Source organism: Oryctolagus cuniculus, chromosome 20, assembly GCF_051225735.1.
Source record: "Oryctolagus cuniculus isolate XC-2025 breed Fujian yellow rabbit chromosome 20, ASM5122573v1, whole genome shotgun sequence".
Taxonomy (NCBI): domain Eukaryota; kingdom Metazoa; phylum Chordata; class Mammalia; order Lagomorpha; family Leporidae; genus Oryctolagus; species Oryctolagus cuniculus.
The window spans coordinates 760,645-828,288 of NC_142886.1; positions in this window are offsets into that span (position 1 = coordinate 760,645).

Sequence of the window (67,644 nt, forward strand, 5' to 3'; positions counted from 1 at the left end):
GCAGCCGCCCCCCACCCCGGGAACGGCCCCTCCCTAGACAAGCCTTTCCTGTGAGGAGTCCTGGACTGCGCACGCGCGAGCCGGCGAGCCCGCCAGCCAGAGGGAGATGATGCCTGGGGCTCCTCTTGCCTCAGAGAATGCTTGTGCGGCCTGGGGGCGCCCGCAGGTGTGCTCCGAGGCCTGCCGCTGCCTCTAGCTAGCACCTGGGGCCAGTTGGCAGTGCCGGCTGGCCAGCCTCCTAGAGCCAGGGCTGGCTGCAGCAGGCTCCGCGAGCGGGCGGGCGGGCGGTCCGGCGGGCGAAGGGCAGACGGAAGCCGAAGGGGGCCCGCCCGCCCGCTCCACTGCGAAGCGCGCCCGCCCTGGAGGCCAGGACCCCAGGGGGCAGAAGTGGGTCTGGCTTTGCATTGGCCGACCAGCGGGAGGGAGCCAGCCAGGGGCAGCCAGTTGCATCCTCCCGGGAACTGCCAGCGGAGGCTTTTGGGGAGCGCGCTGCCAACTCTTGGCTTGGCCGGGGGAGACCTGCCGTCTCTGTGGCTCCAGCCGGCCAGCAGGCTGCAGGGTCGGGCGCAGCGGCCGTGGGGCTCTGGAGCTTGCTGCCCTGCCCGTGGGCGGGGCCTCCACTGGCCAGCCAGGTGGCACAGGGTTCCTGGGGCTGCGCCTCGTCCCGGCCCGGCCCGGCCCAAGGGAGGTGGGGGGAACCTCGGAGGCGCCCAGGAACGCAGGAGGGCCCAGACTCCGGCCCTGCCGGCCCTCGGAGAGGGCCCACGCGTGTCCGCTCGGGCTCAGGAGGCCACGGTGGGACAGCCAGTACCCCAGCACCGAGCTCATCTCGCGTGGACCACCCAGTGCGCGTCAGGAGTAGGTGTGTCCCAGCAGGAGCCCCTAGGAACAGCCCTGCCCTACCAGCTCTTAGCACAGGGAGTCCTGGTCTGCACATGCATGAGCCAGGGAGCCAGACAGCCAGAGGAGGACGCTGCCGTGGGCTCTAACTGTCCTCAGAGAATGTTGGTATGACCCGGGGATCCAAGGGAGGTGGGGGGAACCTCGGAGGCGCCCAGGAACGCAGGAGGGCCCAGACTCCGGCCCTGCCGGCCCTCGGAGAGGGCCCACGCGTGTCCGCTCGGGCTCAGGAGGCCACGGTGGGACAGCCAGTACCCCAGCACCGAGCTCATCTCGCGTGGACCACCCAGTGCGCGTCAGGAGTAGGTGTGTCCCAGCAGGAGCCCCTAGGAACAGCCCTGCCCTACCAGCTCTTAGCACAGGGAGTCCTGGTCTGCACATGCATGAGCCAGGGAGCCAGACAGCCAGAGGAGGACGCTGCCGTGGGCTCTAACTGTCCTCAGAGAATGTTGGTATGACCCGGGGATCCAAGGGAGGTGGGGGGAACCTCGGAGGCGCCCAGGAACGCAGGAGGGCCCAGACTCCGGCCCTGCCGGCCCTCGGAGAGGGCCCACGCGTGTCTGCTCGGGCTCAGGAGGCCACGGTGGGACAGCCAGTACCCCAGCACCGAGCTCATCTCGCGTGGACCACCCAGTGGGCGTCAGGAGTAGGTGTGTCCCAGCAGCAGCCGCCCCCCACCCCGGGAACGGCCCCTCCCTAGACAAGCCTTTCCTGTGAGGAGTCCTGGACTGCGCACGCGCGAGCCGGCGAGCCCGCCAGCCAGAGGGAGATGATGCCTGGGGCTCCTCTTGCCTCAGAGAATGCTTGTGCGGCCTGGGGGCGCCCGCAGGTGTGCTCCGAGGCCTGCCGCTGCCTCTAGCTAGCACCTGGGGCCAGTTGGCAGTGCCGGCTGGCCAGCCTCCTAGAGCCAGGGCTGGCTGCAGCAGGCTCCGCGAGCGGGCGGGCGGGCGGTCCGGCGGGCGAAGGGCAGACGGAAGCCGAAGGGGGCCCGCCCGCCCGCTCCACTGCGAAGCGCGCCCGCCCTGGAGGCCAGGACCCCAGGGGGCAGAAGTGGGTCTGGCTTTGCATTGGCCGACCAGCGGGAGGGAGCCAGCCAGGGGCAGCCAGTTGCATCCTCCCGGGAACTGCCAGCGGAGGCTTTTGGGGAGCGCGCTGCCAACTCTTGGCTTGGCCGGGGGAGACCTGCCGTCTCTGTGGCTCCAGCCGGCCAGCAGGCTGCAGGGTCGGGCGCAGCGGCCGTGGGGCTCTGGAGCTTGCTGCCCTGCCCGTGGGCGGGGCCTCCACTGGCCAGCCAGGTGGCACAGGGTTCCTGGGGCTGCGCCTCGTCCCGGCCCGGCCCGGCCCAAGGGAGGTGGGGGGAACCTCGGAGGCGCCCAGGAACGCAGGAGGGCCCAGACTGCGGCCCTGCCGGCCCTCGGAGAGGGCCCACGCGTGTCTGCTCGGGCTCAGGAGGCCACGGTGGGACAGCCAGTACCCCAGCACCGAGCTCATCTCGCGTGGACCACCCAGTGCGCGTCAGGAGTAGGTGTGTCCCAGCAGGAGCCCCTAGGAACAGCCCTGCCCTACCAGCTCTTAGCACAGGGAGTCCTGGTCTGCACATGCATGAGCCAGGGAGCCAGACAGCCAGAGGAGGACGCTGCCGTGGGCTCTAACTGTCCTCAGAGAATGTTGGTATGACCCGGGGATCCAAGGGAGGTGGGGGGAACCTCGGAGGCGCCCAGGAACGCAGGAGGGCCCAGACTGCGGCCCTGCCGGCCCTCGGAGAGGGCCCACGCGTGTCTGCTCGGGCTCAGGAGGCCACGGTGGGACAGCCAGTACCCCAGCACCGAGCTCATCTCGCGTGGACCACCCAGTGCGCGTCAGGAGTAGGTGTGTCCCAGCAGGAGCCCCTAGGAACAGCCCTGCCCTACCAGCTCTTAGCACAGGGAGTCCTGGTCTGCACATGCATGAGCCAGGGAGCCAGACAGCCAGAGGAGGACGCTGCCGTGGGCTCTAACTGTCCTCAGAGAATGTTGGTATGACCCGGGGATCCAAGGGAGGTGGGGGGAACCTCGGAGGCGCCCAGGAACGCAGGAGGGCCCAGACTGCGGCCCTGCCGGCCCTCGGAGAGGGCCCACGCGTGTCTGCTCGGGCTCAGGAGGCCACGGTGGGACAGCCAGTACCCCAGCACCGAGCTCATCTCGCGTGGACCACCCAGTGGGCGTCAGGAGTAGGTGTGTCCCAGCAGCAGCTGCCCCCCACCCCGGGAACGGCCCCTCCCTAGACAAGCCTTTCCTGTGAGGAGTCCTGGACTGCGCACGCGCGAGCCGGCGAGCCCGCCAGCCAGAGGGAGATGATGCCTGGGGCTCCTCTTGCCTCAGAGAATGCTTGTGCGGCCTGGGGGCGCCCGCAGGTGTGCTCCGAGGCCTGCCGCTGCCTCTAGCTAGCACCTGGGGCCAGTTGGCAGTGCCGGCTGGCCAGCCTCCTAGAGCCAGGGCTGGCTGCAGCAGGCTCCGCGGGCGGGCGGGCGGGCGAAGGGCAGACGGAAGCCGAAGCGCGCCCGCCCTGGAGGCCAGGACCCCAGGGGGCAGAAGTGGGTCTGGCTTTGCATTGGCCGACCAGCGGGAGGGAGCCAGCCAGGGGCAGCCAGTTGCATCCTCCCGGGAACTGCCAGCGGAGGCTTTTGGGGAGCGCGCTGCCAACTCTTGGCTTGGCCGGGGGAGACCTGCCGTCTCTGTGGCTCCAGCCGGCCAGCAGGCTACAGGGTCGGGCGCAGCGGCCGTGGGGCTCTGGAGCTTGCTGCCCTGCCCGTGGGCGGGGCCTCCACGGGCCAGCCAGGTGGCACAGGGTTCCTGGGGCTGCGCCTCCTCCCGGCCCGGCCCGGCCCGGCCCAAGGGAGGTGGGGGGAACCTCGGAGGCGCCCAGGAATGCAAGAGGGCCCAGACTGCGGCCCTGCCGGCCCTCGGAGAGGGCCCACGCGTGTCTGCTCGGGCTCAGGAGGCCACGGTGGGACAGCCAGTACCCCAGCACCGAGCTCATCTCGCGTGGACCACCCAGTGCGCGTCAGGAGTAGGTGTGTCCCAGCAGGAGCCCCTAGGAACAGCCCTGCCCTACCAGCTCTTAGCACAGGGAGTCCTGGTCTGCACATGCATGAGCCAGGGAGCCAGACAGCCAGAGGAGGACGCTGCCGTGGGCTCTAACTGTCCTCAGAGAATGTTGGTATGACCCGGGGATCCAAGGGAGGTGGGGGGAACCTCGGAGGCGCCCAGGAACGCAGGAGGGCCCAGACTGCGGCCCTGCCGGCCCTCGGAGAGGGCCCACGCGTGTCTGCTCGGGCTCAGGAGGCCACGGTGGGACAGCCAGTACCCCAGCACCGAGCTCATCTCGCGTGGACCACCCAGTGCGCGTCAGGAGTAGGTGTGTCCCAGCAGGAGCCCCTAGGAACAGCCCTGCCCTACCAGCTCTTAGCACAGGGAGTCCTGGTCTGCACATGCATGAGCCAGGGAGCCAGACAGCCAGAGGAGGACGCTGCCGTGGGCTCTAACTGTCCTCAGAGAATGTTGGTATGACCCGGGGATCCAAGGGAGGTGGGGGGAACCTCGGAGGCGCCCAGGAACGCAGGAGGGCCCAGACTGCGGCCCTGCCGGCCCTCGGAGAGGGCCCACGCGTGTCTGCTCGGGCTCAGGAGGCCACGGTGGGACAGCCAGTACCCCAGCACCGAGCTCATCTCGCGTGGACCACCCAGTGGGCGTCAGGAGTAGGTGTGTCCCAGCAGCAGCCGCCCCCCACCCCGGGAACGGCCCCTCCCTAGACAAGCCTTCCCTGTGAGGAGTCCTGGACTGCGCACGCGCGAGCCGGCGAGCCCGCCAGCCAGAGGGAGATGATGCCTGGGGCTCCTCTTGCCTCAGAGAATGCTTGTGCGGCCTGGGGGCGCCCGCAGGTGTGCTCCGAGGCCTGCCGCTGCCTCTAGCTAGCACCTGGGGCCAGTTGGCAGTGCCGGCTGGCCAGCCTCCTAGAGCCAGGGCTGGCTGCAGCAGGCTCCGCGAGCGGGCGGGCGGGCGGTCCGGCGGGCGAAGGGCAGACGGAAGCCGAAGGGGGCCCGCCCGCCCGCTCCACTGCGAAGCGCGCCCGCCCTGGAGGCCAGGACCCCAGGGGGCAGAAGTGGGTCTGGCTTTGCATTGGCCGACCAGCGGGAGGGAGCCAGCCAGGGGCAGCCAGTTGCATCCTCCCGGGAACTGCCAGCGGAGGCTTTTGGGGAGCGCGCTGCCAACTCTTGGCTTGGCCGGGGGAGACCTGCCGTCTCTGTGGCTCCAGCCGGCCAGCAGGCTGCAGGGTCGGGCGCAGCGGCCGTGGGGCTCTGGAGCTTGCTGCCCTGCCCGTGGGCGGGGCCTCCACTGGCCAGCCAGGTGGCACAGGGTTCCTGGGGCTGCGCCTCGTCCCGGCCCGGCCCAAGGGAGGTGGGGGGAACCTCGGAGGCGCCCAGGAACGCAGGAGGGCCCAGACTGCGGCCCTGCCGGCCCTCGGAGAGGGCCCACGCGTGTCTGCTCGGGCTCAGGAGGCCACGGTGGGACAGCCAGTACCCCAGCACCGAGCTCATCTCGCGTGGACCACCCAGTGCGCGTCAGGAGTAGGTGTGTCCCAGCAGGAGCCCCTAGGAACAGCCCTGCCCTACCAGCTCTTAGCACAGGGAGTCCTGGTCTGCACATGCATGAGCCAGGGAGCCAGGGAGCCAGAGGAGGACGCTGCCGTGGGCTCTAACTGTCCTCAGAGAATGTTGGTATGACCCGGGGATCCAAGGGAGGTGGGGGGAACCTCGGAGGCGCCCAGGAACGCAGGAGGGCCCAGACTGCGGCCCTGCCGGCCCTCGGAGAGGGCCCACGCGTGTCCGCTCGGGCTCAGGAGGCCACGGTGGGACAGCCAGTACCCCAGCACCGAGCTCATCTCGCGTGGACCACCCAGTGCGCGTCAGGAGTAGGTGTGTCCCAGCAGGAGCCCCTAGGAACAGCCCTGCCCTACCAGCTCTTAGCACAGGGAGTCCTGGTCTGCACATGCATGAGCCAGGGAGCCAGACAGCCAGAGGAGGACGCTGCCGTGGGCTCTAACTGTCCTCAGAGAATGTTGGTATGACCCGGGGATCCAAGGGAGGTGGGGGGAACCTCGGAGGCGCCCAGGAACGCAGGAGGGCCCAGACTCCGGCCCTGCCGGCCCTCGGAGAGGGCCCACGCGTGTCTGCTCGGGCTCAGGAGGCCACGGTGGGACAGCCAGTACCCCAGCACCGAGCTCATCTCGCGTGGACCACCCAGTGGGCGTCAGGAGTAGGTGTGTCCCAGCAGCAGCCGCCCCCCACCCCGGGAACGGCCCCTCCCTAGACAAGCCTTTCCTGTGAGGAGTCCTGGACTTTTCACGCGGGAGCCGGCGAGCCCGCCAGCCAGAGGGAGATGATGCCTGGGGCTCCTCTTGCCTCAGAGAATGCTTGTGCGGCCTGGGGGCGCCCGCAGGTGTGCTCCGAGGCCTGCCGCTGCCTCTAGCTAGCACCTGGGGCCAGTTGGCAGTGCCGGCTGGCCAGCCTCCTAGAGCCAGGGCTGGCTGCAGCAGGCTCCGCGGGCGGGCGGGCGGGCGAAGGGCAGACGGAAGCCGAAGCGCGCCCGCCCTGGAGGCCAGGACCCCAGGGGGCAGAAGTGGGTCTGGCTTTGCATTGGCCGACCAGCGGGAGGGAGCCAGCCAGGGGCAGCCAGTTGCATCCTCCCGGGAACTGCCAGCGGAGGCTTTTGGGGAGCGCGCTGCCAACTCTTGGCTTGGCCGGGGGAGACCTGCCGTCTCTGTGGCTCCAGCCGGCCAGCAGGCTGCAGGGTCGGGCGCAGCGGCCGTGGGGCTCTGGAGCTTGCTGCCCTGCCCGTGGGCGGGGCCTCCACGGGCCAGCCAGGTGGCACAGGGTTCCTGGGGCTGCGCCTCGTCCCGGCCCGGCCTGGCCCGGCCCAAGGGAGGTGGGGGGAACCTCGGAGGCGCCCAGGAAACCAAGAGGGCCCAGACTGCGGCCCTGCCGGCCCTCGGAGAGGGCCCACGCGTGTCTGCTCGGGCTCAGGAGGCCACGGTGGGACAGCCAGTACCCCAGCACCGAGCTCATCTCGCGTGGACCACCCAGTGCGCGTCAGGAGTAGGTGTGTCCCAGCAGGAGCCCCTAGGAACAGCCCTGCCCTACCAGCTCTTAGCACAGGGAGTCCTGGTCTGCACATGCATGAGCCAGGGAGCCAGACAGCCAGAGGAGGACGCTGCCGTGGGCTCTAACTGTCCTCAGAGAATGTTGGTATGACCCGGGGATCCAAGGGAGGTGGGGGGAACCTCGGAGGCGCCCAGGAACGCAGGAGGGCCCAGACTGCGGCCCTGCCGGCCCTCGGAGAGGGCCCACGCGTGTCTGCTCGGGCTCAGGAGGCCACGGTGGGACAGCCAGTACCCCAGCACCGAGCTCATCTCGCGTGGACCACCCAGTGCGCGTCAGGAGTAGGTGTGTCCCAGCAGGAGCCCCTAGGAACAGCCCTGCCCTACCAGCTCTTAGCACAGGGAGTCCTGGTCTGCACATGCATGAGCCAGGGAGCCAGACAGCCAGAGGAGGACGCTGCCGTGGGCTCTAACTGTCCTCAGAGAATGTTGGTATGACCCGGGGATCCAAGGGAGGTGGGGGGAACCTCGGAGGCGCCCAGGAACGCAGGAGGGCCCAGACTCCGGCCCTGCCGGCCCTCGGAGAGGGCCCACGCGTGTCTGCTCGGGCTCAGGAGGCCACGGTGGGACAGCCAGTACCCCAGCACCGAGCTCATCTCGCGTGGACCACCCAGTGGGCGTCAGGAGTAGGTGTGTCCCAGCAGCAGCCGCCCCCCACCCCGGGAACGGCCCCTCCCTAGACAAGCCTTCCCTGTGAGGAGTCCTGGACTGCGCACGCGCGAGCCGGCGAGCCCGCCAGCCAGAGGGAGATGATGCCTGGGGCTCCTCTTGCCTCAGAGAATGCTTGTGCGGCCTGGGGGCGCCCGCAGGTGTGCTCCGAGGCCTGCCGCTGCCTCTAGCTAGCACCTGGGGCCAGTTGGCAGTGCCGGCTGGCCAGCCTCCTAGAGCCAGGGCTGGCTGCAGCAGGCTCCGCGAGCGGGCGGGCGGGCGGTCCGGCGGGCGAAGGGCAGACGGAAGCCGAAGGGGGCCCGCCCGCCCGCTCCACTGCGAAGCGCGCCCGCCCTGGAGGCCAGGACCCCAGGGGGCAGAAGTGGGTCTGGCTTTGCATTGGCCGACCAGCGGGAGGGAGCCAGCCAGGGGCAGCCAGTTGCATCCTCCCGGGAACTGCCAGCGGAGGCTTTTGGGGAGCGCGCTGCCAACTCTTGGCTTGGCCGGGGGAGACCTGCCGTCTCTGTGGCTCCAGCCGGCCAGCAGGCTGCAGGGTCGGGCGCAGCGGCCGTGGGGCTCTGGAGCTTGCTGCCCTGCCCGTGGGCGGGGCCTCCACTGGCCAGCCAGGTGGCACAGGGTTCCTGGGGCTGCGCCTCGTCCCGGCCCGGCCCAAGGGAGGTGGGGGGAACCTCGGAGGCGCCCAGGAACGCAGGAGGGCCCAGACTGCGGCCCTGCCGGCCCTCGGAGAGGGCCCACGCGTGTCTGCTCGGGCTCAGGAGGCCACGGTGGGACAGCCAGTACCCCAGCACCGAGCTCATCTCGCGTGGACCACCCAGTGCGCGTCAGGAGTAGGTGTGTCCCAGCAGGAGCCCCTAGGAACAGCCCTGCCCTACCAGCTCTTAGCACAGGGAGTCCTGGTCTGCACATGCATGAGCCAGGGAGCCAGGGAGCCAGAGGAGGACGCTGCCGTGGGCTCTAACTGTCCTCAGAGAATGTTGGTATGACCCGGGGATCCAAGGGAGGTGGGGGGAACCTCGGAGGCGCCCAGGAACGCAGGAGGGCCCAGACTGCGGCCCTGCCGGCCCTCGGAGAGGGCCCACGCGTGTCCGCTCGGGCTCAGGAGGCCACGGTGGGACAGCCAGTACCCCAGCACCGAGCTCATCTCGCGTGGACCACCCAGTGCGCGTCAGGAGTAGGTGTGTCCCAGCAGGAGCCCCTAGGAACAGCCCTGCCCTACCAGCTCTTAGCACAGGGAGTCCTGGTCTGCACATGCATGAGCCAGGGAGCCAGACAGCCAGAGGAGGACGCTGCCGTGGGCTCTAACTGTCCTCAGAGAATGTTGGTATGACCCGGGGATCCAAGGGAGGTGGGGGGAACCTCGGAGGCGCCCAGGAACGCAGGAGGGCCCAGACTCCGGCCCTGCCGGCCCTCGGAGAGGGCCCACGCGTGTCTGCTCGGGCTCAGGAGGCCACGGTGGGACAGCCAGTACCCCAGCACCGAGCTCATCTCGCGTGGACCACCCAGTGGGCGTCAGGAGTAGGTGTGTCCCAGCAGCAGCCGCCCCCCACCCCGGGAACGGCCCCTCCCTAGACAAGCCTTTCCTGTGAGGAGTCCTGGACTTTTCACGCGGGAGCCGGCGAGCCCGCCAGCCAGAGGGAGATGATGCCTGGGGCTCCTCTTGCCTCAGAGAATGCTTGTGCGGCCTGGGGGCGCCCGCAGGTGTGCTCCGAGGCCTGCCGCTGCCTCTAGCTAGCACCTGGGGCCAGTTGGCAGTGCCGGCTGGCCAGCCTCCTAGAGCCAGGGCTGGCTGCAGCAGGCTCCGCGGGCGGGCGGGCGGGCGAAGGGCAGACGGAAGCCGAAGCGCGCCCGCCCTGGAGGCCAGGACCCCAGGGGGCAGAAGTGGGTCTGGCTTTGCATTGGCCGACCAGCGGGAGGGAGCCAGCCAGGGGCAGCCAGTTGCATCCTCCCGGGAACTGCCAGCGGAGGCTTTTGGGGAGCGCGCTGCCAACTCTTGGCTTGGCCGGGGGAGACCTGCCGTCTCTGTGGCTCCAGCCGGCCAGCAGGCTGCAGGGTCGGGCGCAGCGGCCGTGGGGCTCTGGAGCTTGCTGCCCTGCCCGTGGGCGGGGCCTCCACGGGCCAGCCAGGTGGCACAGGGTTCCTGGGGCTGCGCCTCGTCCCGGCCCGGCCTGGCCCGGCCCAAGGGAGGTGGGGGGAACCTCGGAGGCGCCCAGGAAAGCAAGAGGGCCCAGACTGCGGCCCTGCCGGCCCTCGGAGAGGGCCCACGCGTGTCTGCTCGGGCTCAGGAGGCCACGGTGGGACAGCCAGTACCCCAGCACCGAGCTCATCTCGCGTGGACCACCCAGTGCGCGTCAGGAGTAGGTGTGTCCCAGCAGGAGCCCCTAGGAACAGCCCTGCCCTACCAGCTCTTAGCACAGGGAGTCCTGGTCTGCACATGCATGAGCCAGGGAGCCAGGGAGCCAGAGGAGGACGCTGCCGTGGGCTCTAACTGTCCTCAGAGAATGTTGGTATGACCCGGGGATCCAAGGGAGGTGGGGGGAACCTCGGAGGCGCCCAGGAACGCAGGAGGGCCCAGACTCCGGCCCTGCCGGCCCTCGGAGAGGGCCCACGCGTGTCCGCTCGGGCTCAGGAGGCCACGGTGGGACAGCCAGTACCCCAGCACCGAGCTCATCTCGCGTGGACCACCCAGTGCGCGTCAGGAGTAGGTGTGTCCCAGCAGGAGCCCCTAGGAACAGCCCTGCCCTACCAGCTCTTAGCACAGGGAGTCCTGGTCTGCACATGCATGAGCCAGGGAGCCAGACAGCCAGAGGAGGACGCTGCCGTGGGCTCTAACTGTCCTCAGAGAATGTTGGTATGACCCGGGGATCCAAGGGAGGTGGGGGGAACCTCGGAGGCGCCCAGGAACGCAGGAGGGCCCAGACTCCGGCCCTGCCGGCCCTCGGAGAGGGCCCACGCGTGTCTGCTCGGGCTCAGGAGGCCACGGTGGGACAGCCAGTACCCCAGCACCGAGCTCATCTCGCGTGGACCACCCAGTGGGCGTCAGGAGTAGGTGTGTCCCAGCAGCAGCCGCCCCCCACCCCGGGAACGGCCCCTCCCTAGACAAGCCTTTCCTGTGAGGAGTCCTGGACTTTTCACGCGGGAGCCGGCGAGCCCGCCAGCCAGAGGGAGATGATGCCTGGGGCTCCTCTTGCCTCAGAGAATGCTTGTGCGGCCTGGGGGCGCCCGCAGGTGTGCTCCGAGGCCTGCCGCGGCCTCTAGCTAGCACCTGGGGCCAGTTGGCAGTGCCGGCTGGCCAGCCTCCTAGAGCCAGGGCTGGCTGCAGCAGGCTCCGCGGGCGGGCGGTCGGGCGGTCCTGCGGGCGAAGGGCAGACGGAAGCCGAAGGGGACCCGCCCGCCCGCTCCACTGCGAAGCGCGCCCGCCCTGGAGGCCAGGACCCCAGGGGGCAGAAGTGGGTCTGGCTTTGCATTGGCCGACCAGCGGGAGGGAGCCAGCCAGGGGCAGCCAGTTGCATCCTCCCGGGAACTGCCAGCGGAGGCTTTTGGGGAGCGCGCTGCCAACTCTTGGCTTGGCCGGGGGAGACCTGCCGTCTCTGTGGCTCCAGCCGGCCAGCAGGCTGCAGGGTCGGGCGCAGCGGCCGTGGGGCTCTGGAGCTTGCTGCCCTGCCCGTGGGCGGGGCCTCCACGGGCCAGCCAGGTGGCACAGGGTTCCTGGGGCTGCGCCTCGTCCCGGCCCGGCCCAAGGGAGGTGGGGGGAACCTCGGAGGCGCCCAGGAACGCAGGAGGGCCCAGACTGCGGCCCTGCCGGCCCTCGGAGAGGGCCCACGCGTGTCTGCTCGGGCTCAGGAGGCCACGGTGGGACAGCCAGTACCCCAGCACCGAGCTCATCTCGCGTGGACCACCCAGTGCGCGTCAGGAGTAGGTGTGTCCCAGCAGGAGCCCCTAGGAACAGCCCTGCCCTACCAGCTCTTAGCACAGGGAGTCCTGGTCTGCACATGCATGAGCCAGGGAGCCAGGGAGCCAGAGGAGGACGCTGCCGTGGGCTCTAACTGTCCTCAGAGAATGTTGGTATGACCCGGGGATCCAAGGGAGGTGGGGGGAACCTCGGAGGCGCCCAGGAACGCAGGAGGGCCCAGACTCCGGCCCTGCCGGCCCTCGGAGAGGGCCCACGCGTGTCCGCTCGGGCTCAGGAGGCCACGGTGGGACAGCCAGTACCCCAGCACCGAGCTCATCTCGCGTGGACCACCCAGTGCGCGTCAGGAGTAGGTGTGTCCCAGCAGGAGCCCCTAGGAACAGCCCTGCCCTACCAGCTCTTAGCACAGGGAGTCCTGGTCTGCACATGCATGAGCCAGGGAGCCAGACAGCCAGAGGAGGACGCTGCCGTGGGCTCTAACTGTCCTCAGAGAATGTTGGTATGACCCGGGGATCCAAGGGAGGTGGGGGGAACCTCGGAGGCGCCCAGGAACGCAGGAGGGCCCAGACTGCGGCCCTGCCGGCCCTCGGAGAGGGCCCACGCGTGTCTGCTCGGGCTCAGGAGGCCACGGTGGGACAGCCAGTACCCCAGCACCGAGCTCATCTCGCGTGGACCACCCAGTGGGCGTCAGGAGTAGGTGTGTCCCAGCAGCAGCCGCCCCCCACCCCGGGAACGGCCCCTCCCTAGACAAGCCTTTCCTGTGAGGAGTCCTGGACTTTTCACGCGGGAGCCGGCGAGCCCGCCAGCCAGAGGGAGATGATGCCTGGGGCTCCTCTTGCCTCAGAGAATGCTTGTGCGGCCTGGGGGCGCCCGCAGGTGTGCTCCGAGGCCTGCCGCGGCCTCTAGCTAGCACCTGGGGCCAGTTGGCAGTGCCGGCTGGCCAGCCTCCTAGAGCCAGGGCTGGCTGCAGCAGGCTCCGCGGGCGGGCGGTCGGTCGGGCGGTCCGGCGGGCGAAGGGCAGACGGAAGCCGAAGGGGACCCGCCCGCCCGCTCCACTGCGAAGCGCGCCCGCCCTGGAGGCCAGGACCCCAGGGGGCAGAAGTGGGTCTGGCTTTGCATTGGCCGACCAGCGGGAGGGAGCCAGCCAGGGGCAGCCAGTTGCATCCTCCCGGGAACTGCCAGCGGAGGCTTTTGGGGAGCGCGCTGCCAACTCTTGGCTTGGCCGGGGGAGACCTGCCGTCTCTGTGGCTCCAGCCGGCCAGCAGGCTGCAGGGTCGGGCGCAGCGGCCGTGGGGCTCTGGAGCTTGCTGCCCTGCCCGTGGGCGGGGCCTCCACGGGCCAGCCAGGTGGCACAGGGTTCCTGGGGCTGCGCCTCGTCCCGGCCCGGCCCGGCCCAAGGGAGGTGGGGGGAACCTCGGAGGCGCCCAGGAAAGCAAGAGGGCCCAGACTGCGGCCCTGCCGGCCCTCGGAGAGGGCCCACGCGTGTCTGCTCGGGCTCAGGAGGCCACGGTGGGACAGCCAGTACCCCAGCACCGAGCTCATCTCGCGTGGACCACCCAGTGCGCGTCAGGAGTAGGTGTGTCCCAGCAGGAGCCCCTAGGAACAGCCCTGCCCTACCAGCTCTTAGCACAGGGAGTCCTGGTCTGCACATGCATGAGCCAGGGAGCCAGGGAGCCAGAGGAGGACGCTGCCGTGGGCTCTAACTGTCCTCAGAGAATGTTGGTATGACCCGGGGATCCAAGGGAGGTGGGGGGAACCTCGGAGGCGCCCAGGAACGCAGGAGGGCCCAGACTCCGGCCCTGCCGGCCCTCGGAGAGGGCCCACGCGTGTCTGCTCGGGCTCAGGAGGCCACGGTGGGACAGCCAGTACCCCAGCACCGAGCTCATCTCGCGTGGACCACCCAGTGCGCGTCAGGAGTAGGTGTGTCCCAGCAGGAGCCCCTAGGAACAGCCCTGCCCTACCAGCTCTTAGCACAGGGAGTCCTGGTCTGCACATGCATGAGCCAGGGAGCCAGACAGCCAGAGGAGGACGCTGCCGTGGGCTCGAACTGTCCTCAGAGAATGTTGGTATGACCCGGGGATCCAAGGGAGGTGGGGGGAACCTCGGAGGCGCCCAGGAACGCAGGAGGGCCCAGACTCCGGCCCTGCCGGCCCTCGGAGAGGGCCCACGCGTGTCTGCTCGGGCTCAGGAGGCCACGGTGGGACAGCCAGTACCCCAGCACCGAGCTCATCTCGCGTGGACCACCCAGTGGGCGTCAGGAGTAGGTGTGTCCCAGCAGCAGCCGCCCCCCACCCCGGGAACGGCCCCTCCCTAGACAAGCCTTCCCTGTGAGGAGTCCTGGACTGCGCACGCGCGAGCCGGCGAGCCCGCCAGCCAGAGGGAGATGATGCCTGGGGCTCCTCTTGCCTCAGAGAATGCTTGTGCGGCCTGGGGGCGCCCGCAGGTGTGCTCCGAGGCCTGCCGCTGCCTCTAGCTAGCACCTGGGGCCAGTTGGCAGTGCCGGCTGGCCAGCCTCCTAGAGCCAGGGCTGGCTGCAGCAGGCTCCGCGAGCGGGCGGGCGGGCGGTCCGGCGGGCGAAGGGCAGACGGAAGCCGAAGGGGGCCCGCCCGCCCGCTCCACTGCGAAGCGCGCCCGCCCTGGAGGCCAGGACCCCAGGGGGCAGAAGTGGGTCTGGCTTTGCATTGGCCGACCAGCGGGAGGGAGCCAGCCAGGGGCAGCCAGTTGCATCCTCCCGGGAACTGCCAGCGGAGGCTTTTGGGGAGCGCGCTGCCAACTCTTGGCTTGGCCGGGGGAGACCTGCCGTCTCTGTGGCTCCAGCCGGCCAGCAGGCTGCAGGGTCGGGTGCAGCGGCCGTGGGGCTCAGGAGCTTGCTGCCCTGCCCGTGGGCGGGGCCTCCACGGGCCAGCCAGGTGGCACAGGGTTCCTGGGGCTGCGCCTCGTCCCGGCCCGGCCCAAGGGAGGTGCGGGGAACCTCGGAGGCGCCCAGGAACGCAGGAGGGCCCAGACTGCGGCCCTGCCGGCCCTTGCAGAGGGCCCACGCGTGTCCGCTCGGGCTCAGGAGGCCACGGCGGGACAGCCCGTACCCCAGCACCGAGCTCATCTCGCGTGGACCACCCAGTGCGCGTCAGGAGTAGGTGTGTCCCAGCAGGAGCCCCTAGGAACAGCCCCGCCCTACCAGCTCTTAGCACAGGGAGTCCTGGTCTGCACATGCATGAGCCAGGGAGCCAGAGGAGGACGCTGCCGTGGGCTCGAACTGTCCTCAGAGAATGTTTGTATGACCCGGGGATCCAAGGGAGGTGGGGGGAACCTCGGAGGCGCCCAGGAATGCAGGAGGGCCCAGACTGCGGCCCTGCCGGCCCTCGGAGAGGGCCCACGCGTGTCCGCTCGGGCTCAGGAGGCCACGGCGGGACAGCCCGCACCCCAGCACCGAGCTCATCTCGCGTGGACAACCCAGTGGGCGTCAGGAGTAGGTGTGTCCCAGCAGCAGCCGCCCCCCACCCCGGGAACGGCCCCTCCCTAGACAAGCCTTTCCTGTGGGGAGTCCTGGACTGCGCATGCGCGAGATGGAAGGAGCTGCTGCCTGGGGCTCCTCTTCCCTCCGAGAATGCTTGTGCGGCCTGGGGGCGCCCGCAGGTGTGCTCCGAGGCCTGCCGCGGCCTCTAGCTAGCACCTGGGGCCAGTTGGCAGTGCCGGCTGGCCAGCCTCCTAGAGCCAGGGCTGGCTGCAGCAGGCTCCGCGGGCGGGCGGTCGGGCGGTCCGGCGGGCGAAGGGCAGACGGAAGCCGAAGGGGACCCGCCCGCCCGCTCCACTGCGAAGCGCGCCCGCCCTGGAGGCCAGGACCCCAGGGGGCAGAAGTGGGTCTGGCTTTGCATTGGCCGACCAGCGGGAGGGAGCCAGCCAGGGGCAGCCAGTTGCATCCTCCCGGGAACTGCCAGCGGAGGCTTTTGGGGAGCGCGCTGCCAACTCTTGGCTTGGCCGGGGGAGACCTGCCGTCTCTGTGGCTCCAGCCGGCCAGCAGGCTGCAGGGTCGGGCGCAGCGGCCGTGGGGCTCTGGAGCTTGCTGCCCTGCCCGTGGGCGGGGCCTCCACGGGCCAGCCAGGTGGCACAGGGTTCCTGGGGCTGCGCCTCGTCCCGGCCCGGCCCGGCCCGGCCCAAGGGAGGTGGGGGGAACCTCGGAGGCGCCCAGGAAAGCAAGAGGGCCCAGACTGTGGCCCTGCCGGCCCTCGGAGAGGGCCCACGCGTGTCTGCTCGGGCTCAGGAGGCCACGGTGGGACAGCCAGTACCCCAGCACCGAGCTCATCTCGCGTGGACCACCCAGTGCGCGTCAGGAGTAGGTGTGTCCCAGCAGGAGCCCCTAGGAACAGCCCTGCCCTACCAGCTCTTAGCACAGGGAGTCCTGGTCTGCACATGCATGAGCCAGGGAGCCAGGGAGCCAGAGGAGGACGCTGCCGTGGGCTCTAACTGTCCTCAGAGAATGTTGGTATGACCCGGGGATCCAAGGGAGGTGGGGGGAACCTCGGAGGCGCCCAGGAACGCAGGAGGGCCCAGACTGCGGCCCTGCCGGCCCTCGGAGAGGGCCCACGCGTGTCTGCTCGGGCTCAGGAGGCCACGGTGGGACAGCCAGTACCCCAGCACCGAGCTCATCTCGCGTGGACCACCCAGTGCGCGTCAGGAGTAGGTGTGTCCCAGCAGGAGCCCCTAGGAACAGCCCTGCCCTACCAGCTCTTAGCACAGGGAGTCCTGGTCTGCACATGCATGAGCCAGGGAGCCAGGGAGCCAGAGGAGGACGCTGCCGTGGGCTCTAACTGTCCTCAGAGAATGTTGGCATGACCCGGGGATCCAAGGGAGGTGGGGGGAACCTCGGAGGCGCCCAGGAACGCAGGAGGGCCCAGACTGCGGCCCTGCCGGCCCTCGGAGAGGGCCCACGCGTGTCTGCTCGGGCTCAGGAGGCCACGGTGGGACAGCCAGTACCCCAGCACCGAGCTCATCTCGCGTGGACCACCCAGTGGGCGTCAGGAGTAGGTGTGTCCCAGCAGCAGCTGCCCCCCACCCCGGGAACGGCCCCTCCCTAGACAAGCCTTTCCTGTGAGGAGTCCTGGACTGGGCACGCGCGAGCCGGCGAGCCCGCCAGCCAGAGGGAGATGATGCCTGGGGCTCCTCTTGCCTCAGAGAATGCTTGTGCGGCCTGGGGGCGCCCGCAGGTGTGCTCCGAGGCCTGCCGCTGCCTCTAGCTAGCACCTGGGGCCAGTTGGCAGTGCCGGCTGGCCAGCCTCCTAGAGCCAGGGCTGGCTGCAGCAGGCTCCGCGAGCGGGCGGGCGGGCGGTCCGGCGGGCGAAGGGCAGACGGAAGCCGAAGGGGGCCCGCCCGCCCGCTCCACTGCGAAGCGCGCCCGCCCTGGAGGCCAGGACCCCAGGGGGCAGAAGTGGGTCTGGCTTTGCATTGGCCGACCAGCGGGAGGGAGCCAGCCAGGGGCAGCCAGTTGCATCCTCCCGGGAACTGCCAGCGGAGGCTTTTGGGGAGCGCGCTGCCAACTCTTGGCTTGGCCGGGGGAGACCTGCCGTCTCTGTGGCTCCAGCCGGCCAGCAGGCTGCAGGGTCGGGCGCAGCGGCCGTGGGGCTCTGGAGCTTGCTGCCCTGCCCGTGGGCGGGGCCTCCACGGGCCAGCCAGGTGGCACAGGGTTCCTGGGGCTGCGCCTCGTCCCGGCCCGGCCTGGCCCGGCCCAAGGGAGGTGGGGGGAACCTCGGAGGCGCCCAGGAAACCAAGAGGGCCCAGACTGCGGCCCTGCCGGCCCTCGGAGAGGGCCCACGCGTGTCTGCTCGGGCTCAGGAGGCCACGGTGGGACAGCCAGTACCCCAGCACCGAGCTCATCTCGCGTGGACCACCCAGTGCGCGTCAGGAGTAGGTGTGTCCCAGCAGGAGCCCCTAGGAACAGCCCTGCCCTACCAGCTCTTAGCACAGGGAGTCCTGGTCTGCACATGCATGAGCCAGGGAGCCAGACAGCCAGAGGAGGACGCTGCCGTGGGCTCTAACTGTCCTCAGAGAATGTTGGTATGACCCGGGGATCCAAGGGAGGTGGGGGGAACCTCGGAGGCGCCCAGGAACGCAGGAGGGCCCAGACTGCGGCCCTGCCGGCCCTCGGAGAGGGCCCACGCGTGTCTGCTCGGGCTCAGGAGGCCACGGTGGGACAGCCAGTACCCCAGCACCGAGCTCATCTCGCGTGGACCACCCAGTGCGCGTCAGGAGTAGGTGTGTCCCAGCAGGAGCCCCTAGGAACAGCCCTGCCCTACCAGCTCTTAGCACAGGGAGTCCTGGTCTGCACATGCATGAGCCAGGGAGCCAGACAGCCAGAGGAGGACGCTGCCGTGGGCTCTAACTGTCCTCAGAGAATGTTGGTATGACCCGGGGATCCAAGGGAGGTGGGGGGAACCTCGGAGGCGCCCAGGAACGCAGGAGGGCCCAGACTCCGGCCCTGCCGGCCCTCGGAGAGGGCCCACGCGTGTCTGCTCGGGCTCAGGAGGCCACGGTGGGACAGCCAGTACCCCAGCACCGAGCTCATCTCGCGTGGACCACCCAGTGGGCGTCAGGAGTAGGTGTGTCCCAGCAGCAGCCGCCCCCCACCCCGGGAACGGCCCCTCCCTAGACAAGCCTTCCCTGTGAGGAGTCCTGGACTGCGCACGCGCGAGCCGGCGAGCCCGCCAGCCAGAGGGAGATGATGCCTGGGGCTCCTCTTGCCTCAGAGAATGCTTGTGCGGCCTGGGGGCGCCCGCAGGTGTGCTCCGAGGCCTGCCGCTGCCTCTAGCTAGCACCTGGGGCCAGTTGGCAGTGCCGGCTGGCCAGCCTCCTAGAGCCAGGGCTGGCTGCAGCAGGCTCCGCGAGCGGGCGGGCGGGCGGTCCGGCGGGCGAAGGGCAGACGGAAGCCGAAGGGGGCCCGCCCGCCCGCTCCACTGCGAAGCGCGCCCGCCCTGGAGGCCAGGACCCCAGGGGGCAGAAGTGGGTCTGGCTTTGCATTGGCCGACCAGCGGGAGGGAGCCAGCCAGGGGCAGCCAGTTGCATCCTCCCGGGAACTGCCAGCGGAGGCTTTTGGGGAGCGCGCTGCCAACTCTTGGCTTGGCCGGGGGAGACCTGCCGTCTCTGTGGCTCCAGCCGGCCAGCAGGCTGCAGGGTCGGGCGCAGCGGCCGTGGGGCTCTGGAGCTTGCTGCCCTGCCCGTGGGCGGGGCCTCCACTGGCCAGCCAGGTGGCACAGGGTTCCTGGGGCTGCGCCTCGTCCCGGCCCGGCCCAAGGGAGGTGGGGGGAACCTCGGAGGCGCCCAGGAACGCAGGAGGGCCCAGACTGCGGCCCTGCCGGCCCTCGGAGAGGGCCCACGCGTGTCTGCTCGGGCTCAGGAGGCCACGGTGGGACAGCCAGTACCCCAGCACCGAGCTCATCTCGCGTGGACCACCCAGTGCGCGTCAGGAGTAGGTGTGTCCCAGCAGGAGCCCCTAGGAACAGCCCTGCCCTACCAGCTCTTAGCACAGGGAGTCCTGGTCTGCACATGCATGAGCCAGGGAGCCAGGGAGCCAGAGGAGGACGCTGCCGTGGGCTCTAACTGTCCTCAGAGAATGTTGGTATGACCCGGGGATCCAAGGGAGGTGGGGGGAACCTCGGAGGCGCCCAGGAACGCAGGAGGGCCCAGACTGCGGCCCTGCCGGCCCTCGGAGAGGGCCCACGCGTGTCCGCTCGGGCTCAGGAGGCCACGGTGGGACAGCCAGTACCCCAGCACCGAGCTCATCTCGCGTGGACCACCCAGTGCGCGTCAGGAGTAGGTGTGTCCCAGCAGGAGCCCCTAGGAACAGCCCTGCCCTACCAGCTCTTAGCACAGGGAGTCCTGGTCTGCACATGCATGAGCCAGGGAGCCAGACAGCCAGAGGAGGACGCTGCCGTGGGCTCTAACTGTCCTCAGAGAATGTTGGTATGACCCGGGGATCCAAGGGAGGTGGGGGGAACCTCGGAGGCGCCCAGGAACGCAGGAGGGCCCAGACTCCGGCCCTGCCGGCCCTCGGAGAGGGCCCACGCGTGTCTGCTCGGGCTCAGGAGGCCACGGTGGGACAGCCAGTACCCCAGCACCGAGCTCATCTCGCGTGGACCACCCAGTGGGCGTCAGGAGTAGGTGTGTCCCAGCAGCAGCCGCCCCCCACCCCGGGAACGGCCCCTCCCTAGACAAGCCTTTCCTGTGAGGAGTCCTGGACTTTTCACGCGGGAGCCGGCGAGCCCGCCAGCCAGAGGGAGATGATGCCTGGGGCTCCTCTTGCCTCAGAGAATGCTTGTGCGGCCTGGGGGCGCCCGCAGGTGTGCTCCGAGGCCTGCCGCTGCCTCTAGCTAGCACCTGGGGCCAGTTGGCAGTGCCGGCTGGCCAGCCTCCTAGAGCCAGGGCTGGCTGCAGCAGGCTCCGCGGGCGGGCGGGCGGGCGAAGGGCAGACGGAAGCCGAAGCGCGCCCGCCCTGGAGGCCAGGACCCCAGGGGGCAGAAGTGGGTCTGGCTTTGCATTGGCCGACCAGCGGGAGGGAGCCAGCCAGGGGCAGCCAGTTGCATCCTCCCGGGAACTGCCAGCGGAGGCTTTTGGGGAGCGCGCTGCCAACTCTTGGCTTGGCCGGGGGAGACCTGCCGTCTCTGTGGCTCCAGCCGGCCAGCAGGCTGCAGGGTCGGGCGCAGCGGCCGTGGGGCTCTGGAGCTTGCTGCCCTGCCCGTGGGCGGGGCCTCCACGGGCCAGCCAGGTGGCACAGGGTTCCTGGGGCTGCGCCTCGTCCCGGCCCGGCCTGGCCCGGCCCAAGGGAGGTGGGGGGAACCTCGGAGGCGCCCAGGAAAGCAAGAGGGCCCAGACTGCGGCCCTGCCGGCCCTCGGAGAGGGCCCACGCGTGTCTGCTCGGGCTCAGGAGGCCACGGTGGGACAGCCAGTACCCCAGCACCGAGCTCATCTCGCGTGGACCACCCAGTGCGCGTCAGGAGTAGGTGTGTCCCAGCAGGAGCCCCTAGGAACAGCCCTGCCCTACCAGCTCTTAGCACAGGGAGTCCTGGTCTGCACATGCATGAGCCAGGGAGCCAGGGAGCCAGAGGAGGACGCTGCCGTGGGCTCTAACTGTCCTCAGAGAATGTTGGTATGACCCGGGGATCCAAGGGAGGTGGGGGGAACCTCGGAGGCGCCCAGGAACGCAGGAGGGCCCAGACTCCGGCCCTGCCGGCCCTCGGAGAGGGCCCACGCGTGTCCGCTCGGGCTCAGGAGGCCACGGTGGGACAGCCAGTACCCCAGCACCGAGCTCATCTCGCGTGGACCACCCAGTGCGCGTCAGGAGTAGGTGTGTCCCAGCAGGAGCCCCTAGGAACAGCCCTGCCCTACCAGCTCTTAGCACAGGGAGTCCTGGTCTGCACATGCATGAGCCAGGGAGCCAGACAGCCAGAGGAGGACGCTGCCGTGGGCTCTAACTGTCCTCAGAGAATGTTGGTATGACCCGGGGATCCAAGGGAGGTGGGGGGAACCTCGGAGGCGCCCAGGAACGCAGGAGGGCCCAGACTCCGGCCCTGCCGGCCCTCGGAGAGGGCCCACGCGTGTCTGCTCGGGCTCAGGAGGCCACGGTGGGACAGCCAGTACCCCAGCACCGAGCTCATCTCGCGTGGACCACCCAGTGGGCGTCAGGAGTAGGTGTGTCCCAGCAGCAGCCGCCCCCCACCCCGGGAACGGCCCCTCCCTAGACAAGCCTTTCCTGTGAGGAGTCCTGGACTTTTCACGCGGGAGCCGGCGAGCCCGCCAGCCAGAGGGAGATGATGCCTGGGGCTCCTCTTGCCTCAGAGAATGCTTGTGCGGCCTGGGGGCGCCCGCAGGTGTGCTCCGAGGCCTGCCGCGGCCTCTAGCTAGCACCTGGGGCCAGTTGGCAGTGCCGGCTGGCCAGCCTCCTAGAGCCAGGGCTGGCTGCAGCAGGCTCCGCGGGCGGGCGGTCGGGCGGTCCTGCGGGCGAAGGGCAGACGGAAGCCGAAGGGGACCCGCCCGCCCGCTCCACTGCGAAGCGCGCCCGCCCTGGAGGCCAGGACCCCAGGGGGCAGAAGTGGGTCTGGCTTTGCATTGGCCGACCAGCGGGAGGGAGCCAGCCAGGGGCAGCCAGTTGCATCCTCCCGGGAACTGCCAGCGGAGGCTTTTGGGGAGCGCGCTGCCAACTCTTGGCTTGGCCGGGGGAGACCTGCCGTCTCTGTGGCTCCAGCCGGCCAGCAGGCTGCAGGGTCGGGCGCAGCGGCCGTGGGGCTCTGGAGCTTGCTGCCCTGCCCGTGGGCGGGGCCTCCACGGGCCAGCCAGGTGGCACAGGGTTCCTGGGGCTGCGCCTCGTCCCGGCCCGGCCCAAGGGAGGTGGGGGGAACCTCGGAGGCGCCCAGGAACGCAGGAGGGCCCAGACTGCGGCCCTGCCGGCCCTCGGAGAGGGCCCACGCGTGTCTGCTCGGGCTCAGGAGGCCACGGTGGGACAGCCAGTACCCCAGCACCGAGCTCATCTCGCGTGGACCACCCAGTGCGCGTCAGGAGTAGGTGTGTCCCAGCAGGAGCCCCTAGGAACAGCCCTGCCCTACCAGCTCTTAGCACAGGGAGTCCTGGTCTGCACATGCATGAGCCAGGGAGCCAGGGAGCCAGAGGAGGACGCTGCCGTGGGCTCTAACTGTCCTCAGAGAATGTTGGTATGACCCGGGGATCCAAGGGAGGTGGGGGGAACCTCGGAGGCGCCCAGGAACGCAGGAGGGCCCAGACTCCGGCCCTGCCGGCCCTCGGAGAGGGCCCACGCGTGTCCGCTCGGGCTCAGGAGGCCACGGTGGGACAGCCAGTACCCCAGCACCGAGCTCATCTCGCGTGGACCACCCAGTGCGCGTCAGGAGTAGGTGTGTCCCAGCAGGAGCCCCTAGGAACAGCCCTGCCCTACCAGCTCTTAGCACAGGGAGTCCTGGTCTGCACATGCATGAGCCAGGGAGCCAGACAGCCAGAGGAGGACGCTGCCGTGGGCTCTAACTGTCCTCAGAGAATGTTGGTATGACCCGGGGATCCAAGGGAGGTGGGGGGAACCTCGGAGGCGCCCAGGAACGCAGGAGGGCCCAGACTGCGGCCCTGCCGGCCCTCGGAGAGGGCCCACGCGTGTCTGCTCGGGCTCAGGAGGCCACGGTGGGACAGCCAGTACCCCAGCACCGAGCTCATCTCGCGTGGACCACCCAGTGGGCGTCAGGAGTAGGTGTGTCCCAGCAGCAGCCGCCCCCCACCCCGGGAACGGCCCCTCCCTAGACAAGCCTTTCCTGTGAGGAGTCCTGGACTTTTCACGCGGGAGCCGGCGAGCCCGCCAGCCAGAGGGAGATGATGCCTGGGGCTCCTCTTGCCTCAGAGAATGCTTGTGCGGCCTGGGGGCGCCCGCAGGTGTGCTCCGAGGCCTGCCGCGGCCTCTAGCTAGCACCTGGGGCCAGTTGGCAGTGCCGGCTGGCCAGCCTCCTAGAGCCAGGGCTGGCTGCAGCAGGCTCCGCGGGCGGGCGGTCGGTCGGGCGGTCCGGCGGGCGAAGGGCAGACGGAAGCCGAAGGGGACCCGCCCGCCCGCTCCACTGCGAAGCGCGCCCGCCCTGGAGGCCAGGACCCCAGGGGGCAGAAGTGGGTCTGGCTTTGCATTGGCCGACCAGCGGGAGGGAGCCAGCCAGGGGCAGCCAGTTGCATCCTCCCGGGAACTGCCAGCGGAGGCTTTTGGGGAGCGCGCTGCCAACTCTTGGCTTGGCCGGGGGAGACCTGCCGTCTCTGTGGCTCCAGCCGGCCAGCAGGCTGCAGGGTCGGGCGCAGCGGCCGTGGGGCTCTGGAGCTTGCTGCCCTGCCCGTGGGCGGGGCCTCCACGGGCCAGCCAGGTGGCACAGGGTTCCTGGGGCTGCGCCTCGTCCCGGCCCGGCCCGGCCCAAGGGAGGTGGGGGGAACCTCGGAGGCGCCCAGGAAAGCAAGAGGGCCCAGACTGCGGCCCTGCCGGCCCTCGGAGAGGGCCCACGCGTGTCTGCTCGGGCTCAGGAGGCCACGGTGGGACAGCCAGTACCCCAGCACCGAGCTCATCTCGCGTGGACCACCCAGTGCGCGTCAGGAGTAGGTGTGTCCCAGCAGGAGCCCCTAGGAACAGCCCTGCCCTACCAGCTCTTAGCACAGGGAGTCCTGGTCTGCACATGCATGAGCCAGGGAGCCAGGGAGCCAGAGGAGGACGCTGCCGTGGGCTCTAACTGTCCTCAGAGAATGTTGGTATGACCCGGGGATCCAAGGGAGGTGGGGGGAACCTCGGAGGCGCCCAGGAACGCAGGAGGGCCCAGACTCCGGCCCTGCCGGCCCTCGGAGAGGGCCCACGCGTGTCTGCTCGGGCTCAGGAGGCCACGGTGGGACAGCCAGTACCCCAGCACCGAGCTCATCTCGCGTGGACCACCCAGTGCGCGTCAGGAGTAGGTGTGTCCCAGCAGGAGCCCCTAGGAACAGCCCTGCCCTACCAGCTCTTAGCACAGGGAGTCCTGGTCTGCACATGCATGAGCCAGGGAGCCAGACAGCCAGAGGAGGACGCTGCCGTGGGCTCGAACTGTCCTCAGAGAATGTTGGTATGACCCGGGGATCCAAGGGAGGTGGGGGGAACCTCGGAGGCGCCCAGGAACGCAGGAGGGCCCAGACTCCGGCCCTGCCGGCCCTCGGAGAGGGCCCACGCGTGTCTGCTCGGGCTCAGGAGGCCACGGTGGGACAGCCAGTACCCCAGCACCGAGCTCATCTCGCGTGGACCACCCAGTGGGCGTCAGGAGTAGGTGTGTCCCAGCAGCAGCCGCCCCCCACCCCGGGAACGGCCCCTCCCTAGACAAGCCTTCCCTGTGAGGAGTCCTGGACTGCGCACGCGCGAGCCGGCGAGCCCGCCAGCCAGAGGGAGATGATGCCTGGGGCTCCTCTTGCCTCAGAGAATGCTTGTGCGGCCTGGGGGCGCCCGCAGGTGTGCTCCGAGGCCTGCCGCTGCCTCTAGCTAGCACCTGGGGCCAGTTGGCAGTGCCGGCTGGCCAGCCTCCTAGAGCCAGGGCTGGCTGCAGCAGGCTCCGCGAGCGGGCGGGCGGGCGGTCCGGCGGGCGAAGGGCAGACGGAAGCCGAAGGGGGCCCGCCCGCCCGCTCCACTGCGAAGCGCGCCCGCCCTGGAGGCCAGGACCCCAGGGGGCAGAAGTGGGTCTGGCTTTGCATTGGCCGACCAGCGGGAGGGAGCCAGCCAGGGGCAGCCAGTTGCATCCTCCCGGGAACTGCCAGCGGAGGCTTTTGGGGAGCGCGCTGCCAACTCTTGGCTTGGCCGGGGGAGACCTGCCGTCTCTGTGGCTCCAGCCGGCCAGCAGGCTGCAGGGTCGGGTGCAGCGGCCGTGGGGCTCAGGAGCTTGCTGCCCTGCCCGTGGGCGGGGCCTCCACGGGCCAGCCAGGTGGCACAGGGTTCCTGGGGCTGCGCCTCGTCCCGGCCCGGCCCAAGGGAGGTGCGGGGAACCTCGGAGGCGCCCAGGAACGCAGGAGGGCCCAGACTGCGGCCCTGCCGGCCCTTGCAGAGGGCCCACGCGTGTCCGCTCGGGCTCAGGAGGCCACGGCGGGACAGCCCGTACCCCAGCACCGAGCTCATCTCGCGTGGACCACCCAGTGCGCGTCAGGAGTAGGTGTGTCCCAGCAGGAGCCCCTAGGAACAGCCCCGCCCTACCAGCTCTTAGCACAGGGAGTCCTGGTCTGCACATGCATGAGCCAGGGAGCCAGAGGAGGACGCTGCCGTGGGCTCGAACTGTCCTCAGAGAATGTTTGTATGACCCGGGGATCCAAGGGAGGTGGGGGGAACCTCGGAGGCGCCCAGGAATGCAGGAGGGCCCAGACTGCGGCCCTGCCGGCCCTCGGAGAGGGCCCACGCGTGTCCGCTCGGGCTCAGGAGGCCACGGCGGGACAGCCCGCACCCCAGCACCGAGCTCATCTCGCGTGGACAACCCAGTGGGCGTCAGGAGTAGGTGTGTCCCAGCAGCAGCCGCCCCCCACCCCGGGAACGGCCCCTCCCTAGACAAGCCTTTCCTGTGGGGAGTCCTGGACTGCGCATGCGCGAGATGGAAGGAGCTGCTGCCTGGGGCTCCTCTTCCCTCCGAGAATGCTTGTGCGGCCTGGGGGCGCCCGCAGGTGTGCTCCGAGGCCTGCCGCGGCCTCTAGCTAGCACCTGGGGCCAGTTGGCAGTGCCGGCTGGCCAGCCTCCTAGAGCCAGGGCTGGCTGCAGCAGGCTCCGCGGGCGGGCGGTCGGGCGGTCCGGCGGGCGAAGGGCAGACGGAAGCCGAAGGGGACCCGCCCGCCCGCTCCACTGCGAAGCGCGCCCGCCCTGGAGGCCAGGACCCCAGGGGGCAGAAGTGGGTCTGGCTTTGCATTGGCCGACCAGCGGGAGGGAGCCAGCCAGGGGCAGCCAGTTGCATCCTCCCGGGAACTGCCAGCGGAGGCTTTTGGGGAGCGCGCTGCCAACTCTTGGCTTGGCCGGGGGAGACCTGCCGTCTCTGTGGCTCCAGCCGGCCAGCAGGCTGCAGGGTCGGGCGCAGCGGCCGTGGGGCTCTGGAGCTTGCTGCCCTGCCCGTGGGCGGGGCCTCCACGGGCCAGCCAGGTGGCACAGGGTTCCTGGGGCTGCGCCTCGTCCCGGCCCGGCCCGGCCCGGCCCAAGGGAGGTGGGGGGAACCTCGGAGGCGCCCAGGAAAGCAAGAGGGCCCAGACTGTGGCCCTGCCGGCCCTCGGAGAGGGCCCACGCGTGTCTGCTCGGGCTCAGGAGGCCACGGTGGGACAGCCAGTACCCCAGCACCGAGCTCATCTCGCGTGGACCACCCAGTGCGCGTCAGGAGTAGGTGTGTCCCAGCAGGAGCCCCTAGGAACAGCCCTGCCCTACCAGCTCTTAGCACAGGGAGTCCTGGTCTGCACATGCATGAGCCAGGGAGCCAGGGAGCCAGAGGAGGACGCTGCCGTGGGCTCTAACTGTCCTCAGAGAATGTTGGTATGACCCGGGGATCCAAGGGAGGTGGGGGGAACCTCGGAGGCGCCCAGGAACGCAGGAGGGCCCAGACTGCGGCCCTGCCGGCCCTCGGAGAGGGCCCACGCGTGTCTGCTCGGGCTCAGGAGGCCACGGTGGGACAGCCAGTACCCCAGCACCGAGCTCATCTCGCGTGGACCACCCAGTGCGCGTCAGGAGTAGGTGTGTCCCAGCAGGAGCCCCTAGGAACAGCCCTGCCCTACCAGCTCTTAGCACAGGGAGTCCTGGTCTGCACATGCATGAGCCAGGGAGCCAGGGAGCCAGAGGAGGACGCTGCCGTGGGCTCTAACTGTCCTCAGAGAATGTTGGCATGACCCGGGGATCCAAGGGAGGTGGGGGGAACCTCGGAGGCGCCCAGGAACGCAGGAGGGCCCAGACTGCGGCCCTGCCGGCCCTCGGAGAGGGCCCACGCGTGTCTGCTCGGGCTCAGGAGGCCACGGTGGGACAGCCAGTACCCCAGCACCGAGCTCATCTCGCGTGGACCACCCAGTGGGCGTCAGGAGTAGGTGTGTCCCAGCAGCAGCTGCCCCCCACCCCGGGAACGGCCCCTCCCTAGACAAGCCTTTCCTGTGAGGAGTCCTGGACTGGGCACGCGCGAGCCGGCGAGCCCGCCAGCCAGAGGGAGATGATGCCTGGGGCTCCTCTTGCCTCAGAGAATGCTTGTGCGGCCTGGGGGCGCCCGCAGGTGTGCTCCGAGGCCTGCCGCTGCCTCTAGCTAGCACCTGGGGCCAGTTGGCAGTGCCGGCTGGCCAGCCTCCTAGAGCCAGGGCTGGCTGCAGCAGGCTCCGCGAGCGGGCGGGCGGGCGGTCCGGCGGGCGAAGGGCAGACGGAAGCCGAAGGGGGCCCGCCCGCCCGCTCCACTGCGAAGCGCGCCCGCCCTGGAGGCCAGGACCCCAGGGGGCAGAAGTGGGTCTGGCTTTGCATTGGCCGACCAGCGGGAGGGAGCCAGCCAGGGGCAGCCAGTTGCATCCTCCCGGGAACTGCCAGCGGAGGCTTTTGGGGAGCGCGCTGCCAACTCTTGGCTTGGCCGGGGGAGACCTGCCGTCTCTGTGGCTCCAGCCGGCCAGCAGGCTGCAGGGTCGGGCGCAGCGGCCGTGGGGCTCTGGAGCTTGCTGCCCTGCCCGTGGGCGGGGCCTCCACTGGCCAGCCAGGTGGCACAGGGTTCCTGGGGCTGCGCCTCGTCCCGGCCCGGCCCGGCCCAAGGGAGGTGGGGGGAACCTCGGAGGCGCCCAGGAACGCAGGAGGGCCCAGACTGCGGCCCTGCCGGCCCTCGGAGAGGGCCCACGCGTGTCTGCTCGGGCTCAGGAGGCCACGGTGGGACAGCCAGTACCCCAGCACCGAGCTCATCTCGCGTGGACCACCCAGTGGGCGTCAGGAGTAGGTGTGTCCCAGCAGGAGCCCCTAGGAACAGCCCTGCCCTACCAGCTCTTAGCACAGGGAGTCCTGGTCTGCACATGCATGAGCCAGGGAGCCAGGGAGCCAGAGGAGGACGCTGCCGTGGGCTCTAACTGTCCTCAGAGAATGTTGGTATGACCCGGGGATCCAAGGGAGGTGGGGGGAACCTCGGAGGCGCCCAGGAACGCAGGAGGGCCCAGACTGCGGCCCTGCCGGCCCTCGGAGAGGGCCCACGCGTGTCCGCTCGGGCTCAGGAGGCCACGGTGGGACAGCCAGTACCCCAGCACCGAGCTCATCTCGCGTGGACCACCCAGTGCGCGTCAGGAGTAGGTGTGTCCCAGCAGGAGCCCCTAGGAACAGCCCTGCCCTACCAGCTCTTAGCACAGGGAGTCCTGGTCTGCACATGCATGAGCCAGGGAGCCAGGGAGCCAGAGGAGGACGCTGCCGTGGGCTCTAACTGTCCTCAGAGAATGTTGGTATGACCCAGGGATCCAAGGGAGGTGGGGGGAACCTCGGAGGCGCCCAGGAACGCAGGAGGGCCCAGACTCCGGCCCTGCCGGCCCTCGGAGAGGGCCCACGCGTGTCTGCTCGGGCTCAGGAGGCCACGGTGGGACAGCCAGTACCCCAGCACCGAGCTCATCTCGCGTGGACCACCCAGTGGGCGTCAGGAGTAGGTGTGTCCCAGCAGCAGCCGCCCCCCACCCCGGGAACGGCCCCTCCCTAGACAAGCCTTTCCTGTGAGGAGTCCTGGACTGCGCACGCGCGAGCCGGCGAGCCCGCCAGCCAGAGGGAGATGATGCCTGGGGCTCCTCTTGCCTCAGAGAATGCTTGTGCGGCCTGGGGGCGCCCGCAGGTGTGCTCCGAGGCCTGCCGCGGCCTCTAGCTAGCACCTGGGGCCAGTTGGCAGTGCCGGCTGGCCAGCCTCCTAGAGCCAGGGCTGGCTGCAGCAGGCTCCGCGGGCGGGCGGTCGGGCGGTCCGGCGGGCGAAGGGCAGACGGAAGCCGAAGGGGACCCGCCCGCCCGCTCCACTGCGAAGCGCGCCCGCCCTGGAGGCCAGGACCCCAGGGGGCAGAAGTGGGTCTGGCTTTGCATTGGCAGACCAGCGGGAGGGAGCCAGCCAGGGGCAGCCAGTTGCATCCTCCCGGGAACTGCCAGCGGAGGCTTTTGGGGAGCGCGCTGCCAACTCTTGGCTTGGCCGGGGGAGACCTGCCGTCTCTGTGGCTCCAGCCGGCCAGCAGGCTGCAGGGTCGGGCGCAGCGGCCGTGGGGCTCTGGAGCTTGCTGCCCTGCCCGTGGGCGGGGCCTCCACGGGCCAGCCAGGTGGCACAGGGTTCCTGGGGCTGCGCCTCGTCCCGGCCCGGCCTGGCCCGGCCCAAGGGAGGTGGGGGGAACCTCGGAGGCGCCCAGGAAAGCAAGAGGGCCCAGACTGCGGCCCTGCCGGCCCTCGGAGAGGGCCCACGCGTGTCTGCTCGGGCTCAGGAGGCCACGGTGGGACAGCCAGTACCCCAGCACCGAGCTCATCTCGCGTGGACCACCCAGTGCGCGTCAGGAGTAGGTGTGTCCCAGCAGGAGCCCCTAGGAACAGCCCTGCCCTACCAGCTCTTAGCACAGGGAGTCCTGGTCTGCACATGCATGAGCCAGGGAGCCAGGGAGCCAGAGGAGGACGCTGCCGTGGGCTCTAACTGTCCTCAGAGAATGTTGGTATGACCCGGGGATCCAAGGGAGGTGGGGGGAACCTCGGAGGCGCCCAGGAACGCAGGAGGGCCCAGACTCCGGCCCTGCCGGCCCTCGGAGAGGGCCCACGCGTGTCCGCTCGGGCTCAGGAGGCCACGGTGGGACAGCCAGTACCCCAGCACCGAGCTCATCTCGCGTGGACCACCCAGTGCGCGTCAGGAGTAGGTGTGTCCCAGCAGGAGCCCCTAGGAACAGCCCTGCCCTACCAGCTCTTAGCACAGGGAGTCCTGGTCTGCACATGCATGAGCCAGGGAGCCAGGGAGCCAGAGGAGGACGCTGCCGTGGGCTCTAACTGTCCTCAGAGAATGTTGGTATGACCCGGGGATCCAAGGGAGGTGGGGGGAACCTCGGAGGCGCCCAGGAACGCAGGAGGGCCCAGACTCCGGCCCTGCCGGCCCTCGGAGAGGGCCCACGCGTGTCTGCTCGGGCTCAGGAGGCCACGGTGGGACAGCCAGTACCCCAGCACCGAGCTCATCTCGCGTGCACCACCCAGTGGGCGTCAGGAGTAGGTGTGTCCCAGCAGCAGCCGCCCCCCACCCCGGGAACGGCCCCTCCCTAGACAAGCCTTTCCTGTGAGGAGTCCTGGACTTTTCACGCGGGAGCCGGCGAGCCCGCCAGCCAGAGGGAGATGATGCCTGGGGCTCCTCTTGCCTCAGAGAATGCTTGTGCGGCCTGGGGGCGCCCGCAGGTGTGCTCCGAGGCCTGCCGCGGCCTCTAGCTAGCACCTGGGGCCAGTTGGCAGTGCCGGCTGGCCAGCCTCCTAGAGCCAGGGCTGGCTGCAGCAGGCTCCGCGGGCGGGCGGTCGGGCGGTCCTGCGGGCGAAGGGCAGACGGAAGCCGAAGGGGACCCGCCCGCCCGCTCCACTGCGAAGCGCGCCCGCCCTGGAGGCCAGGACCCCAGGGGGCAGAAGTGGGTCTGGCTTTGCATTGGCCGACCAGCGGGAGGGAGCCAGCCAGGGGCAGCCAGTTGCATCCTCCCGGGAACTGCCAGCGGAGGCTTTTGGGGAGCGCGCTGCCAACTCTTGGCTTGGCCGGGGGAGACCTGCCGTCTCTGTGGCTCCAGCCGGCCAGCAGGCTGCAGGGTCGGGCGCAGCGGCCGTGGGGCTCTGGAGCTTGCTGCCCTGCCCGTGGGCGGGGCCTCCACGGGCCAGCCAGGTGGCACAGGGTTCCTGGGGCTGCGCCTCGTCCCGGCCCGGCCCAAGGGAGGTGGGGGGAACCTCGGAGGCGCCCAGGAACGCAGGAGGGCCCAGACTGCGGCCCTGCCGGCCCTCGGAGAGGGCCCACGCGTGTCTGCTCGGGCTCAGGAGGCCACGGTGGGACAGCCAGTACCCCAGCACCGAGCTCATCTCGCGTGGACCACCCAGTGCGCGTCAGGAGTAGGTGTGTCCCAGCAGGAGCCCCTAGGAACAGCCCTGCCCTACCAGCTCTTAGCACAGGGAGTCCTGGTCTGCACATGCATGAGCCAGGGAGCCAGGGAGCCAGAGGAGGACGCTGCCGTGGGCTCTAACTGTCCTCAGAGAATGTTGGTATGACCCGGGGATCCAAGGGAGGTGGGGGGAACCTCGGAGGCGCCCAGGAACGCAGGAGGGCCCAGACTCCGGCCCTGCCGGCCCTCGGAGAGGGCCCACGCGTGTCCGCTCGGGCTCAGGAGGCCACGGTGGGACAGCCAGTACCCCAGCACCGAGCTCATCTCGCGTGGACCACCCAGTGCGCGTCAGGAGTAGGTGTGTCCCAGCAGGAGCCCCTAGGAACAGCCCCGCCCTACCAGCTCTTAGCACAGGGAGTCCTGGTCTGCACATGCATGAGCCAGGGAGCCAGAGGAGGACGCTGCCGTGGGCTCGAACTGTCCTCAGAGAATGTTTGTATGACCCGGGGATCCAAGGGAGGTGGGGGGAACCTCGGAGGCGCCCAGGAACGCAGGAGGGCCCAGACTGCGGCCCTGCCGGCCCTCGGAGAGGGCCCACGCGTGTCCGCTCGGGCTCAGGAGGCCACGGCGGGACAGCCCGCACCCCAGCACCGAGCTCATCTCGCGTGGACAACCCAGTGGGCGTCAGGAGTAGGTGTGTCCCAGCAGCAGCCGCCCCCCACCCCGGGAACGGCCCCTCCCTAGACAAGCCTTTCCTGTGGGGAGTCCTGGACTGCGCATGTGCGAGATGGAAGGAGCTGCTGCCTGGGGCTCCTCTTCCCTCCGAGAATGCTTGTGCGGCCTGGGGGCGCCCGCAGGTGTGCTCCGAGGCCTGCCGCGGCCTCTAGCTAGCACCTGGGGCCAGTTGGCAGTGCCGGCTGGCCAGCCTCCTAGAGCCAGGGCTGGCTGCAGCAGGCTCCGCGGGCGGGCGGTCGGGCGGTCCGGCGGGCGAAGGGCAGACGGAAGCCGAAGGGGACCCGCCCGCCCGCTCCACTGCGAAGCGCGCCCGCCCTGGAGGCCAGGACCCCAGGGGGCAGAAGTGGGTCTGGCTTTGCATTGGCCGACCAGCGGGAGGGAGCCAGCCAGGGGCAGCCAGTTGCATCCTCCCGGGAACTGCCAGCGGAGGCTTTTGGGGAGCGCGCTGCCAACTCTTGGCTTGGCCGGGGGAGACCTGCCGTCTCTGTGGCTCCAGCCGGCCAGCAGGCTGCAGGGTCGGGCGCAGCGGCCGTGGGGCTCTGGAGCTTGCTGCCCTGCCCGTGGGCGGGGCCTCCACGGGCCAGCCAGGTGGCACAGGGTTCCTGGGGCTGCGCCTCGTCCCGGCCCGGCCCGGCCCGGCCCAAGGGAGGTGGGGGGAACCTCGGAGGCGCCCAGGAAAGCAAGAGGGCCCAGACTGTGGCCCTGCCGGCCCTCGGAGAGGGCCCACGCGTGTCTGCTCGGGCTCAGGAGGCCACGGTGGGACAGCCAGTACCCCAGCACCGAGCTCATCTCGCGTGGACCACCCAGTGCGCGTCAGGAGTAGGTGTGTCCCAGCAGGAGCCCCTAGGAACAGCCCTGCCCTACCAGCTCTTAGCACAGGGAGTCCTGGTCTGCACATGCATGAGCCAGGGAGCCAGGGAGCCAGAGGAGGACGCTGCCGTGGGCTCTAACTGTCCTCAGAGAATGTTGGTATGACCCGGGGATCCAAGGGAGGTGGGGGGAACCTCGGAGGCGCCCAGGAACGCAGGAGGGCCCAGACTGCGGCCCTGCCGGCCCTCGGAGAGGGCCCACGCGTGTCTGCTCGGGCTCAGGAGGCCACGGTGGGACAGCCAGTACCCCAGCACCGAGCTCATCTCGCGTGGACCACCCAGTGCGCGTCAGGAGTAGGTGTGTCCCAGCAGGAGCCCCTAGGAACAGCCCTGCCCTACCAGCTCTTAGCACAGGGAGTCCTGGTCTGCACATGCATGAGCCAGGGAGCCAGGGAGCCAGAGGAGGACGCTGCCGTGGGCTCTAACTGTCCTCAGAGAATGTTGGCATGACCCGGGGATCCAAGGGAGGTGGGGGGAACCTCGGAGGCGCCCAGGAACGCAGGAGGGCCCAGACTGCGGCCCTGCCGGCCCTCGGAGAGGGCCCACGCGTGTCTGCTCGGGCTCAGGAGGCCACGGTGGGACAGCCAGTACCCCAGCACCGAGCTCATCTCGCGTGGACCACCCAGTGGGCGTCAGGAGTAGGTGTGTCCCAGCAGCAGCTGCCCCCCACCCCGGGAACGGCCCCTCCCTAGACAAGCCTTTCCTGTGAGGAGTCCTGGACTGGGCACGCGCGAGCCGGCGAGCCCGCCAGCCAGAGGGAGATGATGCCTGGGGCTCCTCTTGCCTCAGAGAATGCTTGTGCGGCCTGGGGGCGCCCGCAGGTGTGCTCCGAGGCCTGCCGCTGCCTCTAGCTAGCACCTGGGGCCAGTTGGCAGTGCCGGCTGGCCAGCCTCCTAGAGCCAGGGCTGGCTGCAGCAGGCTCCGCGAGCGGGCGGGCGGGCGGTCCGGCGGGCGAAGGGCAGACGGAAGCCGAAGGGGGCCCGCCCGCCCGCTCCACTGCGAAGCGCGCCCGCCCTGGAGGCCAGGACCCCAGGGGGCAGAAGTGGGTCTGGCTTTGCATTGGCCGACCAGCGGGAGGGAGCCAGCCAGGGGCAGCCAGTTGCATCCTCCCGGGAACTGCCAGCGGAGGCTTTTGGGGAGCGCGCTGCCAACTCTTGGCTTGGCCGGGGGAGACCTGCCGTCTCTGTGGCTCCAGCCGGCCAGCAGGCTGCAGGGTCGGGCGCAGCGGCCGTGGGGCTCTGGAGCTTGCTGCCCTGCCCGTGGGCGGGGCCTCCACTGGCCAGCCAGGTGGCACAGGGTTCCTGGGGCTGCGCCTCGTCCCGGCCCGGCCCGGCCCAAGGGAGGTGGGGGGAACCTCGGAGGCGCCCAGGAACGCAGGAGGGCCCAGACTGCGGCCCTGCCGGCCCTCGGAGAGGGCCCACGCGTGTCTGCTCGGGCTCAGGAGGCCACGGTGGGACAGCCAGTACCCCAGCACCGAGCTCATCTCGCGTGGACCACCCAGTGCGCGTCAGGAGTAGGTGTGTCCCAGCAGGAGCCCCTAGGAACAGCCCTGCCCTACCAGCTCTTAGCACAGGGAGTCCTGGTCTGCACATGCATGAGCCAGGGAGCCAGGGAGCCAGAGGAGGACGCTGCCGTGGGCTCTAACTGTCCTCAGAGAATGTTGGTATGACCCGGGGATCCAAGGGAGGTGGGGGGAACCTCGGAGGCGCCCAGGAACGCAGGAGGGCCCAGACTGCGGCCCTGCCGGCCCTCGGAGAGGGCCCACGCGTGTCCGCTCGGGCTCAGGAGGCCACGGTGGGACAGCCAGTACCCCAGCACCGAGCTCATCTCGCGTGGACCACCCAGTGCGCGTCAGGAGTAGGTGTGTCCCAGCAGGAGCCCCTAGGAACAGCCCTGCCCTACCAGCTCTTAGCACAGGGAGTCCTGGTCTGCACATGCATGAGCCAGGGAGCCAGGGAGCCAGAGGAGGACGCTGCCGTGGGCTCTAACTGTCCTCAGAGAATGTTGGTATGACCCAGGGATCCAAGGGAGGTGGGGGGAACCTCGGAGGCGCCCAGGAACGCAGGAGGGCCCAGACTCCGGCCCTGCCGGCCCTCGGAGAGGGCCCACGCGTGTCTGCTCGGGCTCAGGAGGCCACGGTGGGACAGCCAGTACCCCAGCACCGAGCTCATCTCGCGTGGACCACCCAGTGGGCGTCAGGAGTAGGTGTGTCCCAGCAGCAGCCGCCCCCCACCCCGGGAACGGCCCCTCCCTAGACAAGCCTTTCCTGTGAGGAGTCCTGGACTTTTCACGCGGGAGCCGGCGAGCCCGCCAGCCAGAGGGAGATGATGCCTGGGGCTCCTCTTGCCTCAGAGAATGCTTGTGCGGCCTGGGGGCGCCCGCAGGTGTGCTCCGAGGCCTGCCGCTGCCTCTAGCTAGCACCTGGGGCCAGTTGGCAGTGCCGGCTGGCCAGCCTCCTAGAGCCAGGGCTGGCTGCAGCAGGCTCCGCGAGCGGGCGGGCGGGCGGTCCGGCGGGCGAAGGGCAGACGGAAGCCGAAGGGGGCCCGCCCGCCCGCTCCACTGCGAAGCGCGCCCGCCCTGGAGGCCAGGACCCCAGGGGGCAGAAGTGGGTCTGGCTTTGCATTGGCCGACCAGCGGGAGGGAGCCAGCCAGGGGCAGCCAGTTGCATCCTCCCGGGAACTGCCAGCGGAGGCTTTTGGGGAGCGCGCTGCCAACTCTTGGCTTGGCCGGGGGAGACCTGCCGTCTCTGTGGCTCCAGCCGGCCAGCAGGCTGCAGGGTCGGGCGCAGCGGCCGTGGGGCTCTGGAGCTTGCTGCCCTGCCCGTGGGCGGGGCCTCCACTGGCCAGCCAGGTGGCACAGGGTTCCTGGGGCTGCGCCTCGTCCCGGCCCGGCCCGGCCCAAGGGAGGTGGGGGGAACCTCGGAGGCGCCCAGGAACGCAGGAGGGCCCAGACTGCGGCCCTGCCGGCCCTCGGAGAGGGCCCACGCGTGTCTGCTCGGGCTCAGGAGGCCACGGTGGGACAGCCAGTACCCCAGCACCGAGCTCATCTCGCGTGGACCACCCAGTGCGCGTCAGGAGTAGGTGTGTCCCAGCAGGAGCCCCTAGGAACAGCCCTGCCCTACCAGCTCTTAGCACAGGGAGTCCTGGTCTGCACATGCATGAGCCAGGGAGCCAGGGAGCCAGAGGAGGACGCTGCCGTGGGCTCTAACTGTCCTCAGAGAATGTTGGTATGACCCGGGGATCCAAGGGAGGTGGGGGGAACCTCGGAGGCGCCCAGGAACGCAGGAGGGCCCAGACTGCGGCCCTGCCGGCCCTCGGAGAGGGCCCACGCGTGTCCGCTCGGGCTCAGGAGGCCACGGTGGGACAGCCAGTACCCCAGCACCGAGCTCATCTCGCGTGGACCACCCAGTGCGCGTCAGGAGTAGGTGTGTCCCAGCAGGAGCCCCTAGGAACAGCCCTGCCCTACCAGCTCTTAGCACAGGGAGTCCTGGTCTGCACATGCATGAGCCAGGGAGCCAGGGAGCCAGAGGAGGACGCTGCCGTGGGCTCTAACTGTCCTCAGAGAATGTTGGTATGACCCAGGGATCCAAGGGAGGTGGGGGGAACCTCGGAGGCGCCCAGGAACGCAGGAGGGCCCAGACTCCGGCCCTGCCGGCCCTCGGAGAGGGCCCACGCGTGTCTGCTCGGGCTCAGGAGGCCACGGTGGGACAGCCAGTACCCCAGCACCGAGCTCATCTCGCGTGGACCACCCAGTGGGCGTCAGGAGTAGGTGTGTCCCAGCAGCAGCCGCCCCCCACCCCGGGAACGGCCCCTCCCTAGACAAGCCTTTCCTGTGAGGAGTCCTGGACTTTTCACGCGGGAGCCGGCGAGCCCGCCAGCCAGAGGGAGATGATGCCTGGGGCTCCTCTTGCCTCAGAGAATGCTTGTGCGGCCTGGGGGCGCCCGCAGGTGTGCTCCGAGGCCTGCCGCGGCCTCTAGCTAGCACCTGGGGCCAGTTGGCAGTGCCGGCTGGCCAGCCTCCTAGAGCCAGGGCTGGCTGCAGCAGGCTCCGCGGGCGGGCGGTCGGGCGGTCCGGCGGGCGAAGGGCAGACGGAAGCCGAAGGGGACCCGCCCGCCCGCTCCACTGCGAAGCGCGCCCGCCCTGGAGGCCAGGACCCCAGGGGGCAGAAGTGGGTCTGGCTTTGCATTGGCCGACCAGCGGGAGGGAGCCAGCCAGGGGCAGCCAGTTGCATCCTCCCGGGAACTGCCAGCGGAGGCTTTTGGGGAGCGCGCTGCCAACTCTTGGCTTGGCCGGGGGAGACCTGCCGTCTCTGTGGCTCCAGCCGGCCAGCAGGCTGCAGGGTCGGGCGCAGCGGCCGTGGGGCTCTGGAGCTTGCTGCCCTGCCCGTGGGCGGGGCCTCCACGGGCCAGCCAGGTGGCACAGGGTTCCTGGGGCTGCGCCTCGTCCCGGCCCGGCCCAAGGGAGGTGGGGGGAACCTCGGAGGCGCCCAGGAACGCAGGAGGGCCCAGACTGCGGCCCTGCCGGCCCTCGGAGAGGGCCCACGCGTGTCTGCTCGGGCTCAGGAGGCCACGGTGGGACAGCCAGTACCCCAGCACCGAGCTCATCTCGCGTGGACCACCCAGTGCGCGTCAGGAGTAGGTGTGTCCCAGCAGGAGCCCCTAGGAACAGCCCTGCCCTACCAGCTCTTAGCACAGGGAGTCCTGGTCTGCACATGCATGAGCCAGGGAGCCAGGGAGCCAGAGGAGGACGCTGCCGTGGGCTCTAACTGTCCTCAGAGAATGTTGGTATGACCCGGGGATCCAAGGGAGGTGGGGGGAACCTCGGAGGCGCCCAGGAACGCAGGAGGGCCCAGACTGCGGCCCTGCCGGCCCTCGGAGAGGGCCCACGCGTGTCCGCTCGGGCTCAGGAGGCCACGGTGGGACAGCCAGTACCCCAGCACCGAGCTCATCTCGCGTGGACCACCCAGTGCGCGTCAGGAGTAGGTGTGTCCCAGCAGGAGCCCCTAGGAACAGCCCCGCCCTACCAGCTCTTAGCACAGGGAGTCCTGGTCTGCACATGCATGAGCCAGGGAGCCAGAGGAGGACGCTGCCGTGGGCTCGAACTGTCCTCAGAGAATGTTTGTATGACCCGGGGATCCAAGGGAGGTGGGGGGAACCTCGGAGGCGCCCAGGAACGCAGGAGGGCCCAGACTGCGGCCCTGCCGGCCCTCGGAGAGGGCCCACGCGTGTCCGCTCGGGCTCAGGAGGCCACGGCGGGACAGCCCGCACCCCAGCACCGAGCTCATCTCGCGTGGACAACCCAGTGGGCGTCAGGAGTAGGTGTGTCCCAGCAGCAGCCGCCCCCCACCCCGGGAACGGCCCCTCCCTAGACAAGCCTTTCCTGTGGGGAGTCCTGGACTGCGCATGTGCGAGATGGAAGGAGCTGCTGCCTGGGGCTCCTCTTCCCTCCGAGAATGCTTGTGCGGCCTGGGGGCGCCCGCAGGTGTGCTCCGAGGCCTGCCGCGGCCTCTAGCTAGCACCTGGGGCCAGTTGGCAGTGCCGGCTGGCCAGCCTCCTAGAGCCAGGGCTGGCTGCAGCAGGCTCCGCGGGCGGGCGGTCGGGCGGTCCGGCGGGCGAAGGGCAGACGGAAGCCGAAGGGGACCCGCCCGCCCGCTCCACTGCGAAGCGCGCCCGCCCTGGAGGCCAGGACCCCAGGGGGCAGAAGTGGGTCTGGCTTTGCATTGGCCGACCAGCGGGAGGGAGCCAGCCAGGGGCAGCCAGTTGCATCCTCCCGGGAACTGCCAGCGGAGGCTTTTGGGGAGCGCGCTGCCAACTCTTGGCTTGGCCGGGGGAGACCTGCCGTCTCTGTGGCTCCAGCCGGCCAGCAGGCTGCAGGGTCGGGCGCAGCGGCCGTGGGGCTCTGGAGCTTGCTGCCCTGCCCGTGGGCGGGGCCTCCACGGGCCAGCCAGGTGGCACAGGGTTCCTGGGGCTGCGCCTCGTCCCGGCCCGGCCCAAGGGAGGTGGGGGGAACCTCGGAGGCGCCCAGGAACGCAGGAGGGCCCAGACTGCGGCCCTGCCGGCCCTCGGAGAGGGCCCACGCGTGTCTGCTCGGGCTCAGGAGGCCACGGTGGGACAGCCAGTACCCCAGCACCGAGCTCATCTCGCGTGGACCACCCAGTGCGCGTCAGGAGTAGGTGTGTCCCAGCAGGAGCCCCTAGGAACAGCCCTGCCCTACCAGCTCTTAGCACAGGGAGTCCTGGTCTGCACATGCATGAGCCAGGGAGCCAGGGAGCCAGAGGAGGACGCTGCCGTGGGCTCTAACTGTCCTCAGAGAATGTTGGTATGACCCGGGGATCCAAGGGAGGTGGGGGGAACCTCGGAGGCGCCCAGGAACGCAGGAGGGCCCAGACTCCGGCCCTGCCGGCCCTCGGAGAGGGCCCACGCGTGTCCGCTCGGGCTCAGGAGGCCACGGTGGGACAGCCAGTACCCCAGCACCGAGCTCATCTCGCGTGGACCACCCAGTGCGCGTCAGGAGTAGGTGTGTCCCAGCAGGAGCCCCTAGGAACAGCCCTGCCCTACCAGCTCTTAGCACAGGGAGTCCTGGTCTGCACATGCATGAGCCAGGGAGCCAGACAGCCAGAGGAGGACGCTGCCGTGGGCTCTAACTGTCCTCAGAGAATGTTGGTATGACCCGGGGATCCAAGGGAGGTGGGGGGAACCTCGGAGGCGCCCAGGAACGCAGGAGGGCCCAGACTCCGGCCCTGCCGGCCCTCGGAGAGGGCCCACGCGTGTCTGCTCGGGCTCAGGAGGCCACGGTGGGACAGCCAGTACCCCAGCACCGAGCTCATCTCGCGTGGACCACCCAGTGGGCGTCAGGAGTAGGTGTGTCCCAGCAGCAGCCGCCCCCCACCCCGGGAACGGCCCCTCCCTAGACAAGCCTTTCCTGTGAGGAGTCCTGGACTTTTCACGCGGGAGCCGGCGAGCCCGCCAGCCAGAGGGAGATGATGCCTGGGGCTCCTCTTGCCTCAGAGAATGCTTGTGCGGCCTGGGGGCGCCCGCAGGTGTGCTCCGAGGCCTGCCGCGGCCTCTAGCTAGCACCTGGGGCCAGTTGGCAGTGCCGGCTGGCCAGCCTCCTAGAGCCAGGGCTGGCTGCAGCAGGCTCCGCGGGCGGGCGGTCGGTCGGGCGGTCCGGCGGGCGAAGGGCAGACGGAAGCCGAAGGGGACCCGCCCGCCCGCTCCACTGCGAAGCGCGCCCGCCCTGGAGGCCAGGACCCCAGGGGGCAGAAGTGGGTCTGGCTTTGCATTGGCCGACCAGCGGGAGGGAGCCAGCCAGGGGCAGCCAGTTGCATCCTCCCGGGAACTGCCAGCGGAGGCTTTTGGGGAGCGCGCTGCCAACTCTTGGCTTGGCCGGGGGAGACCTGCCGTCTCTGTGGCTCCAGCCGGCCAGCAGGCTGCAGGGTCGGGCGCAGCGGCCGTGGGGCTCTGGAGCTTGCTGCCCTGCCCGTGGGCGGGGCCTCCACGGGCCAGCCAGGTGGCACAGGGTTCCTGGGGCTGCGCCTCGTCCCGGCCCGGCCCGGCCCGGCCCAAGGGAGGTGGGGGGAACCTCGGAGGCGCCCAGGAAAGCAAGAGGGCCCAGACTGCGGCCCTGCCGGCCCTCGGAGAGGGCCCACGCGTGTCTGCTCGGGCTCAGGAGGCCACGGTGGGACAGCCAGTACCCCAGCACCGAGCTCATCTCGCGTGGACCACCCAGTGCGCGTCAGGAGTAGGTGTGTCCCAGCAGGAGCCCCTAGGAACAGCCCTGCCCTACCAGCTCTTAGCACAGGGAGTCCTGGTCTGCACATGCATGAGCCAGGGAGCCAGGGAGCCAGAGGAGGACGCTGCCGTGGGCTCTAACTGTCCTCAGAGAATGTTGGTATGACCCGGGGATCCAAGGGAGGTGGGGGGAACCTCGGAGGCGCCCAGGAACGCAGGAGGGCCCAGACTGCGGCCCTGCCGGCCCTCGGAGAGGGCCCACGCGTGTCTGCTCGGGCTCAGGAGGCCACGGTGGGACAGCCAGTACCCCAGCACCGAGCTCATCTCGCGTGGACCACCCAGTGCGCGTCAGGAGTAGGTGTGTCCCAGCAGGAGCCCCTAGGAACAGCCCTGCCCTACCAGCTCTTAGCACAGGGAGTCCTGGTCTGCACATGCATGAGCCAGGGAGCCAGACAGCCAGAGGAGGACGCTGCCGTGGGCTCGAACTGTCCTCAGAGAATGTTGGTATGACCCGGGGATCCAAGGGAGGTGGGGGGAACCTCGGAGGCGCCCAGGAACGCAGGAGGGCCCAGACTGCGGCCCTGCCGGCCCTCGGAGAGGGCCCACGCGTGTCTGCTCGGGCTCAGGAGGCCACGGTGGGACAGCCAGTACCCCAGCACCGAGCTCATCTCGCGTGGACCACCCAGTGGGCGTCAGGAGTAGGTGTGTCCCAGCAGCAGCTGCCCCCCACCCCGGGAACGGCCCCTCCCTAGACAAGCCTTTCCTGTGAGGAGTCCTGGACTGCGCACGCGCGAGCCGGCGAGCCCGCCAGCCAGAGGGAGATGATGCCTGGGGCTCCTCTTGCCTCAGAGAATGCTTGTGTGGCCTGGGGGCGCCCGCAGGTGTGCTCCGAGGCCTGCCGCTGCCTCTAGCTAGCACCTGGGGCCAGTTGGCAGTGCCGGCTGGCCAGCCTCCTAGAGCCAGGGCTGGCTGCAGCAGGCTCCGCGAGCAGGCGGGCGGGCGGTCCGGCGGGCGAAGGGCAGACGGAAGCCGAAGGGGGCCCGCCCGCCCGCTCCACTGCGAAGCGCGCCCGCCCTGGAGGCCAGGACCCCAGGGGGCAGAAGTGGGTCTGGCTTTGCATTGGCCGACCAGCGGGAGGGAGCCAGCCAGGGGCAGCCAGTTGCATCCTCCCGGGAACTGCCAGCGGAGGCTTTTGGGGAGCGCGCTGCCAACTCTTGGCTTGGCCGGGGGAGACCTGCCGTCTCTGTGGCTCCAGCCGGCCAGCAGGCTGCAGGGTCGGGCGCAGCGGCCGTGGGGCTCTGGAGCTTGCTGCCCTGCCCGTGGGCGGGGCCTCCACTGGCCAGCCAGGTGGCACAGGGTTCCTGGGGCTGCGCCTCGTCCCGGCCCGGCCCGGCCCAAGGGAGGTGGGGGGAACCTCGGAGGCGCCCAGGAACGCAGGAGGGCCCAGACTCCGGCCCTGCCGGCCCTCGGAGAGGGCCCACGCGTGTCTGCTCGGGCTCAGGAGGCCACGGTGGGACAGCCAGTACCCCAGCACCGAGCTCATCTCGCGTGGACCACCCAGTGCGCGTCAGGAGTAGGTGTGTCCCAGCAGGAGCCCCTAGGAACAGCCCTGCCCTACCAGCTCTTAGCACAGGGAGTCCTGGTCTGCACATGCATGAGCCAGGGAGCCAGACAGCCAGAGGAGGACGCTGCCGTGGGCTCGAACTGTCCTCAGAGAATGTTGGTATGACCCGGGGATCCAAGGGAGGTGGGGGGAACCTCGGAGGCGCCCAGGAACGCAGGAGGGCCCAGACTGCGGCCCTGCCGGCCCTCGGAGAGGGCCCACGCGTGTCTGCTCGGGCTCAGGAGGCCACGGTGGGACAGCCAGTACCCCAGCACCGAGCTCATCTCGCGTGGACCACCCAGTGGGCGTCAGGAGTAGGTGTGTCCCAGCAGCAGCTGCCCCCCACCCCGGGAACGGCCCCTCCCTAGACAAGCCTTTCCTGTGAGGAGTCCTGGACTGCGCACGCGCGAGCCGGCGAGCCCGCCAGCCAGAGGGAGATGATGCCTGGGGCTCCTCTTGCCTCAGAGAATGCTTGTGTGGCCTGGGGGCGCCCGCAGGTGTGCTCCGAGGCCTGCCGCTGCCTCTAGCTAGCACCTGGGGCCAGTTGGCAGTGCCGGCTGGCCAGCCTCCTAGAGCCAGGGCTGGCTGCAGCAGGCTCCGCGAGCAGGCGGGCGGGCGGTCCGGCGGGCGAAGGGCAGACGGAAGCCGAAGGGGGCCCGCCCGCCCGCTCCACTGCGAAGCGCGCCCGCCCTGGAGGCCAGGACCCCAGGGGGCAGAAGTGGGTCTGGCTTTGCATTGGCCGACCAGCGGGAGGGAGCCAGCCAGGGGCAGCCAGTTGCATCCTCCCGGGAACTGCCAGCGGAGGCTTTTGGGGAGCGCGCTGCCAACTCTTGGCTTGGCCGGGGGAGACCTGCCGTCTCTGTGGCTCCAGCCGGCCAGCAGGCTGCAGGGTCGGGCGCAGCGGCCGTGGGGCTCTGGAGCTTGCTGCCCTGCCCGTGGGCGGGGCCTCCACTGGCCAGCCAGGTGGCACAGGGTTCCTGGGGCTGCGCCTCGTCCCGGCCCGGCCCGGCCCAAGGGAGGTGGGGGGAACCTCGGAGGCGCCCAGGAACGCAGGAGGGCCCAGACTCCGGCCCTGCCGGCCCTCGGAGAGGGCCCACGCGTGTCTGCTCGGGCTCAGGAGGCCACGGTGGGACAGCCAGTACCCCAGCACCGAGCTCATCTCGCGTGGACCACCCAGTGCGCGTCAGGAGTAGGTGTGTCCCAGCAGGAGCCCCTAGGAACAGCCCTGCCCTACCAGCTCTTAGCACAGGGAGTCCTGGTCTGCACATGCATGAGCCAGGGAGCCAGACAGCCAGAGGAGGACGCTGCCGTGGGCTCTAACTGTCCTCAGAGAATGTTGGTATGACCCGGGGATCCAAGGGAGGTGGGGGGAACCTCGGAGGCGCCCAGGAACGAAGGAGGGCCCAGACTCCGGCCCTGCCGGCCCTCGGAGAGGGCCCACGCGTGTCCGCTCGGGCTCAGGAGGCCACGGTGGGACAGCCAGTACCCCAGCACCGAGCTCATCTCGCGTGGACCACCCAGTGCGCGTCAGGAGTAGGTGTGTCCCAGCAGGAGCCCCTAGGAACAGCCCTGCCCTACCAGCTCTTAGCACAGGGAGTCCTGGTCTGCACATGCATGAGCCAGGGAGCCAGGGAGCCAGAGGAGGACGCTGCCGTGGGCTCTAACTGTCCTCAGAGAATGTTGGTATGACCCGGGGATCCAAGGGAGGTGGGGGGAACCTCGGAGGCGCCCAGGAACGCAGGAGGGCCCAGACTCCGGCCCTGCCGGCCCTCGGAGAGGGCCCACGCGTGTCTGCTCGGGCTCAGGAGGCCACGGTGGGACAGCCAGTACCCCAGCACCGAGCTCATCTCGCGTGGACCACCCAGTGGGCGTCAGGAGTAGGTGTGTCCCAGCAGCAGCCGCCCCCCACCCCGGGAACGGCCCCTCCCTAGACAAGCCTTTCCTGTGAGGAGTCCTGGACTTTTCACGCGGGAGCCGGCGAGCCCGCCAGCCAGAGGGAGATGATGCCTGGGGCTCCTCTTGCCTCAGAGAATGCTTGTGCGGCCTGGGGGTGCCCGCAGGTGTGCTCCGAGGCCTGCCGCGGCCTCTAGCTAGCACCTGGGGCCAGTTGGCAGTGCCGGCTGGCCAGCCTCCTAGAGCCAGGGCTGGCTGCAGCAGGCTCCGCGGGCGGGCGGTCGGGCGGTCCTGCGGGCGAAGGGCAGACGGAAGCCGAAGGGGACCCGCCCGCCCGCTCCACTGCGAAGCGCGCCCGCCCTGGAGGCCAGGACCCCAGGGGGCAGAAGTGGGTCTGGCTTTGCATTGGCCGACCAGCGGGAGGGAGCCAGCCAGGGGCAGCCAGTTGCATCCTCCCGGGAACTGCCAGCGGAGGCTTTTGGGGAGCGCGCTGCCAACTCTTGGCTTGGCCGGGGGAGACCTGCCGTCTCTGTGGCTCCAGCCGGCCAGCAGGCTGCAGGGTCGGGCGCAGCGGCCGTGGGGCTCTGGAGCTTGCTGCCCTGCCCGTGGGCGGGGCCTCCACGGGCCAGCCAGGTGGCACAGGGTTCCTGGGGCTGCGCCTCGTCCCGGCCCGGCCCGGCCCGGCCCAAGGGAGGTGGGGGGAACCTCGGAGGCGCCCAGGAAAGCAAGAGGGCCCAGACTGCGGCCCTGCCGGCCCTCGGAGAGGGCCCACGCGTGTCTGCTCGGGCTCAGGAGGCCACGGTGGGACAGCCAGTACCCCAGCACCGAGCTCATCTCGCGTGGACCACCCAGTGCGCGTCAGGAGTAGGTGTGTCCCAGCAGGAGCCCCTAGGAACAGCCCTGCCCTACCAGCTCTTAGCACAGGGAGTCCTGGTCTGCACATGCATGAGCCAGGGAGCCAGACAGCCAGAGGAGGACGCTGCCGTGGGCTCGAACTGTCCTCAGAGAATGTTGGTATGACCCGGGGATCCAAGGGAGGTGGGGGGAACCTCGGAGGCGCCCAGGAACGCAGGAGGGCCCAGACTGCGGCCCTGCCGGCCCTCGGAGAGGGCCCACGCGTGTCTGCTCGGGCTCAGGAGGCCACGGTGGGACAGCCAGTACCCCAGCACCGAGCTCATCTCGCGTGGACCACCCAGTGGGCGTCAGGAGTAGGTGTGTCCCAGCAGCAGCTGCCCCCCACCCCGGGAACGGCCCCTCCCTAGACAAGCCTTTCCTGTGAGGAGTCCTGGACTGCGCACGCGCGAGCCGGCGAGCCCGCCAGCCAGAGGGAGATGATGCCTGGGGCTCCTCTTGCCTCAGAGAATGCTTGTGTGGCCTGGGGGCGCCCGCAGGTGTGCTCCGAGGCCTGCCGCTGCCTCTAGCTAGCACCTGGGGCCAGTTGGCAGTGCCGGCTGGCCAGCCTCCTAGAGCCAGGGCTGGCTGCAGCAGGCTCCGCGAGCAGGCGGGCGGGCGGTCCGGCGGGCGAAGGGCAGACGGAAGCCGAAGGGGGCCCGCCCGCCCGCTCCACTGCGAAGCGCGCCCGCCCTGGAGGCCAGGACCCCAGGGGGCAGAAGTGGGTCTGGCTTTGCATTGGCCGACCAGCGGGAGGGAGCCAGCCAGGGGCAGCCAGTTGCATCCTCCCGGGAACTGCCAGCGGAGGCTTTTGGGGAGCGCGCTGCCAACTCTTGGCTTGGCCGGGGGAGACCTGCCGTCTCTGTGGCTCCAGCCGGCCAGCAGGCTGCAGGGTCGGGCGCAGCGGCCGTGGGGCTCTGGAGCTTGCTGCCCTGCCCGTGGGCGGGGCCTCCACTGGCCAGCCAGGTGGCACAGGGTTCCTGGGGCTGCGCCTCGTCCCGGCCCGGCCCGGCCCAAGGGAGGTGGGGGGAACCTCGGAGGCGCCCAGGAACGCAGGAGGGCCCAGACTCCGGCCCTGCCGGCCCTCGGAGAGGGCCCACGCGTGTCTGCTCGGGCTCAGGAGGCCACGGTGGGACAGCCAGTACCCCAGCACCGAGCTCATCTCGCGTGGACCACCCAGTGGGCGTCAGGAGTAGGTGTGTCCCAGCAGGAGCCCCTAGGAACAGCCCTGCCCTACCAGCTCTTAGCACAGGGAGTCCTGGTCTGCACATGCATGAGCCAGGGAGCCAGGGAGCCAGAGGAGGACGCTGCCGTGGGCTCTAACTGTCCTCAGAGAATGTTGGTATGACCCGGGGATCCAAGGGAGGTGGGGGGAACCTCGGAGGCGCCCAGGAACGAAGGAGGGCCCAGACTCCGGCCCTGCCGGCCCTCGGAGAGGGCCCACGCGTGTCCGCTCGGGCTCAGGAGGCCACGGTGGGACAGCCAGTACCCCAGCACCGAGCTCATCTCGCGTGGACCACCCAGTGCGCGTCAGGAGTAGGTGTGTCCCAGCAGGAGCCCCTAGGAACAGCCCTGCCCTACCAGCTCTTAGCACAGGGAGTCCTGGTCTGCACATGCATGAGCCAGGGAGCCAGGGAGCCAGAGGAGGACGCTGCCGTGGGCTCTAACTGTCCTCAGAGAATGTTGGTATGACCCGGGGATCCAAGGGAGGTGGGGGGAACCTCGGAGGCGCCCAGGAACGCAGGAGGGCCCAGACTCCGGCCCTGCCGGCCCTCGGAGAGGGCCCACGCGTGTCTGCTCGGGCTCAGGAGGCCACGGTGGGACAGCCAGTACCCCAGCACCGAGCTCATCTCGCGTGGACCACCCAGTGGGCGTCAGGAGTAGGTGTGTCCCAGCAGCAGCCGCCCCCCACCCCGGGAACGGCCCCTCCCTAGACAAGCCTTTCCTGTGAGGAGTCCTGGACTTTTCACGCGGGAGCCGGCGAGCCCGCCAGCCAGAGGGAGATGATGCCTGGGGCTCCTCTTGCCTCAGAGAATGCTTGTGCGGCCTGGGGGTGCCCGCAGGTGTGCTCCGAGGCCTGCCGCGGCCTCTAGCTAGCACCTGGGGCCAGTTGGCAGTGCCGGCTGGCCAGCCTCCTAGAGCCAGGGCTGGCTGCAGCAGGCTCCGCGGGCGGGCGGTCGGGCGGTCCTGCGGGCGAAGGGCAGACGGAAGCCGAAGGGGACCCGCCCGCCCGCTCCACTGCGAAGCGCGCCCGCCCTGGAGGCCAGGACCCCAGGGGGCAGAAGTGGGTCTGGCTTTGCATTGGCCGACCAGCGGGAGGGAGCCAGCCAGGGGCAGCCAGTTGCATCCTCCCGGGAACTGCCAGCGGAGGCTTTTGGGGAGCGCGCTGCCAACTCTTGGCTTGGCCGGGGGAGACCTGCCGTCTCTGTGGCTCCAGCCGGCCAGCAGGCTGCAGGGTCGGGCGCAGCGGCCGTGGGGCTCTGGAGCTTGCTGCCCTGCCCGTGGGCGGGGCCTCCACGGGCCAGCCAGGTGGCACAGGGTTCCTGGGGCTGCGCCTCGTCCCGGCCCGGCCCGGCCCGGCCCAAGGGAGGTGGGGGGAACCTCGGAGGCGCCCAGGAAAGCAAGAGGGCCCAGACTGCGGCCCTGCCGGCCCTCGGAGAGGGCCCACGCGTGTCTGCTCGGGCTCAGGAGGCCACGGTGGGACAGCCAGTACCCCAGCACCGAGCTCATCTCGCGTGGACCACCCAGTGCGCGTCAGGAGTAGGTGTGTCCCAGCAGGAGCCCCTAGGAACAGCCCTGCCCTACCAGCTCTTAGCACAGGGAGTCCTGGTCTGCACATGCATGAGCCAGGGAGCCAGGGAGCCAGAGGAGGACGCTGCCGTGGGCTCTAACTGTCCTCAGAGAATGTTGGTATGACCCGGGGATCCAAGGGAGGTGGGGGGAACCTCGGAGGCGCCCAGGAACGCAGGAGGGCCCAGACTCCGGCCCTGCCGGCCCTCGGAGAGGGCCCACGCGTGTCTGCTCGGGCTCAGGAGGCCACGGTGGGACAGCCAGTACCCCAGCACCGAGCTCATCTCGCGTGGACCACCCAGTGCGCGTCAGGAGTAGGTGTGTCCCAGCAGCAGCCGCCCCCCACCCCGGGAACGGCCCCTCCCTAGACAAGCCTTTCCTGTGAGGAGTCCTGGACTGCGCACGCGCGAGCCGGCGAGCCCGCCAGCCAGAGGGAGATGATGCCTGGGGCTCCTCTTGCCTCAGAGAATGCTTGTGCGGCCTGGGGGCGCCCGCAGGTGTGCTCCGAGGCCTGCCGCGGCCTCTAGCTAGCACCTGGGGCCAGTTGGCAGTGCCGGCTGGCCAGCCTCCTAGAGCCAGGGCTGGCTGCAGCAGGCTCCGCGAGCGGGCGGGCGGGCGGTCCGGCGGGCGAAGGGCAGACGGAAGCCGAAGGGGGCCCGCCCGCCCGCTCCGCTGCGAAGCGCGCCCGCCCTGGAGGCCAGGACCCCAGGGGGCAGAAGTGGGTCTGGCTTTGCATTGGCCGACCAGCGGGAGGGAGCCAGCCAGGGGCAGCCAGTTGCATCCTCCCGGGAACTGCCAGCGGAGGCTTTTGGGGAGCGCGCTGCCAACTCTTGGCTTGGCCGGGGGAGACCTGCCGTCTCTGTGGCTCCAGCCGGCCAGCAGGCTGCAGGGTCGGGCGCAGCGGCCGTGGGGCTCTGGAGCTTGCTGCCCTGCCCGTGGGCGGGGCCTCCACGGGCCAGCCAGGTGGCACAGGGTTCCTGGGGCTGCGCCTCGTCCCGGCCCGGCCCAAGGGAGGTGGGGGGAACCTCGGAGGCGCCCAGGAACGCAAGAGGGCCCAGACTGCGGCCCTGCCGGCCCTCGGAGAGGGCCCACGCGTGTCTGCTCGGGCTCAGGAGGCCACGGTGGGACAGCCAGTACCCCAGCACCGAGCTCATCTCGCGTGGACCACCCAGTGCGCGTCAGGAGTAGGTGTGTCCCAGCAGGAGCCCCTAGGAACAGCCCTGCCCTACCAGCTCTTAGCACAGGGAGTCCTGGTCTGCACATGCATGAGCCAGGGAGCCAGGGAGCCAGAGGAGGACGCTGCCGTGGGCTCTAACTGTCCTCAGAGAATGTTGGTATGACCCGGGGATCCAAGGGAGGTGGGGGGAACCTCGGAGGCGCCCAGGAACGCAGGAGGGCCCAGACTCCGGCCCTGCCGGCCCTCGGAGAGGGCCCACGCGTGTCCGCTCGGGCTCAGGAGGCCACGGTGGGACAGCCAGTACCCCAGCACCGAGCTCATCTCGCGTGGACCACCCAGTGCGCGTCAGGAGTAGGTGTGTCCCAGCAGGAGCCCCTAGGAACAGCCCTGCCCTACCAGCTCTTAGCACAGGGAGTCCTGGTCTGCACATGCATGAGCCAGGGAGCCAGACAGCCAGAGGAGGACGCTGCCGTGGGCTCTAACTGTCCTCAGAGAATGTTGGTATGACCCGGGGATCCAAGGGAGGTGGGGGGAACCTCGGAGGCGCCCAGGAACGCAGGAGGGCCCAGACTGCGGCCCTGCCGGCCCTCGGAGAGGGCCCACGCGTGTCTGCTCGGGCTCAGGAGGCCACGGTGGGACAGCCAGTACCCCAGCACCGAGCTCATCTCGCGTGGACCACCCAGTGGGCGTCAGGAGTAGGTGTGTCCCAGCAGCAGCCGCCCCCCACCCCGGGAACGGCCCCTCCCTAGACAAGCCTTTCCTGTGAGGAGTCCTGGACTGCGCACGTGCGAGCCGGCGAGCCCGCCAGCCAGAGGGAGATGATGCCTGGGGCTCCTCTTGCCTCAGAGAATGCTTGTGCGGCCTGGGGGCGCCCGCAGGTGTGCTCCGAGGCCTGCCGCGGCCTCTAGCTAGCACCTGGGGCCAGTTGGCAGTGCCGGCTGGCCAGCCTCCTAGAGCCAGGGCTGGCTGCAGCAGGCTCCGCGGGCGGGCGGTCGGGCGGTCCGGCGGGCGAAGGGCAGACGGAAGCCGAAGGGGACCCGCCCGCCCGCTCCACTGGGAAGCGCGCCCGCCCTGGAGGCCAGGACCCCAGGGGGCAGAAGTGGGTCTGGCTTTGCATTGGCCGACCAGCGGGAGGGAGCCAGCCAGGGGCAGCCAGTTGCATCCTCCCGGGAACTGCCAGCGGAGGCTTTTGGGGAGCGCGCTGCCAACTCTTGGCTTGGCCGGGGGAGACCTGCCGTCTCTGTGGCTCCAGCCGGCCAGCAGGCTGCAGGGTCGGGCGCAGCGGCCGTGGGGCTCTGGAGCTTGCTGCCCTGCCCGTGGGCGGGGCCTCCACGGGCCAGCCAGGTGGCACAGGGTTCCTGGGGCTGCGCCTCGTCCCGGCCCGGCCCGGCCCAAGGGAGGTGGGGGGAACCTCGGAGGCGCCCAGGAACGCAAGAGGGCCCAGACTGCGGCCCTGCCGGCCCTCGGAGAGGGCCCACGCGTGTCTGCTCGGGCTCAGGAGGCCACGGTGGGACAGCCAGTACCCCAGCACCGAGCTCATCTCGCGTGGACCACCCAGTGCGCGTCAGGAGTAGGTGTGTCCCAGCAGGAGCCCCTAGGAACAGCCCTGCCCTACCAGCTCTTAGCACAGGGAGTCCTGGTCTGCACATGCATGAGCCAGGGAGCCAGACAGCCAGAGGAGGACGCTGCCGTGGGCTCTAACTGTCCTCAGAGAATGTTGGTATGACCCGGGGATCCAAGGGAGGTGGGGGGAACCTCGGAGGCGCCCAGGAACGCAGGAGGGCCCAGACTGCGGCCCTGCCGGCCCTCGGAGAGGGCCCACGCGTGTCTGCTCGGGCTCAGGAGGCCACGGTGGGACAGCCAGTACCCCAGCACCGAGCTCATCTCGCGTGGACCACCCAGTGCGCGTCAGGAGTAGGTGTGTCCCAGCAGGAGCCCCTAGGAACAGCCCTGCCCTACCAGCTCTTAGCACAGGGAGTCCTGGTCTGCACATGCATGAGCCAGGGAGCCAGACAGCCAGAGGAGGACGCTGCCGTGGGCTCTAACTGTCCTCAGAGAATGTTGGTATGACCCGGGGATCCAAGGGAGGTGGGGGGAACCTCGGAGGCGCCCAGGAACGCAGGAGGGCCCAGACTCCGGCCCTGCCGGCCCTCGGAGAGGGCCCACGCGTGTCTGCTCGGGCTCAGGAGGCCACGGTGGGACAGCCAGTACCCCAGCACCGAGCTCATCTCGCGTGGACCACCCAGTGGGCGTCAGGAGTAGGTGTGTCCCAGCAGCAGCCGCCCCCCACCCCGGGAACGGCCCCTCCCTAGACAAGCCTTTCCTGTGAGGAGTCCTGGACTGCGCACGCGCGAGCCGGCGAGCCCGCCAGCCAGAGGGAGATGATGCCTGGGGCTCCTCTTGCCTCAGAGAATGCTTGTGCGGCCTGGGGGCGCCCGCAGGTGTGCTCCGAGGCCTGCCGCGGCCTCTAGCTAGCACCTGGGGCCAGTTGGCAGTGCCGGCTGGCCAGCCTCCTAGAGCCAGGGCTGGCTGCAGCAGGCTCCGCGAGCGGGCGGGCGGGCGGTCCGGCGGGCGAAGTGCGGTCCGGCGGGCGAAGGGCAGACGGAAGCCAAAGGGGGCCCGCCCGCCCGCTCCGCTGGGAAGCGCAACCGCCCTGGAGGCCAGGACCCCAGGGGGCAGAAGTGGGTCTGGCTTTGCATTGGCCGACCAGCGGGAGGGAGCCAGCCAGGGGCAGCCAGTTGCATCCTCCCGGGAACTGCCAGCGGAGGCTTTTGGGGAGCGCGCTGCCAACTCTTGGCTTGGCCGGGGGAGACCTGCCGTCTCTGTGGCTCCAGCCGGCCAGCAGGCTGCAGGGTCGGGCGCAGCGGCCGTGGGGCTCTGGAGCTTGCTGCCCTGCCCGTGGGCGGGGCCTCCACGGGCCAGCCAGGTGGCACAGGGTTCCTGGGGCTGCGCCTCGTCCCGGCCCGGCCCGGCCCAAGGGAGGTGGGGGGAACCTCGGAGGCGCCCAGGAACGCAGGAGGGCCCAGACTCCGGCCCTGCCGGCCCTCGGAGAGGGCCCACGCGTGTCTGCTCGGGCTCAGGAGGCCACGGTGGGACAGCCAGTACCCCAGCACCGAGCTCATCTCGCGTGGACCACCCAGTGCGCGTCAGGAGTAGGTGTGTCCCAGCAGGAGCCCCTAGGAACAGCCCTGCCCTACCAGCTCTTAGCACAGGGAGTCCTGGTCTGCACATGCATGAGCCAGGGAGCCAGGGAGCCAGAGGAGGACGCTGCCGTGGGCTCTAACTGTCCTCAGAGAATGTTGGTATGACCCGGGGATCCAAGGGAGGTGGGGGGAACCTCGGAGGAGCCCAGGAACGCAGGAGGGCCCAGACTGCGGCCCTGCCGGCCCTCGGAGAGGGCCCACGCGTGTCTGCTCGGGCTCAGGAGGCCACGGTGGGACAGCCAGTACCCCAGCACCGAGCTCATCTCGCGTGGACCACCCAGTGCGCGTCAGGAGTAGGTGTGTCCCAGCAGGAGCCCCTAGGAACAGCCCTGCCCTACCAGCTCTTAGCACAGGGAGTCCTGGTCTGCACATGCATGAGCCAGGGAGCCAGACAGCCAGAGGAGGACGCTGCCGTGGGCTCTAACTGTCCTCAGAGAATGTTGGTATGACCCGGGGATCCAAGGGAGGTGGGGGGAACCTCGGAGGCGCCCAGGAACGCAGGAGGGCCCAGACTGCGGCCCTGCCGGCCCTCGGAGAGGGCCCACGCGTGTCTGCTCGGGCTCAGGAGGCCACGGTGGGACAGCCAGTACCCCAGCACCGAGCTCATCTCGCGTGGACCACCCAGTGGGCGTCAGGAGTAGGTGTGTCCCAGCAGCAGCCGCCCCCCACCCCGGGAACGGCCCCTCCCTAGACAAGCCTTTCCTGTGAGGAGTCCTGGACTGCGCACGCGCGAGCCGGCGAGCCCGCCAGCCAGAGGGAGATGATGCCTGGGGCTCCTCTTGCCTCAGAGAATGCTTGTGCGGCCTGGGGGCGCCCGCAGGTGTGCTCCGAGGCCTGCCGCGGCCTCTAGCTAGCACCTGGGGCCAGTTGGCAGTGCCGGCTGGCCAGCCTCCTAGAGCCAGGGCTGGCTGCAGCAGGCTCCGCGAGCGGGCGGGCGGGCGGTCCGGCGGGCGAAGGGCGGTCCGGCGGGCGAAGGGCAGACGGAAGCCAAAGGGGGCCCGCCCGCCCGCTCCGCTGGGAAGCGCAACCGCCCTGGAGGCCAGGACCCCAGGGGGCAGAAGTGGGTCTGGCTTTGCATTGGCCGACCAGCGGGAGGGAGCCAGCCAGGGGCAGCCAGTTGCATCCTCCCGGGAACTGCCAGCGGAGGCTTTTGGGGAGCGCGCTGCCAACTCTTGGCTTGGCCGGGGGAGACCTGCCGTCTCTGTGGCTCCAGCCGGCCAGCAGGCTGCAGGGTCGGGCGCAGCGGCCGTGGGGCTCTGGAGCTTGCTGCCCTGCCCGTGGGCGGGGCCTCCACGGGCCAGCCAGGTGGCACAGGGTTCCTGGGGCTGCGCCTCGTCCCGGCCCGGCCCAAGGGAGGTGGGGGGAACCTCGGAGGCGCCCAGGAACGCAAGAGGGCCCAGACTGCGGCCCTGCCGGCCCTCGGAGAGGGCCCACGCGTGTCTGCTCGGGCTCAGGAGGCCACGGTGGGACAGCCAGTACCCCAGCACCGAGCTCATCTCGCGTGGACCACCCAGTGCGCGTCAGGAGTAGGTGTGTCCCAGCAGGAGCCCCTAGGAACAGCCCTGCCCTACCAGCTCTTAGCACAGGGAGTCCTGGTCTGCACATGCATGAGCCAGGGAGCCAGGGAGCCAGAGGAGGACGCTGCCGTGGGCTCTAACTGTCCTCAGAGAATGTTGGTATGACCCGGGGATCCAAGGGAGGTGGGGGGAACCTCGGAGGCGCCCAGGAACGCAGGAGGGCCCAGACTCCGGCCCTGCCGGCCCTCGGAGAGGGCCCACGCGTGTCCGCTCGGGCTCAGGAGGCCACGGTGGGACAGCCAGTACCCCAGCACCGAGCTCATCTCGCGTGGACCACCCAGTGCGCGTCAGGAGTAGGTGTGTCCCAGCAGGAGCCCCTAGGAACAGCCCTGCCCTACCAGCTCTTAGCACAGGGAGTCCTGGTCTGCACATGCATGAGCCAGGGAGCCAGACAGCCAGAGGAGGACGCTGCCGTGGGCTCTAACTGTCCTCAGAGAATGTTGGTATGACCCGGGGATCCAAGGGAGGTGGGGGGAACCTCGGAGGCGCCCAGGAACGCAGGAGGGCCCAGACTGCGGCCCTGCCGGCCCTCGGAGAGGGCCCACGCGTGTCTGCTCGGGCTCAGGAGGCCACGGTGGGACAGCCAGTACCCCAGCACCGAGCTCATCTCGCGTGGACCACCCAGTGGGCGTCAGGAGTAGGTGTGTCCCAGCAGCAGCCGCCCCCCACCCCGGGAACGGCCCCTCCCTAGACAAGCCTTTCCTGTGAGGAGTCCTGGACTGCGCACGTGCGAGCCGGCGAGCCCGCCAGCCAGAGGGAGATGATGCCTGGGGCTCCTCTTGCCTCAGAGAATGCTTGTGCGGCCTGGGGGCGCCCGCAGGTGTGCTCCGAGGCCTGCCGCGGCCTCTAGCTAGCACCTGGGGCCAGTTGGCAGTGCCGGCTGGCCAGCCTCCTAGAGCCAGGGCTGGCTGCAGCAGGCTCCGCGGGCGGGCGGTCGGGCGGTCCGGCGGGCGAAGGGCAGACGGAAGCCGAAGGGGACCCGCCCGCCCGCTCCACTGGGAAGCGCGCCCGCCCTGGAGGCCAGGACCCCAGGGGGCAGAAGTGGGTCTGGCTTTGCATTGGCCGACCAGCGGGAGGGAGCCAGCCAGGGGCAGCCAGTTGCATCCTCCCGGGAACTGCCAGCGGAGGCTTTTGGGGAGCGCGCTGCCAACTCTTGGCTTGGCCGGGGGAGACCTGCCGTCTCTGTGGCTCCAGCCGGCCAGCAGGCTGCAGGGTCGGGCGCAGCGGCCGTGGGGCTCTGGAGCTTGCTGCCCTGCCCGTGGGCGGGGCCTCCACGGGCCAGCCAGGTGGCACAGGGTTCCTGGGGCTGCGCCTCGTCCCGGCCCGGCCCGGCCCAAGGGAGGTGGGGGGAACCTCGGAGGCGCCCAGGAACGCAAGAGGGCCCAGACTGCGGCCCTGCCGGCCCTCGGAGAGGGCCCACGCGTGTCTGCTCGGGCTCAGGAGGCCACGGTGGGACAGCCAGTACCCCAGCACCGAGCTCATCTCGCGTGGACCACCCAGTGCGCGTCAGGAGTAGGTGTGTCCCAGCAGGAGCCCCTAGGAACAGCCCTGCCCTACCAGCTCTTAGCACAGGGAGTCCTGGTCTGCACATGCATGAGCCAGGGAGCCAGACAGCCAGAGGAGGACGCTGCCGTGGGCTCTAACTGTCCTCAGAGAATGTTGGTATGACCCGGGGATCCAAGGGAGGTGGGGGGAACCTCGGAGGCGCCCAGGAACGCAGGAGGGCCCAGACTGCGGCCCTGCCGGCCCTCGGAGAGGGCCCACGCGTGTCTGCTCGGGCTCAGGAGGCCACGGTGGGACAGCCAGTACCCCAGCACCGAGCTCATCTCGCGTGGACCACCCAGTGCGCGTCAGGAGTAGGTGTGTCCCAGCAGGAGCCCCTAGGAACAGCCCTGCCCTACCAGCTCTTAGCACAGGGAGTCCTGGTCTGCACATGCATGAGCCAGGGAGCCAGACAGCCAGAGGAGGACGCTGCCGTGGGCTCTAACTGTCCTCAGAGAATGTTGGTATGACCCGGGGATCCAAGGGAGGTGGGGGGAACCTCGGAGGCGCCCAGGAACGCAGGAGGGCCCAGACTCCGGCCCTGCCGGCCCTCGGAGAGGGCCCACGCGTGTCTGCTCGGGCTCAGGAGGCCACGGTGGGACAGCCAGTACCCCAGCACCGAGCTCATCTCGCGTGGACCACCCAGTGGGCGTCAGGAGTAGGTGTGTCCCAGCAGCAGCCGCCCCCCACCCCGGGAACGGCCCCTCCCTAGACAAGCCTTTCCTGTGAGGAGTCCTGGACTGCGCACGCGCGAGCCGGCGAGCCCGCCAGCCAGAGGGAGATGATGCCTGGGGCTCCTCTTGCCTCAGAGAATGCTTGTGCGGCCTGGGGGCGCCCGCAGGTGTGCTCCGAGGCCTGCCGCGGCCTCTAGCTAGCACCTGGGGCCAGTTGGCAGTGCCGGCTGGCCAGCCTCCTAGAGCCAGGGCTGGCTGCAGCAGGCTCCGCGAGCGGGCGGGCGGGCGGTCCGGCGGGCGAAGTGCGGTCCGGCGGGCGAAGGGCAGACGGAAGCCAAAGGGGGCCCGCCCGCCCGCTCCGCTGGGAAGCGCAACCGCCCTGGAGGCCAGGACCCCAGGGGGCAGAAGTGGGTCTGGCTTTGCATTGGCCGACCAGCGGGAGGGAGCCAGCCAGGGGCAGCCAGTTGCATCCTCCCGGGAACTGCCAGCGGAGGCTTTTGGGGAGCGCGCTGCCAACTCTTGGCTTGGCCGGGGGAGACCTGCCGTCTCTGTGGCTCCAGCCGGCCAGCAGGCTGCAGGGTCGGGCGCAGCGGCCGTGGGGCTCTGGAGCTTGCTGCCCTGCCCGTGGGCGGGGCCTCCACGGGCCAGCCAGGTGGCACAGGGTTCCTGGGGCTGCGCCTCGTCCCGGCCCGGCCCGGCCCAAGGGAGGTGGGGGGAACCTCGGAGGCGCCCAGGAACGCAGGAGGGCCCAGACTCCGGCCCTGCCGGCCCTCGGAGAGGGCCCACGCGTGTCTGCTCGGGCTCAGGAGGCCACGGTGGGACAGCCAGTACCCCAGCACCGAGCTCATCTCGCGTGGACCACCCAGTGCGCGTCAGGAGTAGGTGTGTCCCAGCAGGAGCCCCTAGGAACAGCCCTGCCCTACCAGCTCTTAGCACAGGGAGTCCTGGTCTGCACATGCATGAGCCAGGGAGCCAGGGAGCCAGAGGAGGACGCTGCCGTGGGCTCTAACTGTCCTCAGAGAATGTTGGTATGACCCGGGGATCCAAGGGAGGTGGGGGGAACCTCGGAGGAGCCCAGGAACGCAGGAGGGCCCAGACTGCGGCCCTGCCGGCCCTCGGAGAGGGCCCACGCGTGTCTGCTCGGGCTCAGGAGGCCACGGTGGGACAGCCAGTACCCCAGCACCGAGCTCATCTCGCGTGGACCACCCAGTGCGCGTCAGGAGTAGGTGTGTCCCAGCAGGAGCCCCTAGGAACAGCCCTGCCCTACCAGCTCTTAGCACAGGGAGTCCTGGTCTGCACATGCATGAGCCAGGGAGCCAGACAGCCAGAGGAGGACGCTGCCGTGGGCTCTAACTGTCCTCAGAGAATGTTGGTATGACCCGGGGATCCAAGGGAGGTGGGGGGAACCTCGGAGGCGCCCAGGAACGCAGGAGGGCCCAGACTGCGGCCCTGCCGGCCCTCGGAGAGGGCCCACGCGTGTCTGCTCGGGCTCAGGAGGCCACGGTGGGACAGCCAGTACCCCAGCACCGAGCTCATCTCGCGTGGACCACCCAGTGGGCGTCAGGAGTAGGTGTGTCCCAGCAGCAGCCGCCCCCCACCCCGGGAACGGCCCCTCCCTAGACAAGCCTTTCCTGTGAGGAGTCCTGGACTGCGCACGCGCGAGCCGGCGAGCCCGCCAGCCAGAGGGAGATGATGCCTGGGGCTCCTCTTGCCTCAGAGAATGCTTGTGCGGCCTGGGGGCGCCCGCAGGTGTGCTCCGAGGCCTGCCGCGGCCTCTAGCTAGCACCTGGGGCCAGTTGGCAGTGCCGGCTGGCCAGCCTCCTAGAGCCAGGGCTGGCTGCAGCAGGCTCCGCGAGCGGGCGGGCGGGCGGTCCGGCGGGCGAAGGGCGGTCCGGCGGGCGAAGGGCAGACGGAAGCCAAAGGGGGCCCGCCCGCCCGCTCCGCTGGGAAGCGCAACCGCCCTGGAGGCCAGGACCCCAGGGGGCAGAAGTGGGTCTGGCTTTGCATTGGCCGACCAGCGGGAGGGAGCCAGCCAGGGGCAGCCAGTTGCATCCTCCCGGGAACTGCCAGCGGAGGCTTTTGGGGAGCGCGCTGCCAACTCTTGGCTTGGCCGGGGGAGACCTGCCGTCTCTGTGGCTCCAGCCGGCCAGCAGGCTGCAGGGTCGGGCGCAGCGGCCGTGGGGCTCTGGAGCTTGCTGCCCTGCCCGTGGGCGGGGCCTCCACTGGCCAGCCAGGTGGCACAGGGTTCCTGGGGCTGCGCCTCGTCCCGGCCCGGCCCGGCCCAAGGGAGGTGGGGGGAACCTCGGAGGCGCCCAGGAACGCAGGAGGGCCCAGACTCCGGCCCTGCCGGCCCTCGGAGAGGGCCCACGCGTGTCTGCTCGGGCTCAGGAGGCCACGGTGGGACAGCCAGTACCCCAGCACCGAGCTCATCTCGCGTGGACCACCCAGTGCGCGTCAGGAGTAGGTGTGTCCCAGCAGGAGCCCCTAGGAACAGCCCTGCCCTACCAGCTCTTAGCACAGGGAGTCCTGGTCTGCACATGCATGAGCCAGGGAGCCAGGGAGCCAGAGGAGGACGCTGCCGTGGGCTCTAACTGTCCTCAGAGAATGTTGGTATGACCCGGGGATCCAAGGGAGGTGGGGGGAACCTCGGAGGAGCCCAGGAACGCAGGAGGGCCCAGACTGCGGCCCTGCCGGCCCTCGGAGAGGGCCCACGCGTGTCTGCTCGGGCTCAGGAGGCCACGGTGGGACAGCCAGTACCCCAGCACCGAGCTCATCTCGCGTGGACCACCCAGTGCGCGTCAGGAGTAGGTGTGTCCCAGCAGGAGCCCCTAGGAACAGCCCTGCCCTACCAGCTCTTAGCACAGGGAGTCCTGGTCTGCACATGCATGAGCCAGGGAGCCAGACAGCCAGAGGAGGACGCTGCCGTGGGCTCTAACTGTCCTCAGAGAATGTTGGTATGACCCGGGGATCCAAGGGAGGTGGGGGGAACCTCGGAGGCGCCCAGGAACGCAGGAGGGCCCAGACTCCGGCCCTGCCGGCCCTCGGAGAGGGCCCACGCGTGTCTGCTCGGGCTCAGGAGGCCACGGTGGGACAGCCAGTACCCCAGCACCGAGCTCATCTCGCGTGGACCACCCAGTGGGCGTCAGGAGTAGGTGTGTCCCAGCAGCAGCCGCCCCCCACCCCGGGAACGGCCCCTCCCTAGACAAGCCTTTCCTGTGAGGAGTCCTGGACTGCGCACGCGCGAGCCGGCGAGCCCGCCAGCCAGAGGGAGATGATGCCTGGGGCTCCTCTTGCCTCAGAGAATGCTTGTGCGGCCTGGGGGCGCCCGCAGGTGTGCTCCGAGGCCTGCCGCGGCCTCTAGCTAGCACCTGGGGCCAGTTGGCAGTGCCGGCTGGCCAGCCTCCTAGAGCCAGGGCTGGCTGCAGCAGGCTCCGCGAGCGGGCGGGCGGGCGGTCCGGCGGGCGAAGGGCAGACGGAAGCCGAAGGGGGCCCGCCCGCCCGCTCCGCTGCGAAGCGCGCCCGCCCTGGAGGCCAGGACCCCAGGGGGCAGAAGTGGGTCTGGCTTTGCATTGGCCGACCAGCGGGAGGGAGCCAGCCAGGGGCAGCCAGTTGCATCCTCCCGGGAACTGCCAGCGGAGGCTTTTGGGGAGCGCGCTGCCAACTCTTGGCTTGGCCGGGGGAGACCTGCCGTCTCTGTGGCTCCAGCCGGCCAGCAGGCTGCAGGGTCGGGCGCAGCGGCCGTGGGGCTCTGGAGCTTGCTGCCCTGCCCGTGGGCGGGGCCTCCACGGGCCAGCCAGGTGGCACAGGGTTCCTGGGGCTGCGCCTCGTCCCGGCCCGGCCCAAGGGAGGTGGGGGGAACCTCGGAGGCGCCCAGGAACGCAGGAGGGCCCAGACTCCGGCCCTGCCGGCCCTCGGAGAGGGCCCACGCGTGTCTGCTCGGGCTCAGGAGGCCACGGTGGGACAGCCAGTACCCCAGCACCGAGCTCATCTCGCGTGGACCACCCAGTGCGCGTCAGGAGTAGGTGTGTCCCAGCAGGAGCCCCTAGGAACAGCCCTGCCCTACCAGCTCTTAGCACAGGGAGTCCTGGTCTGCACATGCATGAGCCAGGGAGCCAGGGAGCCAGAGGAGGACGCTGCCGTGGGCTCTAACTGTCCTCAGAGAATGTTGGTATGACCCGGGGATCCAAGGGAGGTGGGGGGAACCTCGGAGGCGCCCAGGAACGCAGGAGGGCCCAGACTGCGGCCCTGCCGGCCCTCGGAGAGGGCCCACGCGTGTCTGCTCGGGCTCAGGAGGCCACGGTGGGACAGCCAGTACCCCAGCACCGAGCTCATCTCGCGTGGACCACCCAGTGCGCGTCAGGAGTAGGTGTGTCCCAGCAGGAGCCCCTAGGAACAGCCCTGCCCTACCAGCTCTTAGCACAGGGAGTCCTGGTCTGCACATGCATGAGCCAGGGAGCCAGACAGCCAGAGGAGGACGCTGCCGTGGGCTCTAACTGTCCTCAGAGAATGTTGGTATGACCCGGGGATCCAAGGGAGGTGGGGGGAACCTCGGAGGCGCCCAGGAACGCAGGAGGGCCCAGACTCCGGCCCTGCCGGCCCTCGGAGAGGGCCCACGCGTGTCTGCTCGGGCTCAGGAGGCCACGGTGGGACAGCCAGTACCCCAGCACCGAGCTCATCTCGCGTGGACCACCCAGTGGGCGTCAGGAGTAGGTGTGTCCCAGCAGCAGCCGCCCCCCACCCCGGGAACGGCCCCTCCCTAGACAAGCCTTTCCTGTGAGGAGTCCTGGACTTTTCATGCGGGAGCCGGCGAGCCCGCCAGCCAGAGGGAGATGATGCCTGGGGCTCCTCTTGCCTCAGAGAATGCTTGTGCGGCCTGGGGGCGCCCGCAGGTGTGCTCCGAGGCCTGCCGCGGCCGCTAGCTAGCACCTGGGGCCAGTTGGCAGTGCCGGCTGGCCAGCCTCCTAGAGCCAGGGCTGGCTGCAGCAGGCTCCGCGGGCGGGCGGTCGGGCGGTCCGGCGGGCGAAGGGCAGACGGAAGCCGAAGGGGGCCCGCCCGCCCGCTCCGCTGCGAAGCGCGCCCGCCCTGGAGGCCAGGACCCCAGGGGGCAGAAGTGGGTCTGGCTTTGCATTGGCCGACCAGCGGGAGGGAGCCAGCCAGGGGCAGCCAGTTGCATCCTCCCGGGAACTGCCAGCGGAGGCTTTTGGGGAGCGCGCTGCCAACTCTTGGCTTGGCCGGGGGAGACCTGCCGTCTCTGTGGCTCCAGCCGGCCAGCAGGCTGCAGGGTCGGGCGCAGCGGCCGTGGGGCTCTGGAGCTTGCTGCCCTGCCCGTGGGCGGGGCCTCCACGGGCCAGCCAGGTGGCACAGGGTTCCTGGGGCTGCGCCTCGTCCCGGCCCGGCCCGGCCCAAGGGAGGTGGGGGGAACCTCGGAGGCGCCCAGGAACGCAGGAGGGCCCAGACTGCGGCCCTGCCGGCCCTCGGAGAGGGCCCACGCGTGTCTGCTCGGGCTCAGGAGGCCACGGTGGGACAGCCAGTACCCCAGCACCGAGCTCATCTCGCGTGGACCACCCAGTGCGCGTCAGGAGTAGGTGTGTCCCAGCAGGAGCCCCTAGGAACAGCCCTGCCCTACCAGCTCTTAGCACAGGGAGTCCTGGTCTGCACATGCATGAGCCAGGGAGCCAGGGAGCCAGAGGAGGACGCTGCCGTGGGCTCTAACTGTCCTCAGAGAATGTTGGTATGACCCGGGGATCCAAGGGAGGTGGGGGGAACCTCGGAGGCGCCCAGGAACGCAGGAGGGCCCAGACTGCGGCCCTGCCGGCCCTCGGAGAGGGCCCACGCGTGTCTGCTCGGGCTCAGGAGGCCACGGTGGGACAGCCAGTACCCCAGCACCGAGCTCATCTCGCGTGGACCACCCAGTGCGCGTCAGGAGTAGGTGTGTCCCAGCAGGAGCCCCTAGGAACAGCCCTGCCCTACCAGCTCTTAGCACAGGGAGTCCTGGTCTGCACATGCATGAGCCAGGGAGCCAGGGAGCCAGAGGAGGACGCTGCCGTGGGCTCTAACTGTCCTCAGAGAATGTTGGTATGACCCGGGGATCCAAGGGAGGTGGGGGGAACCTCGGAGGCGCCCAGGAACGCAGGAGGGCCCAGACTCCGGCCCTGCCGGCCCTCGGAGAGGGCCCACGCGTGTCTGCTCGGGCTCAGGAGGCCACGGTGGGACAGCCAGTACCCCAGCACCGAGCTCATCTCGCGTGGACCACCCAGTGGGCGTCAGGAGTAGGTGTGTCCCAGCAGGAGCCCCTAGGAACAGCCCTGCCCTACCAGCTCTTAGCACAGGGAGTCCTGGTCTGCACATGCATGAGCCAGGGAGCCAGGGAGCCAGAGGAGGACGCTGCCGTGGGCTCTAACTGTCCTCAGAGAATGTTGGTATGACCCGGGGATCCAAGGGAGGTGGGGGGAACCTCGGAGGCGCCCAGGAACGCAGGAGGGCCCAGACTGCGGCCCTGCCGGCCCTCGGAGAGGGCCCACGCGTGTCTGCTCGGGCTCAGGAGGCCACGGTGGGACAGCCAGTACCCCAGCACCGAGCTCATCTCGCGTGGACCACCCAGTGGGCGTCAGGAGTAGGTGTGTCCCAGCAGCAGCCGCCCCCCACCCCGGGAACGGCCCCTCCCTAGACAAGCCTTTCCTGTGAGGAGTCCTGGACTTTTCATGCGGGAGCCGGCGAGCCCGCCAGCCAGAGGGAGATGATGCCTGGGGCTCCTCTTGCCTCAGAGAATGCTTGTGCGGCCTGGGGGCGCCCGCAGGTGTGCTCCGAGTCCTGCCGCGGCCGCTAGCTAGCACCTGGGGCCAGTTGGCAGTGCCGGCTGGCCAGCCTCCTAGAGCCAGGGCTGGCTGCAGCAGGCTCCGCGGGCGGGCGGTCGGGCGGTCCGGCGGGCGAAGGGCAGACGGAAGCCGAAGGGGGCCCGCCCGCCCGCTCCGCTGCGAAGCGCGCCCGCCCTGGAGGCCAGGACCCCAGGGGGCAGAAGTGGGTCTGGCTTTGCATTGGCCGACCAGCGGGAGGGAGCCAGCCAGGGGCAGCCAGTTGCATCCTCCCGGGAACTGCCAGCGGAGGCTTTTGGGGAGCGCGCTGCCAACTCTTGGCTTGGCCGGGGGAGACCTGCCGTCTCTGTGGCTCCAGCCGGCCAGCAGGCTGCAGGGTCGGGCGCAGCGGCCGTGGGGCTCTGGAGCTTGCTGCCCTGCCCGTGGGCGGGGCCTCCACGGGCCAGCCAGGTGGCACAGGGTTCCTGGGGCTGCGCCTCGTCCCGGCCCGGCCCGGCCCAAGGGAGGTGGGGGGAACCTCGGAGGCGCCCAGGAAAGCAAGAGGGCCCAGACTGCGGCCCTGCCGGCCCTCGGAGAGGGCCCACGCGTGTCTGCTCGGGCTCAGGAGGCCACGGTGGGACAGCCAGTACCCCAGCACCGAGCTCATCTCGCGTGGACCACCCAGTGCGCGTCAGGAGTAGGTGTGTCCCAGCAGGAGCCCCTAGGAACAGCCCTGCCCTACCAGCTCTTAGCACAGGGAGTCCTGGTCTGCACATGCATGAGCCAGGGAGCCAGGGAGCCAGAGGAGGACGCTGCCGTGGGCTCTAACTGTCCTCAGAGAATGTTGGTATGACCCGGGGATCCAAGGGAGGTGGGGGGAACCTCGGAGGCGCCCAGGAACGCAGGAGGGCCCAGACTGCGGCCCTGCCGGCCCTCGGAGAGGGCCCACGCGTGTCTGCTCGGGCTCAGGAGGCCACGGTGGGACAGCCAGTACCCCAGCACCGAGCTCATCTCGCGTGGACCACCCAGTGCGCGTCAGGAGTAGGTGTGTCCCAGCAGGAGCCCCTAGGAACAGCCCTGCCCTACCAGCTCTTAGCACAGGGAGTCCTGGTCTGCACATGCATGAGCCAGGGAGCCAGACAGCCAGAGGAGGACGCTGCCGTGGGCTCTAACTGTCCTCAGAGAATGTTGGTATGACCCGGGGATCCAAGGGAGGTGGGGGGAACCTCGGAGGCGCCCAGGAACGCAGGAGGGCCCAGACTCCGGCCCTGCCGGCCCTCGGAGAGGGCCCACGCGTGTCTGCTCGGGCTCAGGAGGCCACGGTGGGACAGCCAGTACCCCAGCACCGAGCTCATCTCGCGTGGACCACCCAGTGGGCGTCAGGAGTAGGTGTGTCCCAGCAGGAGCCCCTAGGAACAGCCCTGCCCTACCAGCTCTTAGCACAGGGAGTCCTGGTCTGCACATGCATGAGCCAGGGAGCCAGGGAGCCAGAGGAGGACGCTGCCGTGGGCTCTAACTGTCCTCAGAGAATGTTGGTATGACCCGGGGATCCAAGGGAGGTGGGGGGAACCTCGGAGGCGCCCAGGAACGCAGGAGGGCCCAGACTGCGGCCCTGCCGGCCCTCGGAGAGGGCCCACGCGTGTCTGCTCGGGCTCAGGAGGCCACGGTGGGACAGCCAGTACCCCAGCACCGAGCTCATCTCGCGTGGACCACCCAGTGCGCGTCAGGAGTAGGTGTGTCCCAGCAGGAGCCCCTAGGAACAGCCCTGCCCTACCAGCTCTTAGCACAGGGAGTCCTGGTCTGCACATGCATGAGCCAGGGAGCCAGGGAGCCAGAGGAGGACGCTGCCGTGGGCTCTAACTGTCCTCAGAGAATGTTGGTATGACCCGGGGATCCAAGGGAGGTGGGGGGAACCTCGGAGGCGCCCAGGAACGCAGGAGGGCCCAGACTGCGGCCCTGCCGGCCCTCGGAGAGGGCCCACGCGTGTCTGCTCGGGCTCAGGAGGCCACGGTGGGACAGCCAGTACCCCAGCACCGAGCTCATCTCGCGTGGACCACCCAGTGCGCGTCAGGAGTAGGTGTGTCCCAGCAGGAGCCCCTAGGAACAGCCCTGCCCTACCAGCTCTTAGCACAGGGAGTCCTGGTCTGCACATGCATGAGCCAGGGAGCCAGGGAGCCAGAGGAGGACGCTGCCGTGGGCTCTAACTGTCCTCAGAGAATGTTGGTATGACCCGGGGATCCAAGGGAGGTGGGGGGAACCTCGGAGGCGCCCAGGAACGCAGGAGGGCCCAGACTGCGGCCCTGCCGGCCCTCGGAGAGGGCCCACGCGTGTCTGCTCGGGCTCAGGAGGCCACGGTGGGACAGCCAGTACCCCAGCACCGAGCTCATCTCGCGTGGACCACCCAGTGGGCGTCAGGAGTAGGTGTGTCCCAGCAGCAGCTGCCCCCCACCCCGGGAACGGCCCCTCCCTAGACAAGCCTTTCCTGTGAGGAGTCCTGGACTTTTCATGCGGGAGCCGGCGAGCCCGCCAGCCAGAGGGAGATGATGCCTGGGGCTCCTCTTGCCTCAGAGAATGCTTGTGCGGCCTGGGGGCGCCCGCAGGTGTGCTCCGAGGCCTGCCGCGGCCGCTAGCTAGCACCTGGGGCCAGTTGGCAGTGCCGGCTGGCCAGCCTCCTAGAGCCAGGGCTGGCTGCAGCAGGCTCCGCGGGCGGGCGGTCGGGCGGTCCGGCGGGCGAAGGGCAGACGGAAGCCGAAGGGGGCCCGCCCGCCCGCTCCGCTGCGAAGCGCGCCCGCCCTGGAGGCCAGGACCCCAGGGGGCAGAAGTGGGTCTGGCTTTGCATTGGCCGACCAGCGGGAGGGAGCCAGCCAGGGGCAGCCAGTTGCATCCTCCCGGGAACTGCCAGCGGAGGCTTTTGGGGAGCGCGCTGCCAACTCTTGGCTTGGCCGGGGGAGACCTGCCGTCTCTGTGGCTCCAGCCGGCCAGCAGGCTGCAGGGTCGGGCGCAGCGGCCGTGGGGCTCTGGAGCTTGCTGCCCTGCCCGTGGGCGGGGCCTCCACGGGCCAGCCAGGTGGCACAGGGTTCCTGGGGCTGCGCCTCGTCCCGGCCCGGCCCGGCCCAAGGGAGGTGGAGGGAACCTCGGAGGCGCCCAGGAAAGCAAGAGGGCCCAGACTGCGGCCCTGCCGGCCCTCGGAGAGGGCCCACGCGTGTCTGCTCGGGCTCAGGAGGCCACGGTGGGACAGCCAGTACCCCAGCACCGAGCTCATCTCGCGTGGACCACCCAGTGCGCGTCAGGAGTAGGTGTGTCCCAGCAGGAGCCCCTAGGAACAGCCCTGCCCTACCAGCTCTTAGCACAGGGAGTCCTGGTCTGCACATGCATGAGCCAGGGAGCCAGGGAGCCAGAGGAGGACGCTGCCGTGGGCTCTAACTGTCCTCAGAGAATGTTGGTATGACCCGGGGATCCAAGGGAGGTGGGGGGAACCTCGGAGGCGCCCAGGAACGCAGGAGGGCCCAGACTGCGGCCCTGCCGGCCCTCGGAGAGGGCCCACGCGTGTCTGCTCGGGCTCAGGAGGCCACGGTGGGACAGCCAGTACCCCAGCACCGAGCTCATCTCGCGTGGACCACCCAGTGCGCGTCAGGAGTAGGTGTGTCCCAGCAGGAGCCCCTAGGAACAGCCCTGCCCTACCAGCTCTTAGCACAGGGAGTCCTGGTCTGCACATGCATGAGCCAGGGAGCCAGACAGCCAGAGGAGGACGCTGCCGTGGGCTCTAACTGTCCTCAGAGAATGTTGGTATGACCCGGGGATCCAAGGGAGGTGGGGGGAACCTCGGAGGCGCCCAGGAACGCAGGAGGGCCCAGACTGCGGCCCTGCCGGCCCTCGGAGAGGGCCCACGCGTGTCTGCTCGGGCTCAGGAGGCCACGGTGGGACAGCCAGTACCCCAGCACCGAGCTCATCTCGCGTGGACCACCCAGTGGGCGTCAGGAGTAGGTGTGTCCCAGCAGGAGCCCCTAGGAACAGCCCTGCCCTACCAGCTCTTAGCACAGGGAGTCCTGGTCTGCACATGCATGAGCCAGGGAGCCAGGGAGCCAGAGGAGGACGCTGCCGTGGGCTCTAACTGTCCTCAGAGAATGTTGGTATGACCCGGGGATCCAAGGGAGGTGGGGGGAACCTCGGAGGCGCCCAGGAACGCAGGAGGGCCCAGACTGCGGCCCTGCCGGCCCTCGGAGAGGGCCCACGCGTGTCTGCTCGGGCTCAGGAGGCCACGGTGGGACAGCCAGTACCCCAGCACCGAGCTCATCTCGCGTGGACCACCCAGTGCGCGTCAGGAGTAGGTGTGTCCCAGCAGGAGCCCCTAGGAACAGCCCTGCCCTACCAGCTCTTAGCACAGGGAGTCCTGGTCTGCACATGCATGAGCCAGGGAGCCAGACAGCCAGAGGAGGACGCTGCCGTGGGCTCTAACTGTCCTCAGAGAATGTTGGTATGACCCGGGGATCCAAGGGAGGTGGGGGGAACCTCGGAGGCGCCCAGGAACGCAGGAGGGCCCAGACTCCGGCCCTGCCGGCCCTCGGAGAGGGCCCACGCGTGTCTGCTCGGGCTCAGGAGGCCACGGTGGGACAGCCAGTACCCCAGCACCGAGCTCATCTCGCGTGGACCACCCAGTGGGCGTCAGGAGTAGGTGTGTCCCAGCAGCAGCTGCCCCCCACCCCGGGAACGGCCCCTCCCTAGACAAGCCTTTCCTGTGAGGAGTCCTGGACTGCGCACGCGCGAGCCGGCGAGCCCGCCAGCCAGAGGGAGATGATGCCTGGGGCTCCTCTTGCCTCAGAGAATGCTTGTGCGGCCTGGGGGCGCCCGCAGGTGTGCTCCGAGGCCTGCCGCGGCCTCTAGCTAGCACCTGGGGCCAGTTGGCAGTGCCGGCTGGCCAGCCTCCTAGAGCCAGGGCTGGCTGCAGCAGGCTCC